Source organism: Astyanax mexicanus, chromosome 1, assembly GCF_023375975.1.
Source record: "Astyanax mexicanus isolate ESR-SI-001 chromosome 1, AstMex3_surface, whole genome shotgun sequence".
Taxonomy (NCBI): Eukaryota; Metazoa; Chordata; class Actinopteri; order Characiformes; family Acestrorhamphidae; genus Astyanax; species Astyanax mexicanus.
The window spans coordinates 98,157,895-98,229,983 of record NC_064408.1 but is presented as its reverse complement, the minus strand read 5'-3'; the positions used below and the strand labels follow the sequence as shown (position 1 = coordinate 98,229,983).

At 38.7% G+C, this 72,089-nt stretch overlaps 1 long non-coding RNA gene across 1 annotated transcript; it reads right to left on the bottom strand.

Moving 5' to 3' along the window:
* Positions 1-29,464: 29,464 nt before the first annotated feature.
* On the bottom strand, positions 29,465-61,952 carry LOC111195243 (uncharacterized). Its single transcript, XR_007441603.1, has 3 exons — positions 61,764-61,952; positions 46,674-46,781; positions 29,465-29,629 (listed from the first exon to the last, which is right to left on the bottom strand). It is a non-coding gene; the product is annotated as an uncharacterized LOC111195243 (long non-coding RNA).
* Between the last annotated feature and the right edge of the window lie 10,137 nt (positions 61,953-72,089).

The window sequence follows — 72,089 nt, the reverse complement described above, 5'->3', positions numbered from 1 at the left end:
GAACTGATAAGGCATAATATTAAAAGACACATTGACAACAGTGAATTTGATCAGCCTAACATACCTACATGTTTTACCACAATCAGGTTGGAATTTGTTCAAATATTGACTAAAACTCTTCCACAAAGTTGATCAGAATCATAGGGTTAAGTTTGCCTTTGGGTGCATCCTAGTCAATATTTCTTCATGTCAGTTAAGAAATCGCAAGTTACAGCTTCCTTAACGAATGAGAAATTAATAGAGAGCAAATGTGGACAGTGAGAAGAGAAAAAGTAAGAGTGGACATTTTTGAGAGCTATGGAGAGCACAGAACACAAAATAAAAATGCATCAGACTTTGTGTAAAGGTTCCAACAAGCTCTTATAAAAAAAAAAAAAACGTAATGTGAATAGACCTTAAGGCCTAAGAAGTATTGTGCGCAAGGAAACATTTTAATTAATGTGGCATTTTGATTGTATATACTGCATGAACTTGTCTGTTCCAAATAAATGAAGATCTAGTGTTTTAATAGGGCTGAGAGACATTATTTGTATGTATTTAGTCCTGTGTTTGTTAGCAACATTAGCTTTGCACACCACTAATTTGATACCAATTTGGTTGAGTGCATCTGTGGTCTGTGATTAATCAGGCTCTGACAAATCAGTTTTTAGGCTTAATACCTCCTGTAACTCAAGAACAGGCCTAACCAAACTGTTGAAGAAGGAATGATGCATGCTGCAAAGTTTTTGGTCAAAGAAGAAGAAAAAGAGAGATATGAGAAAAGTGATAAAGAAAAGGAGAGAAAGAGAAGGAGGAGATGAGTAAGGATATCAGGGTGAGTAAGGCATTAGTGTGTTGGACAGCCACTGCAGAGAGCGAGACCTCTGACACAGAGGGCAGCCAATGTGTCATTCATTAAACAACAGTCCAGAACAGGCCTGGACTAATTAAAATCCAGCAGCTCGCGAGACAGAGAGGGAAAGAGTGATGGAAAGAGAGAGAGAGAAAGGAGAAGACGATCCTCGGTCTGCGAGCTGGCTTCACGGCCGACCATCTGCTCTGCATATTAGCCCTGCTGTGTGCCGAGGTGATTCATTACTCCAATAGGCCATCCTAATATTTCTCCAGCAGCCGCCAGAACAAAGGCCCGGCCCTCTACGGCTTGACTCACAGGCACCGAACACTCTGTCTAGACACCACTTGTCAGAATTACCCTGTTCCAACACTCAGAGAGAGAGAAAAAGAGAGAAGAGAGAGAGGGAAGGAGAGAGAGACTTCAGATGATGGCTCAATTCCACTGCCAATTCGTTCCTTTCCTTGCTTTTCTTTTTTTTTCTTTTTTTTTTTAGTTCAGTCCTTCTTCCCCCGCCGTCATAATGCGGTCGTTCTTGAGCTCTGTCTTCAATGTTTTCACATGATCTTCAGTCTAACGGCCAGAGGCTGTCGGAACATTCTGGCCCTTTCACAAATGAAGCTAATGGGGATGGCTCTATGCATGGCTGCACTGGGGGAAGGTAGACTATTGCTGCAGCGCTTGGCAAGAGGGGCGAGAGAGTCTGAACGAGTGTGAGAGAGAGAGAGAGAGAGAGAGAGAGAGAGAGAGAATGAGAGAGAGAGAGAGAGAGGGTGAGAGATGCTGGCTGGGGCTGATCAAAATGGAGATTGAGTAATTTCAGCTATCGGCGTGTGCATACAGCACAGTCAGTTATCTCCTCTCCTGAAGACACATCTGCTCGGTCTCCACAGAAACCAGCTCCTGCCCTGACAGCACACACACACACGCGCACGCACGTACACACACATACACACACATATAGGGCACATACTGTTCAAGTGTATGATCCCAAAATGAACACTGCAACCTGTTTGTTAACTCGTCTTGGCCATTTAAATGTATTATTTTAATATTTTTATTTTTTAAAGTATATTAAATATTGTATTAAAGAAAACAGCTATTAAAATTTTACACCAACTAAACTCATTGAATGACACTAACATGCAAAAACATTCTTTATACGGTTTTTCTCACACTGTTCTTCTACAGCATCAATCAAAGAATGCTTTTCTAGTACCTTTATTATTTTTAATAATAATAATAATAATAATAATAATAATAATAGAATAAATAATGAATTTTTTAAGTTTGCAGCATTTTCTATCCACTTTAACCCTTGTGTGGTGTTCGGGTCTGTGGGACCCGTTTTCATTTTTCATCAAATGATACAAAAAAAATATTTTTTCTAACTCAAACTCATTGGCATTGGCTCATTTTTTGTGAAAAACATATATCAAAACACATTTTCGATAAAAACACACTGTACACCCCCCCCCCCCCACACACACACACACATTTATATTACATACAGTATGTTTGGCCAAGGGCTAATAAACATTGCTTCATTTGTAAATTTGAAACTAAACTAATTTTCTACTCATATCTTGAGTTTAATTCATTTTCTTTTACATTTTATTAAAAAAACTAATAAAAAAAAGAGTAGCACTTTTTAAAAGAAATGTAACATAAGAAAGGTAAAGGGCAAATACTAACCATGTAAGCTGTTTATATTGCTTGCAATTTAGGTGAAGCAAGCATGTGTAAAGCATTTTAATGTAAAATTGCTTAATTTTGCTGAATTAAAACAAAATAAACGAGTAACAAAAATATGAACACCACACAAGGGTTAAAAGGTCAATCTCTGTTGCTAAGAATCACTAGTAACTCCCCCCAACACAAGAGGTTTGATAAAATAGATGCCTGCGCTCACCAACGCTTGGGATCCCAAATTAATTCTGGAGCATTTTTTCTTCAAGTTATCTGACCTTGACGGTGGTGAAGGTTTCACACTAACTAAACTCATTGCATTATACTAACATTTAAAATACGTTTTTTTACACATTGTTCTTTTACTACAGCATCAATCAAAGAATAGTACCTTTATAGTAACATTATTATTTTTAATAATAATACCAATATAATAAAAAATAACCTATTTCTAATTTTACATCATTTTCTACCCACTTTAGAAGGTGAATCTATGTTCCTATAAAGTATTATTATATATTATATATTATATTATTAAGTATTATACTTCCCCCAACACAATCGGTTTGTTAAAGTGCATTAGATGCCTGTGTTCACCAATGCTTGGGATTCCAAATGAATTTTGGAGCATTTGTTTGTCTTGTAGTCAAAAAGTTATCTGACCTTGATTCAGACCAAATCAAACTAAATGTAGGTGTGAAAATGTCCTAAGAACTCTTCAGCATAAGAAGCTGCTTCTCTGGGCTCTTCTGCTGCTTTCTCTGGTAGCAGCTGGGCCAGCTGAGAAGTCCTGTCCTCACAGCTCCTCACTTACAACAGAGGTGGTTAGTTAGCATTGTGTAGCACAGTTTTTATGTTTAAAAAAAAGTCCTAAGAAAGTCAGTATGTCAATTGTTAATAAAGTGTTAACTTATTGGACGGCCTGGAAACGCCCACACCATCACACCGGCTTTGTATTCTTTGGTATGTACCTGTTTTTGCGTTTATCCTAGTCTTGTAATAAAAGTCTTTCTCCTTTTTTAAATCTGCATGTATCTGACTTCTGTCTAGTCCTGACAGTGGGCAAAGCAATGCAAATTATTGTGAACTGATGGGACATTCCTCTTCATAAAATATGTAATCATTGATCATTCCTTGATTTATAGTATTGATTGTGTACCAGTAAGGAATACATCATAGAAAGCATTAGCACACACAGTGGACAGCATAGTGGGTGGTAATTAGAGCTGCACGATATTGGACATTTTTTACGTTAAACAATGCAGGGCCTATGACGTCATCTCCCCCGCCCCCACCCGCACACTGTCTCAAGCTCTGACCAATCGGCCCTTTAATCAGGCATTTAAAAAGCCTTTTAAAAAGTAAGTAAGAGTGCGTTTACAAGCACGTGCCCAACCATGTGGATGGAGGCCATGCAGTCATGTTTACTCCTGCACCCCCCCCCCCCCACGCCCCCCGCACTACCCCTTCCCCTCATGCTTCTCAAGCAGCAGCAGGCTGTCACTCACACAGACACAGATACAACGCTGTGTATCTACTTCTTGTGTCAAAAATCAAAACATTGCAACATGATGTGTTTGATTTAATTGTGACAATGCACGTCCACATCAAAGTGACACTGCACATCCTGCGATATGACTATTGCGCATGTGCACATTGCGATGATGATGCTTGAACAATACATATCGTCCAGCCCTGGTGGTTATGGTTGTAACCAATGGTGGCGTCTGGCTGGAATTGTCAGTGTGTACACACAAGCATTCAAGTAGGTCCTACATGCATATTCAGCAGGAGGTGAGTGCAACATACTTTTGCTTTCATGAGACAAAAGGCAAAAGTCATGGGATACTACAAGATGCCAATCCCATGACCCATGACATTTGGCATAGCAGTGTATAGCAGATATCTCTACAACTGCTCTCAGATCAATGCCAACCCCAACGCAAAACCTGTAGGAATATTTAAGCTGCATGGGATGAATTATTGAAAGAATTCAAGATTTTTTTGTGTAATTCTAAATGCAAATACTTGTTTTAATAAGAATGGAAGCTTGAAAAAGGCTTATAACGTCGGAATTAGTTTGAACCAAGCTGCTTTACTCAGTACAGAGGAGAAAAATAAACGACAGAAAAGTGGAAAAACAACTAGCATCTCTCACTGAGACACTACAACACACCACAGCACTTCCAGCAGGGCCCGTTGTTTGTCTAACTGAGGACACTGTGTGTGTGTGTGTGTGTGTGTGTTCCATGACTGCCATGACTTTCTGTGTGTGTGTGTGTGCGTGTCTCAGGTGTAACGCAACAAGCACATAACCAGGCTGCCTCTCAGAACTGTTAAGGACCTTTCTTTCTTCTACCAGTGCGGAAAGTAAGGCATTAATTCAGCATTAATTATAGAACACGTCAAACTGCATTTCAGTCAGCGCTCCCCTGGACTCTCTGGGGCGTTCTTAATGACAGTAATTACCAGTCATAAAAAGACTCATCTAAAATTAACATTTCTCCTTGGCCTTGATAGGGAAAATGTAAATAGGAGAGAAGTACAGATGTTATGATTAGGCCCAAATTGCACATCATTCCTTTGTTTCCATGTATGTCAGCCAGAACAATGGGAGCTTGACAAAAGCACCGCGGGCCTAATTCCTCCGAGCAGTGGCACACGGCCCTCTTCAGGAGGCGGGAGACTGCTTAACATTTAGATTGTTTCTCTTAATGGGGGGTGGAGTAACTTAGGTGCATGTGTGTGAGTGTGAGTGTGTCCATGTGAGGACTGATATTAAGGTCAACAAAGTGGTTTTATAATGTAAAAAAAAAAGAAAAACGAAATGTAAAAAACGTGCAAACAAAAAAAACGTGCAAATAAAAGTATAGAATCGTTAGAATGCTCCAGAGAAAACACAGATTGGAGCCATCAGGTTTCTGAAACACTCCAAAAAGAGAAACTCCACAGAGACAGCAGGTGTATGTACTGAGATTTCATTGCCTGTTGTTTGTTAAAGTGATTTCTGAAGAGAACTCTCTGTCAAATATGCTGAAGTTGTCCACAGGCTTTTATTATGGCCTGCTGGATTCCATTATGGTGTTTGAATGTGAGTCAATGAGATTTTAGTATTTTTGTACAGCTGTCCTGAGAAGCACTGACATTACTGCTAGAGCTGAATGATGCACTACAGATGCTGTAGATAGAGAGTTTGTTGAAGGACTCTTTTAAGATTTCTGTAACTAAGCATGTTTTGTGTTTTGTGTGAAAGTCTTTAGCTTTCACAATGGTTCATGGATACTTGAAACACTGGCCATCCTCATCAAGAGCTTTGCAAATAGTAAGGCTAACACTCTCACAACTAGCAAATCATAATATATTGTTACATATAGTTACATAAACTTATGACAACCTCTTTGTTTTATACATCCATTATCCATCATCATTAGCCTCTCCTAACCAGAAAATCTCAGTGATGTTTTCAGCCCTGCCCACACATGCACTGATATCATGTTCAGTAGCCATTCAGAGGTGAGTATTATCGGCTAGTAGCCTGCTCCTAACCCCGGCTAGCACTGCTGGAGCAGCATTAGCTTTCGTCGTTCAGAGGGGAGTATACCGGACTGCAGCCAGTGTGTTTACTGTGTAAAAACAAGCTATGTGGGGCGAACTGCAATATTTTTTTTTTCTCACTTTTGTTTTTATCTATTATTTATTTGATATTTATTCACTGTTACTCTTGTGCAATAATACTGGTCCACCCTACCATAATCATATCTCTATGCACTAGATGTATATATATATTTTTTTCTTTTACTATATATAATTTTTTAAACTCTTTATATATTTTCCTACAATAGGTTTTCTGTATATATAGATTTATCATTATTTGTATTTACCTTTTCCTGACCTGTTTCTCTGTCCTTTACTCTGCACTGCTGTAACATGGTAAATTTCCCCATTGTGGGATTAATAAAGGATTATCTTATCTTATCTTATCTTACAATCTTGCTGGTTTGGAACCAGCAAACCAGTGACGCGAGCGTCCAAAGGGCGGGGCGCTCGGGGCAAAGTTGTTTACAAACCTCCCCTCCATTCACAGCTAAGAGCAGCAGAAACAGCTAAATGAATGAAAATGAATCAACAGTGCGAGGAGAGCAGCACAAGTTTCAAGAGGAGCACTGGTTCCGCTGTGTTGTTTTTAAATCGCCTCCTGGCTTCTGTTTATGCCCACATTCACATACGTAGTGAGTGACTCCTTGAAGCAGTGGAAACACAGGCCGCTTCTTAAAAGGTTCACAGGTTCGCAGGAACCAGCTCCAGGTCCGGCGCCAGCACCAGTACTTTGTTGGTGGAAAAGAGGTATCAGGGTTCCTCAGTTTAGCACTGTCAGGCAGTATTAGCCACTAACCACTACCGGTTAGCAGCTAATGCTAATGCTCCAGCCTTTGTGCTGGAGAAATTCGGGAATCTAAGCTTACTGTAAATAAACAGAAGTGCTTGACTCACCCAAATAAATAGTTTTCAGGAGTTAAATCTGTGTGGATTAACATCCTGTGCTCGTTTGACTTTAAAAGAATGTTTTTTTTTTATTACAGCTTTGTTTACTTAAAGCTTAGCTTTACTTAGCTAAGTAAGCTACCCATCCCCCCCACCGCCCACCACCCAGCGGCAAGATCTGCTGAATTAGTAGTTCCTTATAGTGTCTCATAAAATGCGACTTATAAGTGTGCCTTATGTATGAAAAATAGACCAGAAAACAGAAAATAGACTTTCATTAATAGTGCACCTTATAATACAGTGCGCCTTATAGTGCGAAAAAAATATGAGAGAAATTAAGATTGTATACCTAACAATACTGATATATACTAAATACCAGGATGTAGAAGCATGATCTTTATAGACCATCACGTTGCAAACAGTTAGAGTCAAGATGACTGTAGACAGGACTATAAAATTAAAGTCTCTCATCTCAGCTCTTTTTTATATACAACCATTAATGCCAAGTGCAGTACAGTGAGACACAGACTCACAACCTGCATGTCTCTCTAGTAAATAGCATTAGCTGTTGTGTTAAGAGTCTTATGCACGGGGGTCTGTTTGTATGTGCATGTTCATTATTCATGTGCATCCCCCTCTCTCTCTCTCTCTCTCTCTCTCTCTCTCTCTCTCTCAGTGGTCTTTCCCTCCATACAGAGATATTTAATAAAGGCAGGGACAGTAATCCAGCCTGACCGCCTGGGTCCCGCATCACACACTCACTTGCTCGGCTGTCTGAAAGCTTATTCTGCCACCTCAAGCTGCTGCAACAAAATAGTCCCCCCACTATAGCCCCCCCCCCTCCCCCCCTCCACTTTCCCAAATCCATTCCTGGTTAATAACGCAATAACTGGATTTCTATGTCCACAGCTACAGACAGAGAGATGAGGCATTGGGGGCTGGGGGGATGCACCAAAATGAGCAAGATTAAAAAGAGGCGATTATGAAGAAATACACACACACACACACACACACACATAAGGTTTGCTCCAATGTTTCAATTATAAGCGCTCGCAGTGTGTAACACTGAGTGCTTTAGAGAAGACTGTCTCAACAGTCTCAGAAAAACGCAGAGGGAAGGACACTGAGCCGTTTTGTTCATACATGCTGTTTATTAGAGCACTGCTCTACATCACCTATTTAAATATATATTGTGGTAGGCCCCTGGGGTTAGGGGCGTGACCACTGTGACCCGGAAGGAGGAAGCTCACAGAGAACACAGACACGGGGAGTAAATGAACTCAAATCATACCTTTATTAGCTCGAAAATGCCCTCCACCACACCCAGAATAAACTTAAAACATAACTCAGCCCAATGGGGCTCTAGAGTCCGTAGAAATTAACTTCAGCTTCGTTTTTAAAGGTCCGTGCAGCCTCAGCCCTCAGCTCCCCAGTCCCAGTCTTCCCAAATGATGGCGGAGGCTGAGTATATATGCCTGTCTCAACTGGCGGCTCAATCAGCCCTCATGCGGGCCAGCTGAGACAGGCATGGCTTTGCGCTCTGGCGTGGGGCGGACCCACAACTCCCCCGCCTCCTCACGCCACAATATATATATATATATATATATATATATATATATATATATATATATATATATATTAAGAATTAAGATACCACTTCAGTTTCTGAATCAGCTTCTCTGGTTTTACTATTTATAGGTATATGTTTGAGTTAAATGAACATTGTTGTTTTATTCTATAAACTACGATCAACATTTCTCCCAAATTCCACATAATAATACTGTCATTTAGAGCATTTATTTGCAGAAGTTTTCAGAACTTTATTCAGATCTCAAATAATGCAAAGAAAACAAGTTCATATTATTACATAAAGTTTTAAGAGTTCAGAAATCAATATTTGGTGGAATAACCCTGGTTTTAATCACAGTTTTCATGCATATTGGCATGTTCCCCTCCACCAGTCTTACACACTACTTTTGGATAACTTTATGCCTGCACTCCTGGTGCAAAAATTCAAGCAGTTCAGATTGGTTTGATGGCTTGTGATCATCCATCTTCCTCTTGATTATATTCCAGAGGTTTTCAATTTGGTAAAATCAAAGAAACTCATTGATTTTTTTTTTTTTCATTTTTTTGAGCAGTACACACACACACACATGCAAGCCATGTGACATGAACACCCTCCAGTGTGTTGTCGTGCCCCCCTGCAGAGACTCAGAAAGAAACACACGCTTCTGTGGCCGTATTCTAATGAGATTTACCCTCATTTGCGTCCCACAAACACAAAAATCAATCGATATACACAGTTTCTCTTCTTTGTAGTCAAAGTGTATGAAGTCTTTGAGATGCCATCACTCACACATGTTCACATCTGCATCACTTCAAACTACATTTCAAGCTCATACTACTGAATTTATGCCTTACATGTACATACGTTTTAGAGTTACCAAGTAATGTATTAGGAATCCATTACTAATAATGGGTTGGGGCTCCTTTTGCTCTGAAAACAGCCAAAAACAGTTTCATGACATGAATTGGGGCTCAGGAGATAGAGCACCAGGTTACTGATGATGGGGTTGTGGCGTCAATAACCAGATTTGGCAAGTTGCTACTGCTCCCCCCTTAAGAAAAATCTTAACCCTCACTGCTCCCAAGGCACCTCAGTAATGGATGCCCACTACTCTGGGCATGTGTGCTCACTTTATATCACTCTGTACGTTTTTTTTACTAGTGTAGTCCAAACATTAAAAGTGTTTGATTCTGTCAGAAAAGTACTATTACTGTACATTTTATAAGCAGTATAAGTAAAAAAAAAATCACAAAAGATAAAAGCTGTTTAAATGTGTTCTGTGGTTATTTTCCATACTGTTACCTGAATATGGGTATTCTGTTAAAAACGCCATTATACTTTAATTAAACGTTAATTAAAATGCCTGCTGGATGATTTATCAGATAAATATGTATATTTATGTCTGAAAGGCTGAATTAAATGTTCTAGGTTGACAAGCTGTAACTGATGGAAACATGGCCCACCCTACTGTGTGTGTTTGTGATTTTAAGCTATTTTATTGTCACAATTGTTTACTCACAAATTTCCAGTGTCGGGATAAAATCATCCCGTTACAGTGGATAGAGTTAGAGTCTTGTTAGAGTGGAGTTGTGGTCATGTCATCTCGATCATTCAGTGTTAGGTTTTTATGATTGAAGGTTTAGGTCAGTCTTTTTCTCGTCCTGCGTTAAAAAAACAACAACTGTGTTTAATATTATTGTAAGTCTTGAGACTTGGCTACACAAATATTGACATGAACAATTTCATCAACCAATAGTAATGCTACGAGAAGTTGTTTGCGGAACTGGACATGGACAAGACTCCGGCGATGGCTCGGAAACCACGGTTCTCCTGGAGTATAGAAAAGGAGCAGAAACTGGTGGAGCTGTGGAGTGAAAAGAGTGTCTCTTAGACGTGGCTTCCCATTTATACTCCAAATGAGTGGAAGAGGATGGGAAATATTCTCAGAAACAAAAATTGAGTTGCAGTCTTACAAATAGTGACCCTGCAACATCCACAGTCTTTACAAAATCTTAGCCTGTGAAGAAAAGTCTGTGACTTGTCTTAAGATGTCAGACTTTAGCCTATTAAAAGTCTTTTCAGACTCTTTTCAAAGTGGTATAGTGTATGGTTAGCATTAGGAGAACACACAGAAGTCTTTCAGGAATGCTTTATGCTATAATTTTCATTCTGCCACTCTGAATTCTATTGGATTTAGAACCAGTGACTGTGAAACCCACTGAAGAACACTTTATAATCTCATGTTCATGAAGCCACTTTAAGAGACTTCTGCTTTGAGGCATGGTGCATTATCATGCTGGAAGTAGCCATCAAAAGACTGGTAAATTGAGGCCATAAAGGGATGTACACGTTACCTAAGAACAACAACAAACACAACACTCAAACAGGTTTTTGCCTTGGAGTGAAGATACATTGATATCAAAATGCCCAAAGTGTGCCAGGTTTGTCAAACCAGTCCAAATTCAGTCTTCATCTGTCCAGTTGTGCTCTAACCCTTTTCCGGTTATAGTGACCTTGAAATTTCATTCTACATTGCTTTTCCATTTACAGAGCGATTGTTTGAGCTACTGTGATTTTTTGTCACTTTAAACCAGTCTGGCTATACTGTAGGGCTGGGGCGACGCGTCGACATAATCGACGTCATCGATTACGAAAATACATCGATTTGCATAACGTGCGTCGGCGCGTCGTAAATATGTTAATTAACACGGTAACATAGAAGCATAGAACTATTATTTAATTAAAATGATTTTTAAGAACAGCTAAACACAGTTCTGCAAGTCAAACGCGGAGGAGTTCACGTGCGAGAGAGAGAGAGAGAGAGAGACACACACACACACAGAGAGAGAGAGAGACACAGACATAATTCTGCAGCTCCCTCAGTGTTTTCCGCCGTATTTTGCGGCTAGCGCGAGCGCTTACAACTGACACCGCGGACCGCGAGGTGCAGCCGCGCTTGTGCCGAATCCGACTCTCTGCTGAATCTGACTCCCGCTTAGCGGACAGAATCGGCACAACACCCCCGCTGTAGAACTGCGGTAGTGAAAACGGCTACAAAAAAACGCCAGCGGGCATCTAAAGTTTGGGAGCATTTCACGCAAAAGGGCAACAATGTGGTCCTCTGCCATATGTGCAAAAGGAGCACTATAGCGCAAACATCCAGGAGCACTATGTCAACAGGGTCACACAGTAAGTTACCGTTTACATCAGGGTCTCCGCGGGTGTCCTTAAAAAGACTTAAGGCTGTCTACCAAAGGTTTTAAACCTGCCACAGGCAGAAATTATACATTTTTGGTTTATATTTGTGCATGGCATTTCACAGTTTCCAGAAACAGTAGCATTATTCATAAGTTCAGGTGTTTAGCTAAGCTAGCTGCCTTAAGTTATTTTAGCTAGCGCCGTCGGCGCTGCGGTGTTACACCGTTTTCTGTCACCGTCGGAATTTTGTGACCAGTGCTCACGGTTATGAGCGTTCATTGGCAAAACGGAAGCTTTCTATACCTACACCTTACCCTCAGCCCTAAACTGAACCGTTTTGGCCAGTCGGGGTAAACATTAGAAACGAACACGTTTCGAATCGGCCAGTGCACCGGTCTGCTGAGAACTACTTGCCAGTGGTCACAAAATCTAGCGGTCACAGAAAACAGTGCAACACACGGTTGTGGTGTATGGGAGCTTATCCATTTTTAGCGTTATAGATCTAAACGTGTTGTACATGTAAGTGATTATAAGTGTGGGGTTTGGTTTAGTAGGCTTGTGTTGCTGTTGTTGTTATTATATATAAATATAGTATTTTATCGTTTGCTTTAAAACGTAAAATAATAATTATTTAAATATGTTTCTCAATAAATAGATTAGTCGACTAATCGAAAAAAATAATCGTTAGAATAATCGTTTAAAAAATAATCGTTAGGGACAGCCCTACTATACTGGTTGACCTCTCTCATCAAGATGAAGTATCCATCTGCAAATCCACCACTCACTAGATGTTCTTTATTTCACCATTCTCCTTCTGAGTGAACTCTAGATACTGCTGTGCTGATAGATAGATAGATAGATAGATAGATAGATAGATAGATAGATAGATAGATAGATAGATAGATAGATAGATAGATAGATAGATAGATAGATAGAGAATGGAGGTAGTGCAGTTGAACACAGTAGACTTGTTGCAGTGCAAGCTTGTGCAAAAACTACTAGTGCAAAATAATGGGTACCACTTTAAAATAAGACTACCTTTATAAAGGGTTTATAAATGGTTTACAATTAGTTTATTAATAGTTACTAATTAGGTTGTAAATCATTAATAATCAGTTATAACACATATGTAGAAAGGGCAACAATGACCTGTTGTTTGCCAAATAGTGAACCCACAGCCTACTATATTGTTGCCCTTTCAACGTATGTGTTATACCTGATTATTAATTATTTTTAAAGCATTTACAACCTAATTAGTAACTATTAATAAACTAATGGTAAACCATTTATAAACCCTTTATAAAGGTAGTCTTATTTTAAAGTGGTACAACATAATGTAATGTAAAAGGGCATCTCTGAGAGAGAGTCTGCAAAGATGGGGGTGTGTCCAGGTAGTGACCAGAGTGGCCGGAGTGAAAAAGTGTCACAGAGTCTATTTGCAAAACAGCAAAAGTATCACAATATCAACCAACATCTGTGCATGAAAGCCTGAGCAGGGCTTGGAGAGCTGCACTCTTTTAAAAAAAGGAGGTAAAGTGAAGAGATGTCACTCCGTTAGCATAATTCTCAGCTGCGGTGTGGCCAGCCCCACAAAGCAGGAGGCTCTTGAGGATGACACACTCCATAACATGGCCTCTGCTATGAGCACAGTGGTGGCAGTAGCTCTGAGATGAATGCTGCTGGAAGGCTTTGTAAACTTAAGCACCTTCAGATGACTCCATACTCTCAAGCCTGCTCACTTTAACACACACACACACACCATCATTGCCTATCAGTGACTTTCTGTATGCTTAAGCTCCCAGTGCATTATGGAAACTGGGTATACAATAGGGTGCTGGATTTAGTGTAATCTGGAGACCCCTCTCTTGCAACAAGCAACATTCTCTCTCACACACACACACACACACACACACACACACACACACAGCGATTTGTGTCTATTCCCAAATCAGATTACAATAAGGGCTGATGCAAATGGTAGAAGGCTATATGGTAGACAAGCATGGAAATGCTGAAATAAAGCATGCCTCGTGTACCATGTGTCAAATTTCGGCACCCAGTGATCAAGGATTAGCCGATAGGGATGGCAGGGTTATATAGGAAAGAATAGGAGCTAACACACACACACACACACACACACACTGGAGGTGCTGGCTGCTGCAGTTTTATAATCCGAGTACAGTAGACAGACAGAGACATAGGGAAGATCAGAGGAAAGAGACAGCAGACAGTTAAGCAGTAGAGCAATACAATATACAGTTTGTTAAAGCGCTATATATCTTGGAAAAACTCATTTTCTTTGATTGCTTTTTAAACTTTAGTGTGCAAACATGTACGTTTATTTCATTCATCAGTCCAGATTTTTAACCAGGGATAGGTCTGGCGATGTGGCTGGCCCTAACACTGTACCTGTGTCTTCTATGCAAGCCCTTGAGTCGGCAGCAGTATGTGGACAAGCATCCTGTTATCCTGTTGGAACGGCATGCCGGAGTGCGCATTAAAGATCTCCTTTTGATAAAATCAACCTTTTCTTGTTCTATGTGAAATACTATAGGTCTCTTTGAGTTGTATATACATGCTGCATATGAAACTGTTCTTCAGCTTCCCTTGTCTGCAGTAGTTACTAAAATAACATCCTCAGAAATACGAGTTGATCACAGAGATATTAGGGTGTCTACGTCAACCAGTCAACTAGTCCGCCCACAGGCAGCGCTGAACCCGGGCTACAGCATTAGGAGCTATAGCTAAGGTGGAGCTAACAGCTCTGTATACAGCTTCTGTTTACAGAGCTAGTTAGCGATAGCTATCTTGTTTGAGTAACTGTATGTTTAAATCGGATCTCCGGATGATTCCATGTTTTTAATTGCGTTCTGTCACTTCTGCAAGCCCCCATTTAATCAACAATTAACAGTGTTTACATCTGTCAGAAAATTATGGTTACTGTACATTTCATTGTTTAACTGTTTTACTGTGTTTTGTGGTCATTTTCCATAATATTACCTAAATACGGGTATTCTGTTAGTGCTACTATCTATGTATTAAAGAATAAGCTACCAAAGATCAAATTAAAACTTCATTTTGTCTGAGACCTGCAGTTCTTCTACAGATTTTCTAATCACTTACAAGAAGAAAATATATGAGCCTCTAGGTCAAATGTAAATGCACTCATCATCCAGCAGACTGTGTAAACCACTGCAATTACAGAAATGCAAACATATATTGTTAAAAAGGCCATTAAACTTTCATTATTTGCGTTAATTAAAATGCCTGCTGGATGATTTATCAGATAAATATGTATATTTATGTCTGAAAGGCTGAATTAAATACTCGAGGCTGACAAGCAGGAACTGATGGAAACATGGGCCATCCTACTGTGTGTGTTTGTGTCTCATCATAACAGAGGCGCATATTAAACCGCTGTCCAGGGCGCGCACGTGATTCCTTATTAATAATACTAATGGATTCTTTAATTGCATCGGTAGCGGCAACAATTTGCAGAGCAGCCAAAATGAGCCTTCTAATGCTTTAATAACGGCACTCCTCTGATGAATGATGGCTCATGCGGAGACAGAGGACAGAGCTGCCTAGGACCCGTGCTGGGGGAAAGTAATTAAGTGGCCCCTACACAAAGTCCAGCTTGCCCTTCAGAAGGGGCCGCCGCGGCGTGCTCTCCACGGCAGAGGCAATCAGTCCGGCGAGCGGGCTGCCCTGCCTCTTTGATATGTGTGGCCTTTTTCAATCAGAGCAGATGAGTGTTTTCAATCAAGCCGGCACGGTAAACAGACTATAGTAAAAGCTGATTTGTGATTGCTGAAGTATGCACAGAGCACATAGGCGCTCCGTGCTGAGCCCCGTTCTGCCCGTCCCGCTATGACACGGGTGCTACAATCATACAATCATACAAATGCAGGTGGGAAAGATGAGAGTGTTGGCCTCTCATCGTGAACTTTTTCATGCATCAATACGGAAGAGGCCTGAAATTGTCTCGCGCTGATAACTATTGCTGTCCTCTTACAACCAATAAACATCTTGAAACAACTGCGAGGAAATCTGGCTTAAGTGTGGGCATAAGGGTAGCATTATTGGGTGGGAATAATAAAGCAATGCAATGCTCAATGAAGGTACAGCTCAAGTAGCAGCAGGTGTACTTATCAAGATTTATACAATCTAAATCTCCCAACTCCAAATCTGTAGATTCTCTGCCTTCAGACCTATATTCTGACATGACGCTTTGCCTAACATTATGTTGTATTTGCAAGTACATACAAAGCACAGTCTTTATTTATAAAAATGCAGTCTTTATTTTGACTTACTTAAAGGGCTGATCCCAAAAAAACCTAACCCTTGGTTAGTAGGGTTAGTAGGTAATGATGTATTGCGACACATTGCATTGCAATGGGAAAAATTTACGAAGTGCATCGTGGAAATAAGACAAATCCACCATCTGTTACTGTTATGAAATCTCAATGCCATTGCATTGTTTGAAAACCAGATTAAGAGTCATATTTCCTCTAGTGCAGGCTGGAGAACCAGTGGGCGTAAGCAAAAGGGAGATTGGTGTGGTGTGTGTGTCTTGACTGTGGCAGGGGTGAAGAAACAAAAAAATCTATTAAAGTAGAGTATTTACATTTACTTCTTTACTGTGCACACTACTGTTCTGCTTAGACATCTTAATCAATGATACTTTCACTCTATATCATTTAAAAAAATAAGTGATAATTTAGAAATTAAACAGCACAGTACTTATAATACTTAATGATAAATAGGACTTATACTAACATTCATACATGGAGCATTTAAATAAGCTGCATGTGGCATTGTTTATACAACTAAAATTGTATTTCAATTGTGATCCAAATACCAGGAAAAAAACAAAAAACAAATCGTGAATCCTTAATCGTGTATTGAGTCAAATCGTGAGGAGAGTGCATCGTAACACTTCTATTGGTTGGCAAATCAGGCCTGATCCATGTCACCAACTGTAATTAGAAACTCAGCAGAATTAAATTTTAATGCCTAATAAATTCTATGAATCTTCAAACCTTTGAAGCGCTTAATAAATATAAAAAAAAGTTAAATATTCTACTGTTCCTGGTAACATTTCTTTCCAAAAGCACTTCTGGGTCCAAGTATTTTTTTCAATTAATACAATGAGTGTATTTTTTGCTACGCAGCTGAAGAAGTGCTAAAGATGCAAGAAGTTGAATTAGTTGAACACTGAACTGGCAAACACTGAATTCTGTATATGATTCACACAATTCTATAGTAGTACAGCATCCATAAGCTCAGAATATACTGGTGAATAAGCTGAAGACTGTTCTGCAGAGGCCACAGTGCTGGGCAAAGAAAGCGTGAGATTCCACGTTCACTCACTTGAGACGTGACCTTCGCATTCAGACAAAGTGTGGGTCTTTAAATGAAGCTGAGGAAGTAAGACTGAATGCAATCGATTGTGTTTTTGAGTGTGTGTGGAGGTCAGGGATGAAGAGGATGAGGCTGAGGTGGAGATAAAAAGTGCTTGTCTTACTGGACCTCTTTAGCGGAATGACCAGCTCTCTCAGCTCAGCCTTTTGTCTCCTTTCAGCATCCTCACACGAGGTCTGAGGAATGAAACAATACTGCTAATAGGATGTGTCGTCATTTCATAGTCCGTGGAACCAACCGTAGCATGCATGAATAATGCTGCATGCTACAGTCACGCTAAGCATCCTACATACTATTCTGATATGAAGTTGTAGCGACACTGCAGGCAAATGGGCAGCACAGTGGCTTAGTGGCACTTTCCCCTTTCAGCACTGGGGTCTTGGGTTCAAGTCCCTACCTGGGTGGAGTTTCCATGTTCTCTCTCACTCTCAGGGAGACACCAGTTTCCTCCTACAGTCCAAAAACACAGAGATCAGGTAAATTGGATACACAAACATTACCTAGGAAAAAATAAAAATAATACTCTAAATTGATCTGGTGGTAAGTTTGTGTTTGTGTGCTCAGATATGGATTGGCATTCTGTCCTGAGTAATGTGTTGATGAGTGCTGAGTATAAATGGTTGTGTATAAAAAAAACAAAATTAATTGTAAAGCATCCTTGGATTTCTGGAAAAGCGCTATATAACTTCATTCATTCAAATAAAATCCGGCTGGCGGAAACAGAAAATCTTTAACAGGAAATGCTCCCAGGGGTGCTGAATATCAGTTTGCGGTGCATTCTTAAACTTTAAACTTGCAAATCTGTGAACTAAGTTAGAGGCAACAAGAATATGCATTCTATTCAACTATAGCTTACAAAACTACAATGCTTTCAATACACAGAATACACTTGCTAGTATCACTTTAAAGAGATGCTGTTAAAGATTATACATTTAGTTATTATTTTATGCAAAATTACTTTTTTCCTCTTTAATATATAATATTTTTTTTCAGAATAACAGAAAAGAAAAGGAGCCTGAAGATAAAGTTTGTGACAAACAGCATGTCCATTACATATGTTCATACAACATGTCATTGTGTCTTTGGTATTCAGGACACAAAAATATAGCTTAAACTGCTCAAAACACGCAAAAGGAGTGTACTAATTCCCTTAAATAATAATTTGTGTGTTTTGGATGTAATGTGAAGTAAACAAATAAGTCTGTGTCACTTGCCAACCCCTTTAAGAGGCAGGTGCAGGTGCTCTGACTTTTGCAGATTGAAATTTTAACAGCGCAGCACTTCTGTGCTTCTCAGCAGAGGATACAGACCTGCTTGTTCAAGTTGTGAACAATATACAGAAACATCAATATAATTTTAGTTAATCTGTCTATTGTTTAGTATTCTGTCTATTGTTGATGTAAAAGTCAGGTTTGCATGCTGTGGCGCATCTGTGTGTGTGTGTGTGTGTACGCGGGGTTGTACCGTGCTAAGCACCTGCATAGCTAAGATATGTATATACGATGGTTGACTGTTGGCAGGATTCAAGTCAGTCAGTGGTCAGTCAAAAATATTCTATATATTATATAACTCTTTCCAGACAACCACGCCCATCGTTGTAGATATATTCCAATGCAGATTTACAACGTAGATGGAAGGTGTAAAAAAAATAGACTGTTTGCAGGGTGTAATGTGTAATATAATGAGCCTTACGACACACCTTGCGCAGGGTGTAAGATAGGGACCTTAGTCTGAGTCAGGGTAGTATGAAGTGGATTTTGAGACAATATTTTCCTTTTAAGAACAGTTCGGACACAAAGATTATTAGGATTATAACTGAATCAGGTCAACCAGCATAAATTCATGTGTAAACACACCCAAGACACATCTAAAACATCTTATCTGTATCACATGTTATAGCTGTGCAAACACACTTTCTCTTCAAGACATATTTAACAACCAAAACTCCACTCAGGACAAACAAAACAACAGTAATAACTGCTCCACGTTGAGCAAATGGTCATTTTTCATCTTACACATTTAACTTTAAAGTGTTGTAAGTATATGGCTAAAAAAAATGGCATATGGCTAAATTCTTACCAGGATACAATCTAGACATTGGTCACATTACGTGGCAAGGTGTAGATAAAGTCAAAAACTAAAACAAAGCACAGAAAAAGCAGCTAATAAAATATATATTTTATTATAATGTTGTTATTTATTTACAGCTACTTTCGCTGGATCTCCACATTCCTCCACCCCTGTAAACCGTAAGTCACTCAGGAAGAGAGAGTTTCTTCCAAATGTTATATATTTAAAGAAATAAAATCATAAAATCAATTACACTGCAATACTTTCAGATTTATTTATACTCATCTGAAACAATGGAGAAGAAAAGGAGTAGAAATGAGGTCATGTGTCATATGCAATTCAAGAAATACATATTTAAGAGTTAGCCTAAATTCTTCAGATTTCAGGTTTAAACTGGAATATCGTATGTCAGTGAAAGGAAGGAGACCATTTCTCATTACTACACTCAACCCTGGGAAACGACTGCACTTTCTGGCACGTCCTGTGCAGCCATGATAGGAAGAAAAGCACTACACAAGGTAGTAATAAAGGAAATCTCACTGACATCTGAATCCAATCACAGCAGTTACTCATTTCTGTGTTGTCATGTTGAAATACAGTCGAGGGAGCCAGAATGGCTGTAGCAGACACCGTCTGACTTAGAAGGCATTTTTGAAGAGGAAGGTCATCCTGCGAGGAGTCTAGCCACTGTCAGATGACTGCTTAAACCTGATGATTCGAATCCTTCCAATTAGACTGATGCCACGAGTGGAAACACGTCTCCACTCGGTGGTCATCAGAAGATAATTAGCAATCATAGAGAACACAGATGAATCAGGTTTGTGTGGAGTGATTATTGCAGCGGCACAGCTCTCTGGATGCTTGATAGTTTGATGATCAATCAAATTTCCTGAAATTCAGTGATTAAATGTAATCAGTTAGCCAAGACATGTTTTGTTGTCTTTACTTTCTTATTTTTCTTCTTCAGTTTAACACTGGAGGCTAATGTTGCTTACAAGTAATGGCAGATTATAGCTCCCCCTCTAAAGTAAAGCCCCCATTGGTGTAGTGGTAGAAATGTAGAAAGTAGAAATGTTGTTTATTTATACTTTACTGAAGTAATTCTTTTTCAGACGCCTTTTAACTTCTACTTCTTATATTTTCACAAAGTTATCTGTAATAGCCTTGTTACTTCTATTTCATTTCAGCTTGTTTCATTTCAGCTTTTTATAAAAAAAAAAAAAAAAAAACTATCCAGGCTCCGAGTGGTCCAGGGGACTAAGGCTCTGCCACTATGATCAGGAGATCGCTGGTTCGAATCCTGTTTATGTAGTTTGCTATCAGCTGCTGGAGCCCTGAGAGAGCACAATTGGCCTTGCTCTCTCTGGGTGGGTAGATGGCACTCTCTCCCCAAATCACTCTAAATGGTGATGTCGCTCAGCAGAAGGCGTCTGTGAGCTGATGTATTATAACCGAGTAACTGTGCTTTCCTCCAAACACGCTGTGATGCTACTCGGCAATGCTGCATCAGCAGCAGTTGGAAAAGAGGTGGTATCTGACTTCACATGTATCAGAGGAGGCATGTGCTCTTCTTCACTCTCCTGGTGTGTTGGGGCATTACTAGTGATAGGGGGAGTCCTAATGAGAGGGTTGGGTATTTGGCCATGTAAACTAGCAAGAAAAATGGGATGAAAAAAAAAAAAATCCTATCCAGATAAACGGCTCCATCCATATAGAGTGAATTTGATTGTGGTTGGATGAGAAGTACAAACATAAATCTGTAGTTGAAGATGCTACAGTGCAAGCTATTGTTGTTGTATTTCTGAATTTACAGCTGCTAAAAAGACAATCCTACAAAACTGCATTACACCTGAACTTCATATGGAATCATTGACGATCAGTGGTTAATTTACTCAATATAGCAAAACTTGAATGTACCACTGCTCAACTTCACCATGCTAAGCCCTTAACTGTTCAACAATTAATTAAATGTTGTGTATTTTGGATTTTCTGAAAGGTATGCATTGAATACAGACACTTCTGCCTCTTTATCTTTATCTGATTGTACCCACAGATTTTTTTTTTTTTTTGCCATTCATGCCCCTTTTTTTCTTTTGCATTTATTCTCTCTACCTGTCTGTGGTTTATACACAATCCACAATCAGTGGCAAAGACTGAAGAGAATTCAAGCAAACTTGAGTCTCAACTAAGCTCTTTATATATATTTGCATCGTACTAAAATTTAATAATTTTCAATGGGTATATATGCAGCTGAAACAGGGACCCTACTATATCCCATTTTTTTAACATTAACATTTTAATATAGCATTACAATCAGTATTTTTGAAACCCTAGTATCTGAGTAATAAATGTGAATACTTTTGCCACATTTGCTAACTACAACCTTTAGTTTGCAGTGTGCTAATTTTAGCACGTTTTTATATTTTTCCTCCAGTAATCAGTTTTCAAAACTTTGTTTACCGATAAGAAGGTCAAAGTTAGTGGAACAAAATGTCTGCATTACACAGAGTAGCTGAATTGTAGTCGATCGTTTTAAATCGATTTTTTTCCCCTACTAAAAATCTAATTAAAGATGATAAAGAAATGGTTAAAAACGAGTTTTTATTTATTTAGTTTTCACTTAAATGTCCCCTTTGTGGTTAAAGTGCAACCAGAAACAAGCAAAAAAAAAAACAATTGTAAACTGTGAGAACATCTAGTAACTTTTAGAAAACTAAACACAGTTTAAGTACTGACACAATGCACCCTCAAACTTAAAAAATAAATAAATAAACCCACCCTAAAAAAAATAGAAAGAAATAAAATGGTGCCCTTTTTGATAAAACTTACAAAATAGAAAACAAGTACAATTTAATATGCTATTAAGTAAAGACATTTTCCCATTGGGCTTGAATTGCAAAACAAAGGTACACGGTTGGAAGATGTGTCAGGGACGGGGGTGCGCGCGGGAGAGAGAGAGAGAGGGGCAGGGGGTGCCCACGGGAGAGAGGGGCGGGGCTAAGAACTCTAAGAAAACTCTAAGAAAATCGATTTTCATAAAAACACATCATCCTTAACTGTAAATTCGAATTAAACGATAAAATCGATTAATCGCCCAGCTCTACACTCTATATAAAGTTATTTGCAGTTGTATTAGTAAGTTTGACATTAGCAGAAACTAATCAGCTGAGCTAATTCGCTGTTGTCTTTTAGTCTGTGCTGAGAATCCAAATATCATTTAAAGGGTGTTTTATTTAAAAAAAATTATTGTTATTAGTGCATGCTGAAAAAAAATGGGTCTACATATGGATCAGGTTTTGACCACTGAAGGAACGGATTGTCTTTGTAGGTCAGTTTAAAGAGTTTAAATCAGATTTTTTACATAGAAATTATGGTGGGAGTATGTGATCTGGGATCCAGCCTGTCTTGCTGTTGAATGGCATGTCTGTTTTGAGGCAAAATCATGCGGTTTCTTTATGAGAAATTATGTGAGATTTCACTCTGATAGACAAGACTGAGGGTCAGGACACCAGAACTGAATTCTGAAAGCATGTGGTGGTTTATGTGCAGCAAATCTTGTAGTGTTGTGTGTGCTGTGATGACTGCATCACAGATCATCTCCAGTAGAGTCAGTCATTGTGTGAGTAAGTCTCTCACATTTGCAACTTGGGTTACTGTTTCAATCTTATTGGTTACAATAAATCTAAGGGAAAAAAAAACAAATTTACTGTTAATACTGAAACTTAAAGGTGTGCCAAATTCAGCTTAGATATGGGCCACCAACCTTCTTCTGTTTTCTGGGCATCTTTGCTTTTCCTGAAGCTACTGCTCAAGTGTCCACACACCAACATTTTTTTCTCTACACACACACACACACACACACACAGAGTCTCAGAACCCTTTTCCTTTAGCTTTTTCTGCCTGGCCACCTCATTCGGAGCCCCGGAGGGGGGATAATGAGCTCCGTGTGTGCGCGCGTGTGCACACACAAGTGTGTGGCAGGACTTCTCAGTGTTGCAGGGACAGCAGGAGGCCACTATAGGACCAAAACAAGGCAAAGATGAGGGAGCTAGGACATATTTTGTCCTGCTTTAAAAGCAAGTACACACAAAGCACTCTCGCACAATCTCTTTCAGCCTCTACGTACAAATGAGCGAGACTGAAAAGCCAAGGTTCACTTCCTGAATGGGCAAGAGCATTGCTTTTATCTCAAACAGGATATTGCTATCGATTAGCTGTCTACACTAACACCTTGACGTAATTAGCCGCATCGTGCAGTAGCAACTGAATATTAAGGGCTTCAATAACAAGGACAACAGCATGCTTCGAAATATGACTTTTAACGACGTATTAAACTTTTACTCAACACATTATCTGAGCAACCGACCATAAAAATGTGTGGAAATGCGTCTGCAAAACAGAATCTTTTAGAGATATTACAAAAACTTACACTACTGTACATGTTTAACGGTTTGTAGACACCCCTTTTAATGAATGGATTCAGCAATTTTATTCTGCACCAATTGTTAACACGGGTGGCCAAATGCACTAAAAAGCACTAATGATAGAATACGACTCTCTGGAGCAGATAAACATAAACCTCTTGGCATCATATTTCATGCCAGGTGTACGCTTGAGGGCTATATATCTCCATCATTGAACTGTGGAGCAGAATTAGAACTGTAGAACTTCTCTGAAATTAATGGTGTTCTATCTAATACTTTTGGGATAATTTATTGGCTTCCTGAGCTCACTAATGCTCTTATCACTGAATGCAATCAAATCCTCACATCAACTACAATGTAGGTAAAAGCTTTCCCTGGTCAGAAGAAACAGTTACTCAAAAAAAAAGCATAATTTTTATTTTTTTTTTTAATAACCATGATTTTAGAAGAAATATTGCATGTGCATGTATCCCCCCAAAGCATTTGTCCATGTAATGTATTTGAATCATACATATTTTTAGGCCACAGCAATCTAGCTTCTACAAAATCTACCCACCCAGAACGAGCAAGGCCAATTGTGCTCTCTCAGGGCTCCGGCAGCTGATGGCAAGCTGCATGATTGGGATTCAAACTAGCGATCTCCTGATCCTAGTAGCAACGCTTAGTCCGCTGGACCACTCAGTGCCCTGTATGCGAATTTACTTTAATAAGTAGCTCATTATTTGGCTTGAATTGCATTTTCCAATGCACTGCATAAAACGGAAATCAGTAAAAGATAAGCCCTATCCGGACGGGATTAGTTTCTCAGGTGAGCATCTGCAAAACATATTTCACACTTCTACACTGAGATAAAACAGCAATTGAAAAAAAAGGAGGACCAGTGAGTTTTTAGGCTTTCTCGGTCACATGACATCGTGTTCAATAGCTCCTCCATTTCCACTCGCTGTTGTGTTTACATGGATCTCTGTGGAAACACGCACTCAAAGTGTAATTGAGGTGTGTGGCAGTGAACAAATAGCTATTTTATTAAACGCGAGGTGATGAATTTCAGACGGGACTAAAATTACCGGAGGACCATGGAGTAAAAAACTGTAGGTAATTTAGCCTGTAATTTTCTCAAAGGACGTCTGAGAAAAACAAATACCAAGCTACATGGTCATTCTGGCCATTCTGGACCTGGATTATCTCAGGACCCCCTGTTTACTGATTATGATAGAATTCAGATTGTATTTTACTTGCAACCATGCAATGTACAAACCCTTTTTCTTTACATTTGCCAGTCAGCTATACTTAAAACAATCACGCAAAAACAGCAGCATGACAGTAAACATTTCCTCCCAGCCTGTAGGGGGAGCCTCAAAGAAAACAAACCTAGAGTTGCATAGTATGCCTTTAAGCTAAGGGATAAACAGAGGTTTTATTTTTTTTTTACTTTATTTTGTATTTCTTAAAACCAAATCTAAACCTAATTTAAACCAAATATGTATTTAATTATATAATTTGAAACAAATTTCCTTATAAAATTGAAGAGCATAAAAATAGAAATGAATGTGGGACACTGTCACCAATACTATACATGTTAAAGTATCCTCATAATTAAAATATCACTCCTACAATTACTGGAAAAAAATGGCTTTCATTTCGACTCTGATTCACAAAAGACAGGCCGCCAAATGTCTATCCAGCAGAGGTAATTCTAAAATAATTTAGCCACACTCAAAACCCACTTATAAGATATATCAAGTAATAGCTTTGACCTGAGCAGATGAGGCCATTTCAAAGCCAATTTCCTTTGGATTCATCAAGCTTGACCATTTCTGCAGCCATAATAATCCATCGGCAGGTCAGTACCATCTTCACAGGCTGAGGAGGAGAGTGAAGAGCTAATGTCCCATTTAAAAACAGACTGCTAAGAACAAAAAGCACTGCCATTACTGTAGCAGCCGGGACTCACGCTCACTGCTATTCCCACCACAGCAGTAAAACGGATGTCTACATTTACAGAAGGAGACATATTACACTGTATATCATCTTTTGTTTATCATCAATTATTAATATTGTTGCTAATATTGGTCCTGGCATCATTACAGTCCTACTTCTAGATCTGTGTTTCTTTTGGAGCATGTAAAGCACGTTAAGGCACGTAATTTGATGAATCAGTTAATATGTCGACACAAAATGAAACTAAATTAATTTATTACTGATTACTAATGCAGTCAGTAAGCCAAGGTGCATCCCAAATGATGTAAGCATCTTCAGTTTACAAGACTAATGTTTCTGTTAGCTGACAGTCACTATCATCAGTCTCATCTTGGTAAATACATGCCATAATCCAATGCATTATTACACGCAAATAGATCCATTTTGTAGTACTAGTACACTTTCAAAACAAAAATGTTAAAATATTATACAAGTTGTTTCCACACCACACTCTGCATTCACAAAGCCACCAGCATTGTGGACGACCCAACCCATCCCTCACACGAACTCTTCACTCTGATGCCCGTCGGCAGAAGATACCCGAGCATACAAGCCTCCACTACCAGACTCTGCAACAGCTTTATCCACCAGGCAGTCAGACTCCTTAACACAGAGCCTCCACTACCAGACTCTGCAACAGCTTCATCCACCAGGCAGTCAGACTCCTCAACACACAGAGAAAAAGCTGAACAGCCCACCACCACCACACACACAGACTGTACTGAACCAACCCATGACACACACACACACACACACTCGGCACACAGAAACTGAAATGTCTCTATCCATACCAGCAATATTTGCTACTTCATTTAAAAAAAATTATAAACTCTGTACCTCAGTAACTGCTGGGATCATGTATGTTCAATATGTTACAGTATGTTACATATCTCTGCACCTTATCCTCACCATGCACATTTCATTTTACAGTATCGGTACTGCACTGTCCTGACGGTTAAACTGTCTCGTCTGTTGTATTTACTGTATTTATTGTAGTTCTAGTTATAGTTCTCTGTTGCACATTGCACTTTGTCTATTGTATTGTTGTTCTATGTTGCACCATGGTTCTGGAGGAACATCATTTCAATGCACTGTTTATGTGTTCTCAAATGTAATTACAAAAAGCCTCTTAACTTGACTTGACTAATATGTAGGACCTATTGCTCCACTATGCATAGAAATATATTTTTCTTTACAAAACTGGCATGTATTAGGGATGTAGTCAATAACAACACTTGTACAACAAACAGTAATACTGAACGAGTTTTATTTCATTATTACACATTTTATTTCATATTTTATACATATATACTATCAAACCCCAGTGATGTTAATGAAAAACACTGTAGCAAGTGACGAGGAGTGACCTGTGAACGTTTTCAATGTCCAAAATGTCTATCTCTACTACTCTAGGTGGTGGCAGTAAATTACTGAGCTATGGTTAGCAACCGTACTGAAGCTCAGTGATTACCTGTTCTGCACAAAAATAGCCAGCTTGCCTTATAAAATATAAAGTATAATTCTTAATGTTAATTCTGCACCTTGAATGTATACAAAATGTCTGGAAAAACTACAAGAATGTATCTTGTGCTATTTGTCTTGCACCTTAGTACTCAGTTGAGGTACTGTGAGAGAACTTATTACTCCTCAACTAGGATTTCTGCTTTCTGTGAACTTACTTGCTTCTGTCTGGCAATGCTGAAAAATCTCGTCAATACAACATAAACATGTCCAGTAACAGGCAAAGCCCATCATTAAAACCGGCACCGGCCAGAAATCATGAAACCGTAATGTCGATCGGCCAAAAGCAAACAAACAAAGCCTCATTGCTAGCCATGTGCCCGCTCTCAGCAGCGTGTGTAATCATTCTGCTTCTCATCTGCTGGAGGAGAGCGGCCTGGCCCAGCGTTTAGCAGAAGCCTGGAGTTTTGATTTGAGCAGCCCTCACGCAGCGCGCCGGGGGAGTCTGAGGGATCTCCCCACGCTTCTGCTCCAGCGCACATAAACAAACAAACCTCAAATCCTCCACAGCCAGGCAAAGCGCACAGATACCCTCACACATGTGCTGCAGAGTACGGACTGAATAAGTGATGAAGGCAAAGCCTCTTTCTTCCTTTTTGATTGGCTTGACCTTTGGTGACCCGGGTGGACTTCTGTGGGGGATCAGAGCAGTGTGACACATCACTGGCAGCGATTTCGATGAATATTTGAGATGGATGAAGAAAAACAGGCTGTAAGGTGTTGAGAAAACAGTGGCTTGAAGGTCACAGAGAATCAAGACTAATTATTGTTTATGTGCTGACTCCATATATTAATGAACAATTTAATTAACTAACTAACCCATTCTGCCTTTTATTTTTTGTGCAATTTAAACGATTTTTGATCTAAATGATTAAGGATTTTTTTAAACAGATCATGTGAACATACACATATTAGAATTATCTCAATCTTATAATACATCATAGAGATGGGATTTTAATACACATCAGTTTGCTTTTTTATTCTTGTTCAAATGTAAGAGTACAAGTCTTTCTAAAAAATATTAATATCCATCAACAGGTAATGATAACTTTTGCAAAAAAAAAAAAACACTGCTAGTGGGACATATTCTATCACTGCTCCTTTAAACATAACAATAATATACATTTAATAACATATGTATTATATATGTTTCCAGTGGACAATGGGAAAAAATAATTATTTATTTTTCTGTTGATTTTGTAAGTTTGCCTTGTTTCAAATTTCAATTAACATTTTTATTTTACACCATATCAACAGAACAAAACATTAACTAAAGGATATTAATTGATTTGTATTTGATTAAGTGAAATGTGAAATTAAGCTAAATGTGTCTTGGTACTTGGTGGAGAAACCCTTGGTGGTAAGCACAGAGGTTAGATGTTTCTTGCAGTTGGTCTGTAGGTTATGCACATCTCAGAGGGGAATTTTGGCCAACTTTTCTTTACAGAAAATCTCCAAATCCTGAAGGTTTCGAGGATGTTGCTTGGCAACTCGAAGTTTGGGCTCCCTCCACAGATTTTCTTTTTTCTGGGATTAAGGTCCAGAGACTGACTAGGCCACTCCAAGACCTTAATGTGCTTCACTTTTAAGCCACTAAATGTTGCCTTAGCTGTATGTTTTGGGTCATTGTCTTGCTGGAAGACCCATGGAAGACTCATTATCAGTGTTCTGGTTGAGGCCAGGAGGATCTCATTCAAGATTGTATGGTACATGATTGCGTTCATAACCCCCTCAAAGTCTTCCTGTACCCTTAGCAGAGAAACAGTCCTAAAGCAGAATGTTCTCACCTCCAAACAATTCAAGTTGATGCCAAAGAGCTGAAATTTGGTCTGTGATCTGTACAGATCACATTCTCCGAGACTTTCTCTGAATCATTCAGATGTTCATTAATAAACTTCAGACAGGTTGCACATGTGACTTCTGGAGCAGAGAGACTCAATAAATATAGGGTACTGTGTGCTACTAATGGTTTTCTTGGTAACAGTGCTACCAGCTTCCTTGAGATCATTAACAAGCTCCAAATATTATAGGCTCTTTATGTTTATAATATTAGGGGGTAAACTTCAGCAGAAGGGTCAAATAATACATTCTCACTAATGTGTAATAGGAATAATCAATTTATTTTACTAAGCTTCTCTTTAGGTTTATTTTTTTAAATGGCAAATAAAATAAAGAAGCTGTCTACTAAGCTCCACTATCAGCATGTAACTTTTTTCAAAACGTTAAAACTGGGTTAGTTTGTTTACTAATCATCAAGGTCACAACACTCACCAGCCCCTTGCCATTAGAGTGTTTGATTCTTAGGCCGTCCACCTCCTTCTCCACGTCGACCATGTGGAGCTCGAGTTTGCTCAGTTGACGCTCCTTTTCTTCATAGCGCCCATGTTCCTGCTCCAGCTCCTCTGTCAGCTTACACACCAAGGCGTCCCGCTGCCTCATCTGAAGATATATGGACACACAAACATGAGAGCCACAGGACCACAGGAGGTCAGCTCAGCAAGCAGCAACAAATAAAGCTCTTTCATATCCTCACAGTTCTCTTCAGGGGCACCACAGCTCAACATAAGACCACGGGGGGAAAAAGAGCAGCATGTATGTGATGTATCTGTATCATCTAGAAGGATATGGTGCTGAAGGGCAGCTGGCCTCACCCTCAAAATAAAAGCTAAGCCATGGAGACCCCATAGATTACATCAATTGGCTAACATCTGTGAAATGGGACCACTTTAATTTCTGCGTTTCTGTGTTTTATTTTTCCTCAAATGAAAGAAAGTACACTGTGTACCACGAGTTAACATTAGTCTTATGACTTGAGTTCAAATCCTACATTAGAACAACCACAGTACAAAAAGTTTGAAGGTCATATGTTACTAGTTTCTCATATAAAACAGCTTTTTGGATTTATTTTCCAAAAAAAAAAAATGTAGAGTTGGGCAATGAGTTAAAAAAACTTTCGCAGATGGTTCTATACAGTAGCAAAAGGGCAAAAAAAAAGAAAAAACCCTACACAGAACCAATTTTAGATATGTTTAATGCGGTATTTTTTTCATAAGTAACTGTTTGTTTGATTACTCATAAATACGCTTTAATATTATTTATATTGTCACTTATTTTAACAGTTATTTAAAACAGAAAAAGGTGTGCTTGTGGATTCTTTGCACAGGAGACGGGAGAATGGGTGGGAAAATAAATGCCTTTCTTTCTTATGAATACTCGGTTAGCTTTATTCTTGCCTTAGGTTTTTTTTAATTACTTAATTTTATTTATTTATAAATTTATTTTTTTTTGTTGTTGTATTTTCTTTTCTTTTTGATACCCTCAGTTACCAGCCCTGCCTCTACAAAGGTGCGACAAAGTCTGAGGCTTTGGGCTGTGTTTTTATACCATGCTGAACAGGTGTGGCTGGTTGGAACTGATCACCGCTAGGGATTATGGGAATTGTGAATTGGGTTTTGGGACCCAAATCCACTGATTTTTTCCACTCTGTTGCTCAGTTCCCCTGCTGGTGGCCAGTGGTGCAGCACTGTCCATCGCAATAAAGAGTGTGTGGATGGAGAGCACCAAATTTGTACAAAATGTAAGTATGCAGTTTTCCAGGTCACTTTCCCTGACTTTCATGCATGACAACATATACACATGTAATACAACCAATTAAAGCAGCACTAGGTAGGATTTCCTTGATTTTTGATCTTTTTAAAGAAGTAAAATTACAGCTTGAAACTCACTGCAGCACTCTATTGAGGTGTAATAGGAGGAATAGTGGTGCTCTCGTGTCTGTGCCGGAGCTCCTCTGAGCTCAAACCAGACTCTGTAAGTTTTCTGAGGCGGCCGCGACCAACGCTCGCGAGAACTGCGACCTGCTTTCTGACCTTTAGCTCTAACAAGGACTACTGGTTCATTCTTTACAAACTAACATACAGACACTCTGGCAGAAGCTGGAAAGAGACCGAATATGTCTGTGAAAGCCAGAAAACGAGAAAGAGAAACTAATCCGCCTGAAACATTTATTACACTCTACAACTGTAGGGGGAGCCCGCGAGCACAAAATCTCAATCCTACCTAGTGGAGCTTTAAAGAGGCTCCGAGTGGCCCAGCAGGCTAAGCACTGCCACTATAAGATAGCCAGTTCAAATCCTGTTCATGTAGCTTGCCATCAGCTATCGGATCCCTGAGAGAGCACAATTGGTCTGGCTCTCTCTGGGTGGGTAGGTGGCCATCTCTCCCCACATCACTCCAAAGGGTGATGTCAAACAGCACAAGGCATCTGTGAGCTGATGTATCGGAACCGAGTCGCTGCACTTTCCTCCGAGTGAGATGTGATGATGCTCGGCAATGCTGCATCAGCAGCAGTTCAAAAAGAGGCAGAGTCTGACTTCACATGTATGTGAGGAGGCGTGTGCTAATCTTCAACTAATGAGTCATAATGAGTGGGTTGGGTAATTGGCTGTGAAAACTGGGGAGAAGATTTATCTTAAATCAGGTGATTTTATAGGTGAAACCTGCCCAGGGGTCCTTGGTAAGTGAGCATGTGTATATTAGCCTATTGTCGCTAACAATATTCAAAAGTGCACTTCTTGTTACATGTCTGATTTACACTGCTATAAATTGTTCAGCCCTTTTCGTTGCATAGTGCGGTATTACGGTATGTAAGAAACACAGACCATAGGATGAATTTTTATTGGGATACGGAATGAGCTGCCCAGCACTAACATCAATGTTTTTGATGTGTTTTGATTTACTTTTAGGTGCATGAGTGCAGTGCAGGAACACCCACCCCCTGGACAGGGTGCTACTCCCTATAGTACAACCACTCAAACCTAGAGGGTAATTTTGCAAGGCCAATATATAATAAATATATAATAAATATATATAAATATATATAAAAAAAAAAATATATATATATAAAAAAATAAAAACAGATCAAGGAATGAAACCACACACTCACAACCTGCCCACTAACCCACTACCTACAGCACCACTGTGCTGCCCTTCTTTAAACGAGTTTAATAACATAAAAAATAGTGAAACATTAAAAGAATGTTTTTTTTTATATATATAGTGCGTAACAAAGGTGCACCCGATTGTGCGTTATTTGAGATGTTATGGTGCTGTAATGAAGCACGGCTATTATCTAAGAACTCTTAAATAATAAGGAAGAAGTAACTGATAAAAAAAATGAATTGCTTTTATTATCAGTGAAGTTAACTGCACCTACTAATAATTAAGCAGCACACACTGACAGTGAGGGAGATAAGCAGCCTTCATAGTGACTTTTTTTTTCTGCTATTACTTTCTTTATTTCAACCCTATATCCAAAGCTGGCGTTTAAAAAAAAAAATACATTACATATTTACAGGCTACATCTCCTGAATTTCACTAAAGGTGACATGCTAACGGCACATTATAATTGGTAGCTGAGCAGTGTGTGAGGCGGTGTGAGAGCTGGTGAGTGAGCGAGCAGCTAAGTGTCCTCCCCAGCAGCCAGAATAGGGCCTGTGGTGCTAATGAAAGCAATTAGATAAAGCTGTAGTAGGGGGAGAGGTAGTGTAATATTAACACCTAATAAAAGAGTGATATAAAATTTTATTACAGTGAAGTCAAGCTAAATTAAAACATCAGTCCCAAGGGGTGAGGAAGGAGGGGGGTGACGACCCTCCCCTCGTTCGGGGAGATTTGTGAAATGAATATAAATGAAGATGGAAACACACAAATCGGGAGGGAAAACGACGTGTAAAAAAGCCGGAACGTGGGGGGAGAACACAGAGTAAGCATTGCTCCTCCCTGCTAGAGATTACGAACTAACCCCCTCTTCCTTCTTTCTTTTTCTTTTTTTTTGTCTAAAACTCATTTCCTATGGTGAGAAAAACGCAAGCACCGTGCACAGCAGACCAGTCTTACCTTTAATATAAGTGGCTAATTAAAAGAGCCCAGAGAAAGAAATGAGAGAAAACATGGCCTGTTCGCACTGCTGTCGGCGGATTATTAAGGAGCACATGTGTCTAATGTGCATTAAAAACATGTGGAGACAGTGTTACACTGGGATGCAGTTAGACCTGCTTTAAAACCACAGGCATCTTAATGATTATCTCAACTACAACATTACTGAATGCATTTCAATGCAAAATAATGCAAATTGTGGGGGCCTGAGGGGTACGCATGAGAAATGAGAAAACATCCTAATAAAGGATAATAAGCTTGCTGCCAAAATGACCCTTATGTGCTTTGACTGATCTTTTCATGCTTCGCCCACAAACACACATTCTTTTAGAGCAAGATTTTTAATTAAAAAAATCACATTCAATCTAACTGCAGTGCAAAACTGACAATTTACACTGTACTTGTGTGTCAAAATACCATGAAACACAGGACTTGTATCATGTCCTGTACCATAACTTGTGCCATATTCCCATTGAAGCTGAAGAACACTGCATTGAAATGCATTTGGGGACTCCTGTATTGAATGTGAAGGAAATTTCTCCCACTGCACAGGATGACTCAGGTTTGTGGATGATGTAGTGGGTGGATGCCAGTGTTTCAGGGTGTCTCCGTGTCTATGTTACCTCCTGGCTCTCTCCCTTTAGTTAAGCTGTTATATTCAGATCTGCCGGAGTCTTTAGTGACACTCTGATAATGTGTCTGTTCTCCTTCCTCCAAGTTACTGATTGTCCACCTGTCTGGCTTGAAACCGATGGACGTTCGACACTCACACTCTCCTGCCACCTGTTGTGGATTAGTTGTTCACTCTTCACTACCGATTCCATCAAAGTTTACATGAACTCTAACTAGGCTTTTTTTGTACTGCCTCCACTGCTGGTGTGGCTATTCACATTAATATATTAGACATATGTGGGTGTATGACTTTGTAATGACTTTTAAACCTTCATTTATAAGTTGTCTGACTTATAAGAGAATGGTCTCCCCTTATATATTAGCTGTAATAGTACATGTGAGTCTTGGTTCCTCCCAAGGTTTCTTCCTCCTCCTCCAGCTCTGAGGGAGTGTTTTCTTGCCTCCGCGCTCACTGGGGGTTCTGTGTTTTATATTCAATGCTTAGTCAGATTTTCTGACCTGCTACCACATGCTGCTTTGTCACAACATCAGTGGTAAAAAGTGCTATATAAATACATTTGATTTGATTGTGTGCATATTTGTTTTTAAACATAAAGGGTTAAAAAAAGTACAAAAGTACAGTAGTGGAGAGGGTCATGACTACAATCAGAAAATTACAGATTTGTGACTGTTAAGACCTGAATGCTTTACATAATGTATGTTTCCAACGCTATTAAAATATGATGCATAAACTAGACACAAAGAAAAGCTGCAATTTGCAAGGTAGGATCATGCCATAAGGTGAAGAGAGGGGAGAGAACTTACTGATGAGTGGAGTCATAAAAAAAAGATAGGAGTTAAAAAGGGGGATAGGTTAGGGTTGGATAGGGTGGGGGGGTGCAAAGACTTTTTGTAGGGTACGTAAGCTATGTTGATTGTATTTATAGGGTGTGGGGCAAGGGGCTCGTTCCTCCTCCCAAACTTCAGTTATTTTATAACACCATGTTAAATACACACATCCTTGAATTAGTTGGATATCTGCACTGGTTACTAATAAAATGTTATCTTAAAAAAAATAAATGAACAGCAGAACCAACTAACTTGTGTATAATTATGCTAATTAGTGCATGTCTACAGGTGTGACTTTATTTAATTATTTAAATATATATATATATATATATATATATATATATATATATATATTAGTAATCAGTGCTGAAAAGGGTTCACTTACTTTTTCTAGCCTGCACTGTAGATGACTGCTCAAAATGTTCAATAAAAAAGATTTTTATATATTTATATTTATATTATTTTTTATATTTGTGATTAAGATAATGATCAAACCACACTGTATTATTTGCAGAAATACAAAAGACCAGGCTGTTTCAAAGGGTTCACTTACTATTTCTTAGACACATGTTTTTTTTGGGACCGATCTATTTGGTTGTACTTATATATATACTATATAGAAGATACTGTAAGTGTGTCAGTAATCCATTTTCTTTTGGGCAATGTCTCTCTCTGTATTAAAAGTTAGTTCGATTGAATGATGCATTTGTATTCAATTAGACATCTAATAGATTACAGATGCCATAACACGAAGAACAACATACTAGAAGAAGGAATTTGTCTATTGGTTGATGCTAAATTAACTATTTTACTCGATTTATACAACAAACAATAACAGAATTAGACATGCATATCATCTTTATTGCTTTTCCACCAACAGAAAAGCGCTACTTGAGGCATCTTAACAGTTATGGATCTCTTTTGTGAAATGTAACCTATAGAGGGGAACAGAAGAAAAAGCATTTTAACCTGCTAATATTTTGGAAAATTCAGCGGTGTGTTAACCATCCAATCACACAGTGTGACTACCCACAAAACTCTGTGCATGAGCGAAAAATGATTCTTGAACAGTGTGACCTCCCCCACACACACTCAGAGACAAATTAAATATCACTGGACATTAATAACACATTTTAAAGGTGTACACTTTGAGACTATGAGAGAGGAAACAACTGTGTAGTGCGATTTCTCATTAGGCTTAAAGGTTTTTTCATCAATGTTTTGTAAAGTTGGCTCAATCTCGTTACAGCTGCTACGAAAGAACGTACTGGAAAGGTCAACTGCACAAACTGCCAAAGCAATTTATTTGTACTGCACTACATAGTCCTGTGCTACTTTACAATGCCTGTACCCTGTTTATATATGTATATACGATAGAGTGTGTATGTGTGTGGCTGTGAGTGAATAGCTGGTATAGCTGGTAATGGCCTTGTCAGTGGTCGTTGCACTTGGCTTGTGGACAGTGGCTTTACGATGGCCCTTAGCCAGTCGGTAACAGAAGACTGAAGGACACAGCTCAGTCCAGAGGCCAGAAACAGTGTAACAATGTATACATACTGTATATTTCACCCATAGGCCCATCTCCCTCTCTCTCCTTTTCTTTCTTTCTTTCACTCTACCACTCTTACCCTCTCCCACACTCCCAGTCTAAGCCTAGCACCAGCTGTGCGTTTCCAAAGGATTTTCCAAATGCTGCCATTCCGGTGAGTGGGACCAATCAGGGTAAATGAAGATCAATAATGAGCCAATGGGCACGGTTTATTTGGCAGATGAGGTGGATCATTAAAAACACAGCATGCTAATTTGATGGCTGATGCGCTGGCGTGCGCTTCCCGGCGTAATGATGCCATCACAGAGACGGAGAGCGAGAGATATAGAAGATGAATTCACACATTCTGCCCCCACTTCCTTGTTTTTAGACGACTAAGAAAGGCGGAACATGGGGAGAGAAATATATATATATATAATCTGTGAACGTTCCACACTAATCATTTAATGTACATCCAATTCGGCCATTCGGTGTAATGAGGCGAACGTACATCACTGCTAATGTTGACGACTCTATATGAGATTGAACATAATGAGTCGGTCTATACTATCACTTCAATCAGAAATGAGCAGCCAGCGACAAAGGAATGACCAGAGAGGCTAAACGGCAGCGCATAGTGATGCCTAGCGCTCCACCTGCTCCCTGCTCCTTACAGTGTACTCAAGGTCTCGCTGTGAATGTGCTCCTTACAGTGCATTGAAGGTCTTCCCATGAATGTGTGTGTGTGTGTGTGTGTGTGTGAGAGTGTGTGTGTTTGCCTTCATAGAGCTGTAGAGTGGCAGGCAGACACAGGGAGAGAGAGCTCCACAGAGCCCAGGCCCGTATTGATCCTGTAGAGGATCAGTATCCTTTCCCCACTGTGGCCACTGAATGGGACGAAAGTTCAATACTAAAAAATCGGCTGCTCATCCAGATCTCACAGAAGCAATTTGTATTATGGATTTATCCTCGCCGCCTACAAAGCCTGTCGCTGTTTTTACTATTTAAAAGCTTTGATCGGCTAGCCGGAGACGCTCTATCTTTTTTAAGGCCCCGGTAGCGCGATTCATTTGCAATGTAGGTGGCAATTTTGCCTAAAATAAGCCTAGTTATGGATAGTGCTCGGAAGAAATGAAGAGCAAATGGACGGAATACGTTTGATTGAGCCCATTTGCTGTAGTCAAGTCTGGTGCCGTGCCTTAGTGAAATAATAAAGTGCTCCATCTAAGTTAAGGTTTGACAATACGTACGCCTTTTAGATTTCGAGCAGGTGAACGTCACAAGCCCCGGCTGGACGGAGGGACAGTTCTGCTTCCAGGTAGGAACAGAAAGAAGGCGATGCAGTAAATATATATCTATGTGATTTATCCAAACTAGAGTAAGTGTCAGTGTGAGGTGAAGGTGTGAGGGAGTTGATTAGCCTGCTCACACTCTCCCTCTCTTTAGGTTTCTCTCTCTCTCTGTCTCTCTCATTCTCTCTCTCTTTCTCTCTTCCAAGGTGACGAGGGGTTGAGGTTGATCAGAGCGCTGGGTGGTCGATATGACACCGGCTCGGCCTGCTGTAATTAGCCAGCGTTGGCGGGGTCCATCAGAGAGCAAACGGCACATGAAAATGATCCCAATCTCTCCCATCAGTCGCGCTTAAGCTCCCCCCTAGCTTTACCTCTCTGAGCGGTGCGGTATATTTAACCACCTTACAGAGCAAAGAGAAAGAGAGAGAGAGAGAGACAAGTCTGAATTATTCAAGTTCCTAACCCGTGAAAAGAGAGAGAGAGAGAGAGAAGAAGAAGAAGAAGTTGAGAGGAATTTAAATGATTTCAAAGGAAGAACTTGCCGAGGCCTGGATTAATTAAGTCTCGAGGCTTTGTGAGGGCCCTACCTGACAACACTTATCCAATCTGATTCCCACATGTTAGACATTATGAAATATTACAAGTTGGAATTAGGACTCCAAAGTACCTTTCCACAGTTAGGCCTCCCATATTAGAACAAGATAATCCCCGCGCTGCCACATGACGTTCTCCGCTAATCAGACGCCTGGAACACTCCAAATCCGCCGCTCCTCTCCAAGCTGGGGAGACGACGGCTGGCAACAGCGGCTGGAGGCGCATGCATTAATAAACAAACACAGCTGCAGCCACAAGTCCACGCCTCACTGTTCCACGCATGTTGGGCCTCGGACACCGCTGACCTTTACAGCTGTGAGTGAAAAGCGTGAGGACAGACCCTCCTGGCCTTTTTACGGGTGTTCGGAGTGTGACGCGCCGTGCTAGAGGCCAGAGGGCTGTAAGAGTGTGAGTGTGTGTGTGTGAGAGAGAGAGAGAGAGAGAGAGAGAGAGAGACAGCAGCGCCTCAGCTGCTTCACTGCATCGTCTACAGCTTTCCATAGAGACTCTTAAAAAATGCTGGCCTTTACTGAATCTAAAAATGCACAAATATCACGTGCAAAAATAAGCATAACGATATACTGAACACATATATTGCTTAGCAGAAAGAGTATGTATCTTATTAAATGTTCTAAATTATAATATAACAGCTCCAGCTACTTAAAATAAAATTTGAGGTGCAACTGACAAATTGCATATGAAACAGATTATAAAAAGGTGAAACTGCATTATCTTGCCTGGAAGCCATTTACAAGGAGTCTTCTGAATACATCCTACATCCTCCAAAGCAAAAAGGGACTTAGGTAATGCATGCACCTATGCTTACATTCAGACTGTTCAGGGTTTCTATATATCAATTTGGTGTCAATCGAGTCAAAGGGTTGTGTTTTTTTGGGGGGGTATTTTTTTTACACCAATAATTTATAGAAAATTATACTGAATTCTGACCAACTGTCAATTCTCAGAGTTGCCATTTCATGTGCCAAATTCTACCTCCCCTCCAGTATTTGACTTGCATGTCACACAGCACAAGGAGTGTAACAGATTATCCTTAGATTCCTTTTATTGTATTTTCCTCCTCTCTGTTTATAAGTTTATAAAAAAGTGTTCGATTTAAAGTAGCTACAGGAATCACCAGAGTATTCTACTGTTTCTATACTGTTACATGGTGCACATATGCGTAAAGGGGGGTTATATTTCAGCACCACACTAGTTCTTTTTCTTCCTCTGTTGTTTAATTGTCTAAACCATGAAAAAATTTAATTTATAATCCATTGTCACACTGCAAACAAACCAAACCATTTCACAGCTCATATTTTGGTTTGGACCAAACTAAAATGTCTGCAGGTCACAGTCCTGTAATTCAGAGGTTCCAGTGATATTCAAAGGAAGATTGTACATGTAGCAACATGTGTTGGGCTTGCTCTTCTTTTTCACCATTGAGCAAAACATCTCAGACCTGAAGTTCTAATATGAGCATGATCCCGACTACAGAATGCAGCACAACTCCAAGAGAGAGTGAAGCATTGTCAATATTTTTCATAAAACATTAACAATAAACTTATAGATGCTGTAGAAGTTTCCATTCCGAGAATCACAGCTCCACAGTTAATACAGAGCTCACACCAATATATGATTTGCGCTGGAAAATAGGTGACTGACATTTCTTTTCCAGAACAACACTCTTGGCTTTAATGTCAGTCATTGAGGTTCTGATCAATCAAAAATTATATCCAGTGCGGTGGCTGATTGTTAAACTCAATAATTCACATTCAGTGTGGAATTCAAGTGAAAAGTCCTACAGCAGCTCCAATCACTGGCATTCACACACCATCCAGCGCACTAGCACTGTAACTCAAGCACACTAAATCAAGCATAATGACCCTCCACACACCAGCCCGTCAAGAAACGGGCTCTAATCCCAAACCAGAAGGCACGGTGACCGAGTCTGGTGCGGCTGCCTCTCGCGATTAAAGTCCCGCTTGGTTTCCCCTCTTTTTCTGAAAGAGTTTGCCGGTTTTTAGGGGGCTTTTTTTATCTATCAGAGGTCATTGAAGTCTCCAGGCGCGGGAGACAATGGGCCCCGCAGCAGCAGGAAGCCCCATTCCCAGGCCTGGAACTACGGCAGTAAAGAGGCAATCGATGAAGTGTCTATTTCTGCTCCGCCACAATGGGAACCGGCTGCCGTGGCGAAAGGATCAATACGACAAATTATTACAATTTCCACAACCTCCACTGGACATTCCGTGGGGTGCAAACACGCGCGCCTCTGCCTCTCGCCTGCATTAGTGCAGTCAAATGGAGCAAGGGGTGGAGTGGGGGGGGTGGAAGGTGGGTGAGAGGAAAAAGAGAGTTAAATACACACGTCACAAATGCCTATTCAGACACAATCAGTCAGCTTATATGATGGGGCTCGAAAGGTTGAGGCCGCTTAAATGATGGCGTATGAATAATTGCAGCTTATTGTGAATGAGGAGCAGAAATGGCTCTAATAGAAGGTTTGGGCTCTGCGTCCGGTCAGAACGCACAAAAGGCACCGAGGGGGTTGATAATATCAAGCTGTATGCCAGGACATTTTCTCTTAGAAGAATCCAGAGTTCAGGCACAAAGCTGCACACTAAAGCACGGCAATATGGCAAAAATATGACAAGAACACTTGTATCACAAAATCTATTCTTTTCTAATATCTGTGAAAAGTTATTACGGACAAAAAGAGCCTGTCAAACAGTAGTGCCACATTTGAAAAGACATAGAGTTTTGAAATACAGAAGTTTTTTTTTTTTGAAAGAGGAGAAGAAAGCATTTTAATTATTTGTTAAAATAATTAAAATATTATTGTGTATGAGTTCTCTATTGTAAGTCTTTATTCATAGTACATGCCAGAGCTGCACAATTAGTCCTATTTTATCTATCAATGAAATATGAGTTTTCACAGTGATTACATTACACTAAGGGCTGCAAAGAAAAAGCAAAATAAATATTATTGTAAATACGTATGAGAAATTATAAAAGATGATCAAAAAGGGAAAAAGGGAGCAATTCTAAGATGTTTAAAGCAAGGTTACTCCTTTTTCCACCATTTGCAATTTTAAAATAACACAAAAGAGGGCTCAATACAAATAATTAAGCACACTGCATGATCAGAACTTAGTAATAGTTATTTTTTGCAAATATCACAGCTTATAAACAAGTTTTGATTTGCATTTCTATATATACAAAAAATATATTCTCATTCTGAACTATATTCCCATTCAAACTGAAACAAACCAAAAAAATAAATAAAACTTTCACTTTTTAGAAGATCCTATGGCTTTGGACTGTTGAGGTAAAGTATGAGGCATGTGGCATATATATATTTTTTAATCAACCCAATACAGGACAGAAATGTTTGTCCTGTTCATTGACTTTTACCATGTTTCATGGAATCTAAAAACAATGTCTTTCTACATATTTACATATATTCACCTACACAGCCAAAGTTTAACTCACTGAGATTGACAAACATACAGACACATACAATTCAATGTCTCAATGTTTCCATTACAGCCCAGCACCTGATTTTTGTGAGTTAAATTAAAAGACTGCATTTAAAGTCATTTTAAAGTTGTACAATGAAGTAAAATCTTAGTGATTTGGTGTCATTTCCAATTACAAATCCACCAATTACAGACGAGAGGCAGATGACGAACACACAAATCCGCCAATAACAGATTAACAGGTGAGAGATGCATAACAAACTCACACATCCCACAGTTGGACACAACTAGAGGCAGAATATATCTCATCAGCACTGTATTATTGCAAATATATTATAAGAGACACATTTAGAAACAACAAATCTAATGGATTGGCAATTACTGACCTCAGATCATTCAAGTTACATTATAGCTCACGATAAATCAGAACACAAAGTGTCCCAAAGTGTTTTTTTAAGACTCTAGGGCAGCCAATCCAAACAATGCTCATTTACACACATCAGTCTAAAATTCACAAAAATTACACTTCTTTATACTAAGACATAAAGAGAGGTTAGAAAATGATCACATTATAACTGATCTTGACTATTTTTAATAGTAATACAGGAACTTGTTTTAATGCCTTAAGTGAGTGGGATAAAGAAAAATGAATAAAATAAAGAAATAAATATAAAAAAACCCTTAAAAGTCAAAATATCCAAAACTTTTGCAATGCAAAAAAGGTGTGAAAAATACATTGTGACACAATTAATCACAATACAAGTAACACATCGCTGTATTTCTTACCCCGCCGTACACACAGGCCAACGAGTCTGTTTTGTATTTCAGCGCAGACTTTCATTAATGCTAACAGATTGGGCTACATAAGACTGCTTTTTGCAGCCTGCACCGTGCCAAAAAAGCAAGGCCTTGTAATTGCAGTGTGGGGGAAATGGAAAGGCAGTTTGCATGAGATGACAGAGGGGGGAGAGGGAGAGAGAGTGAGGGAGAGAGAAAGAGAGAGAGAGAGGAAGGTGGGGGGAAAACAGGGGGTTCCCAGGCACAGCTGAAAGACATTTTGCATCATGCTTAGCCTAATAATCGACATTTGTACGCAGGGGAAAGAACGTGGGATCCAGTCGAGCCACCTGTGGGTGCGCATGTTAACAACTTCCAAAAAAAGAAAGGGGGGGAAGAAAAAAAATAAGCAATGAAATCCCAAATAAGACTGATTAAGTCAGCCGGCAAGCAAAGATCAAACTAAATACTCCAAAGGGCAAAACACTAGTTACGTGAGCACATGCTGGTTTGGAACTGACGCACACTGTACACAGATTACACACAGATGCTGTTTAAACACGCTGTCTCGGCACACACCAGGCAACCAGCGGCGAGGCATGAGTCGCACTTCTGCTGCCAGAATACAGCGTGCAAGATAGGCCCAGGCAGAGCGAGAGCGTAAACACAGCTTACTGTAACGGAGGAGCTGATCCCCTATAGCTGAGCATTGCTGAGACTATGACAATAGGCGGGAGTATTAAGAGTGTGTGGAGTTAAGAGGGACAGCCAGAGAAAGAGAGAGAGAAAGAGAGAGAGAGAGAATCAATAAAGAGTGAGATAGTACAGTAAATAAGGGAAGACACTATATCTTACTGTAATTGGTTGTACATGCTACTCTGTGTTACTGCCCCTATGTGTGCTTATGCTGTGCTTATTGCAGCCATCTGAGTTTATCTCACAATGCAAAATGAATGGTGTTATACAGTACAGTACGGCAGCTGGGTCAGCTGATGGTCTACTGTGTGTTACAGAATTCTACTGTACCTGGGTGAGCTGGTGGTCACTGTTATTGTATGCTCCTGTATCTTAGCCTTCTGTAACTGGGTCATAGTAAAGCCATAGTAACTATATCAGCTATTTATGACATCCAGAGTGTTTTAGTATCTTACTGTTACTGAATGCACCAGTGGTTAATGGTTTTACTGTTGTTAGCTGGGTTAAGGCCAATTTATACTTCTCCGTCAAACCTAGCCGCAGCTGTGATAGGTCCACCGGGCCTCGGGTTCTCGCCCACACATTCCCACCTCCGTGGTTTAAACTGCAGAGCGACGCAGAGCCGCTGATACACGCACGCAGAAGTATAAACGTCCTCCACCATGTAGCGCACTTTCGCTGAATTCGCATAGCCTACCGTGTAGATACGACACAGATGTGTAAATTGGCCTTTAGTTGGTGGTCAAGGGTCAAGTTTTTGTATCTTCCTCTAGTTAAGGTAAGAGGTAAGAGAATACTACACCTTTTTGCCCGCAAAACTTGACTAATGATTTTTCATTAATTTCATCATATTTATGAGACATCAGACCACACAGAAATCATATTTCCAGCTTAATCAGCTCAATAAGCTTATTTTTTATTAATTTCTTCTGTCATGCATGCAAGTGAAAGTTGGCATTCAATGAAAACATGTTTGATTAACAGTTAAAACCAGTCTTTTTTTACTCTAACCTGATATTTTACCATGACAGGATGGACAGCTAACACGTTGCATCAGCTAAGTATGGAGACAATATAAAAAATATTAAGTGAAATTAATATTATTAATTGCTGCAATGTCAAAGGTTGCATTTTTTTAAGAGGAGTTTATTCCAAGGTGGTTGGTGTGGCACAGTGGATAACACCACCATCCTTCTGCAAGACTACTAACACTATATTATACCACCTCTGTAACAGGAACAACCTAGTACAGCCTCTAGATAAGAGTGTCAGATAAATGTCACAAATGTAAATTGAAATTTTAATGTAAGATAAAAGAGTGGACAGGAAATTACAGGGAAAAAAAAAATCTAAATAAATAATTTTCCCGGCACGTGGTCCTACTGTCACTCTGCCCCTGTTTTCAGTGCACTCACCTATGCTCATTTTAGCTCCGCCCCTCGTTACCTGTCCCCAGGTGTTTCCTGTTTTCTGTCCCCTTATGTGTATTTATAGCCCTTTGTTTTCATTGTTAGCTTGTTGCTTCTTGTATGTTTTCACATGGGTCTTGTATGTTTTTACATGCTGTTCCTTGTCTCAGTTTATTTCTTGTTTTTGGTAGTTAGTCCTGTTTGTATATTTTTCCTGAGGTTGTGTTAATTTTTTGGTTTATTTTTGTTTCATTAAATATATATAACACTTGCAGTTGTGTCTCCCTTGCTGCACCTGACAATAATAATTAAATATAATTGAAATGCCAAAGATTTAGACAACAGAAAAAAAACAATGGCAAATGACATGGCAAAACCTCACCCCACATCAAAGAAAACTGTATAAAATATGCAAAAAGTATGTAAAGCCTTCCAACAGTTCCTCTATATATTTATATTAATGTGTTCATGCAGAGTAAATCTTGCTAAATAAATTGTTACACAGTGTTTTGTATACAATTTAAACAAGTGCTGCAGACACAAAAGATATATTTTACTAATATTGACCCAACTGATACTACAGCTACTTGCAACATCAATGGAGTTCAGTGGTGTTGCATTATTTTAGCTGGATAATTTGGTTGTTTTTTGTTTTATAATATCTCGCTATAAAAAGATGTAGGGAAGTGATCAATGGTGTTACAGTATTATACTGCAAAATGGGCAAAATGGTGGATAATAATGTGACTGCTCTGTACAGTAGCTGGGTAAGCTGGTGGTGCTGTCATGTTTTTCTGTAGCAACCTGGCAACACAGTGGTCAATATATTATATAATAAGTAAATTAACTAATAGCTACATCAATGTTGTTACAGTATTTTACAACTACAGGATCAGTTCACAAAGGCACATAATAATAATAACTTACAATAATGATAAATGGATTAATAAGAAAAATGGTAAATATATAGTTATTTGTTGGATAGTGGACAGAGGTGTTACTGAAATTGGAGAAGTCGGTAGTCAATGGTGAAGCTGCATCTTAATGTATATAAGTAAGTTGGTGGTTGTAAGGGTGGTTCTGTATCTTAAGGTGAAAGGGGTCATTGATTTTAGAGCTAAGAAAATCGGGTCAAAAAAAAATCCAGCCTGGTTACTGGAGCCCAGAAAACTGTCATCATGAGCCTGAGCCTGATTTAAACTCGACATTTTAACGACAATTTTAAGTTGCTAGACTGTCCAAAATAATCAGAATGATGATAATGAACGCGGAAGAAGCATTACATCTATTATTTAAGAAAGCTTATTAAGAATGGAACTCCAAATGAAGTGTAATGTAAGTGGTGGAGCTGAAGTGTGCACACTTTTTTATGTTAACAGTGTGATTTGTTACTTCGCTATATTGTGATTATCATGCTATAGCTTTATATAAAATAAAAAATGGGTCGAGAACCTAATCTATAACTAACAGTAATAATTGAACTGAATTTTATTGTAATTGGTTAAAATGATCATCAATTTTCTCATCGTATATTACTATTTCATGCATGGTCAATGGTATTATTAAATATTACAAAAATGGCTTTTTTTATTCCATAAACTTTAAATAATTCCCAGCCAACCATTTAATGTGCTTTTATCATTTTTTTCACCACTATCTAACTCGATAGACCTATGTTAAAATATGAATGAATAGTTAATGTTTCATTAATATTATTATTATTATTATTATTATTATTATTATTATTATTATTATTGCTAGTGCATTTAAAAATATATATATATGTATAAATAAATATATAAATGTTACTTTATTTCAGTAATTCAGTTTAAAATGTGAAACTTAGATATTATAAAGATGTATTACACACAGAATTACCTATTTTAGGCATTTACTTCTTTCTGTTGATAATTATGGCTTACAGCCAATTAAAATCCAAAAATCAGTGTCTCAGAACATTAGAATATTATATATGACCAATTGGTACTTTTGGCAGTGTGGGCAGTGTGCCAAATCCTGCTGGAAAATGAAATCTGCATCTCCATAAAAGTTTGCTGTAAGATTTTCTGGGAAAACACTGCACTGATTTTATACTTGATAAAACCATCACTGACTGTGGAAACTTCACACTAGACCTCAAGCAGCTCGGACTGTGTGTCTCTCCACTCTTCCTCTAGACTCTGTATATACTAGATAATGTATTTTCTATAATACCAGTAAATAATACTTAAAGCGTTTTATATTAAATATAACAGTGTGATCCTCATTCTACAGTGTTTAAAGTTATTGTACAGGAAGTGAATCATATCATACTGTAGCTCAGTTAGTAAGTGCTCTGTCTTTCTTGCTGCTCACTCAGTTGCTCTTCTGTGGTCCTCTGACTGGATACTGGTAACAATACTGCCCCCTCCTCCTGTCCTGCTGCAGAGTCAAAGAGAGAGAGAGGGGGGGGCACACAGAATAAAATAGGAGAAAAAAAAGAGAGAGAGAGAGAAATGGGAGGTAGATATCCTGCTCAATGTATTGTATTATTGAGACTTCATTTTACAAATATAGCCTAAATATGCTTACATATATGCATACATTTATAAGTTCCTATAAGATTTATGTATACAACTGAGCCTATCCAACAAATAAACATACATTAACCATGTCCTCTTTTTAGTGTATTTATTGTGAGTAATTTGTATGTGCTTTTGTGAATGAAGAAATACACATATGAATACTGCACATTTTACTTCTTTTAACGTAAAAAAAGAACAAAGGGACACATGGTTGATATATGGTTATTCGATTGAAGGACTCAATTAAATCTATACAATACATATTTAAATTATATTAATTATATTAATTATATTAAAAAGTATATAAATATATGTTTATGTACATATAAAATATTTAACATAAAACAACTGTAAAGCATATGTTTATATAAATAAGCACATAAATAAACACATCACAATTACACACACTAAAGAGAAGAAGACTGTATGTACTGTATGAATCCTTTGACACATGAACCCACACACACACTAACACAGCTACACACAAACAATGTACACACATTACATTCACAAAACACTCCTCCTGTGTATCACAAATACAAGTGAAGATCAAATAAATATATATTTTTAATGATCTTCTATTGTAAAATCCAGCTCAGTATCATCAGTGATGAATATATGCACATATTCTTTTCCTTGTGTTTGTGTCACTGTGAAAATCAAGTGTTTTTTTTTTTTTTTTTTTTGCTTTTTTGTGCATTGCAGCTGGACTGCAAAAAAATAAAATCTATTTTTTTTTATATTCTATGTATTTGTCCATGCGTGTGCACTTCAGAGGATCAATCTTTTGTTGTGTTTACTAAAAAGGGAAGGAATTATTCCAGTCTCCAACAATAGATGGCAGTCTTTACTTTGAGCCCAAACACAAACATTGCAGAATAGAGCCGGGCTTGTGCTCTCTCTCTCTCTCTCTCTCTCTCTCTCTCTCTCTCTTTTTCTCTTTGGTAAACCTGATATGGGGGGAAAAAACATAAAAAATAAAAACGCCTTGTTCTGGTCTTACTACACAGTTAATATATTGAGTGTGCATGCAAAACACCTACTTATAGCCACAGCGTTCGTTGGGCTGCCACCGCGGCTTCAGTTCAGCTCTGGAGTGAGGTTAGGAACATTTCTATATATTTTTTTATTTTTTGTCAAACAGATGTCACAAAACACGAAGCCCTCAGAGAGAATGCTGCCATTGAAGGTGCAGATGAGTGTGTTATTTTAGTGAACACTGCTCCTGTAGTTGCAGAGTGGCTGAAAGTAATGGATACACAGGGCGAGGAGAAAGCTTGACGGGCTTTCATGCTGGACTGGCCTGTTTTAAATGGCGTGTGATATGTGTCTGGTGGGAGGCTTGAAGGGGGCTAAAAGAGTGAATGCTAAAATCCACGGCCAAACATGATTAATTTATGGCGTTGCAGGGCCCAAACTGTTTAAATTGGAGCCGCAGGAAATTGAAGAGCCAACTGAAATCACTAAATATTTAACAATGTACACACACACACATATACACACACTTACACACAAAGCTCAGCGAATACAGCCCGCCTGAGCTAGATTACAGAACCTCAAGGTAAAATGTTTTATAAATCTAAATAATCAATAAGGGAAGGTGGAGAGGAAAGTGCTTAAAAATTCACTTCTGGACAAAAATAAAATAAATAAACTTAAAAAAAAAAAAGTTACAAAAAAAGGGAAGCCGAAATAAATAAATAAAAATAAAGAAGACAACATCTAAGGATCAGATTCAATATTGCCCCGTTAACATTGGCCATCCTAGGAGAGTACGGTGGAGAGCAATTAATTGTTGATAGGGCCCGTGCTACTGCTCCACGCATCCGAGCGAGCACGCAGGTAGAGGTTAGAGTGCTGGAAGTAATAGAATAATGTCTTTTCACTGCAGTCCAAGGCTGAAATCTAAAAGCCAGGGGCTTCCACACTGAGGGGGAGGGAGGAGGGAGCATGTTTAATTCTGACAGGCTTTAGTGGAGAATAAAGCCAGCGTATGAGTATGTCGAGTACGCCGCCGTCCGTTCCCATGTTTTAATACTCAACATCTGTGGGCTTTTTTTTTTTTCAAGCTTTTTTCAGGCTTTCTATAGGAGGAAGCGCCTCCCAATATAGGTGTCGTCTTCAGGTCTTCCAAGGCTGTTCTGGACGTCCTTGCGGGGCTTTAAATTCAAACGCGCTGTGCGTCCAGCCCTATGCAAGCAAATGGGGGTTAAAAAACTGCATCAAATGAAGTTTACCTTTGCCTTGGGTTCGAGCCGGAGTTGATTCTAAGCCAGAGGCGCTCACAGCTGCTGCCTTATTTACAATCCCTTTGGCAGACTTACAACTGCCCCGGGCTATAACACAGTGTACCTAATGTTCAAACTGGCAGGTAATCTTATGTCAAACACACGCCTTTGATATAAAGTGATCAATAGATTCTTGTAAAGAAGTAATTTCTCTGATGTTTCAACCCAAGATTTTCTTTTATTGCGATACATATACAATTCATATTTTTTGTTCATCGCTTTTTCCAACAAAAAAAAAGGAAAAAAAAAAAGATAGAAGAAGTGCGTGTGGGGGGGCGGGTTAGGGTGGGGTTGAAGAGGACCATTGTAGGATAGGGGAGCAATAAAGAGAGCACAGAAATTGTGTGTTTAGATGTTTCCGGAGTACAACAATTTTTCGATCAATACTCCATGTAACACAATTATCTGCAGTAATCTAGTTGTATTGGAAAAGAGTTTGCTCCGGCCCACTCCCCGGGTTTCAGGCTCGAGAAAGCGCACTGATAATTCCATCATCTTTAAAATTTATACCTCTCAGTCAAGCGGATAGAATATCACTACTCGCGCACAAAAGCCATCATTTGGAAGCAACAGAAAATGGAAATTTATGGTCTACTGTAATTGACGGCGTCGTGATGAGAAACCATTTTTAGTCAAAGTCTACATTTATCTCGATATTTTTAAAATCTAGATTTTTTTTTTTTTTCCAGTTTTAAAAATATTTGCGTCCACACAGAGACACAAACGCATATGTGAACATGCTAGACCTGAACAGGGCAACAGAACCTCATAAATCAACACATCACAAAGAAGAAAGAAAATAAAAAAACACATTAGTCTTTAAGAAGTGTACTACGCAAGTCACAAAATTACAAATTCTAACTGTAAATAGTGTAAATAGTATTTATAGTAGAACAATATTTATATTTATTTTTATGTTAAAATCTGAAATCTATTGGTATCTACATGAAGAGGTTGTAGTTTTATAACTTACGTATTTCACTAAATAGGGAGTAAAAAAGTATTTGAGTCAGCGAGAAACATGTGTGAGTTGTCATGACAATATTATAATGTTTAATAAAGTTTTTTTTTTTTTATTGTGCACATGACAACACTGGAAAAATCTCTTCTTAATATCTCCAACTTAAAGGACGTTTTTAAAAAGCTCTGTAATTATTGACCGGAAATAGAATTTTCACATACACAAAAGGCAAAAAAACTTTTTTGAAATAATTTAATTATCGGCAGATTGTTGCTGAGAAATGTTACCATAATTAAAAACAATATTTGATGACTTATTTAAGGTCCTTGACTTACTACACTAAAATGTAAAATATTCCTTTATTTTACTAGTAACCTGCAGCAAATCAATGTTAATTTACTACTTGCTAATCCTGGAATTTAGTTCCAATGTCTTTATTTTTCGAGTTTTTATGTATTATCTGTGAAAAATACAAATCATTTAACCTGAAACACATTATGTTGACTTTAGGAAGTTGAGGAAATGCTTTTCTCCTGTTGCTAAGTAAACGTATAATTTTATCTACAAATCTACAAATTTTAGAAAAATGCTTGTTCAAAAATAAATAAAAAAATACTTATTTAAAACTTCATAATTAACATACACTATAATATACAGCTCTGGAAAAAAATAAGAGAACGCTTCAGTTTCTGAATCAGTTTCTCTGATTTTGCTATTTATAGGTATATGTTTGAGTAAAATGAACATTGTTATTTTATTTTATGAACTACAGACAACATTTCTTCCAAATTCCAGATAGAAATATTGTTATTTAGAGCATTTATTTGCAAAAAATGAGAAATGGCTGAAATAACAAAAAAGATGCAGAGCTTTCAGACCTCAAATAATGCAAAGAAAACAAGTTCATATTCGTAAAGTTTCAGAAATCAATATTTGGTATTCAGAAATTCAGAAATCAATATTCGGTTCTCCTACACCAGTCTTACACACTGCTTTTGGATAACTTTATGCCACTTTTCGTCCAAAAATTCAAGCAGTTCAGCTTCAGTTCAGTTCCCCTTGATTATATTCCAGAGGTTTTTAATCTGGTAAAATTAAAGAAACTCATCATTTTTAAGTGGTCTATTTTTTTTTTTTAGAGCTGTATATATACTAAATATTTTTGTTTTAAGATATTGGCCCAAATTCTAGAATTGCTGTATTCCTATTTAAAAGAACAGGTCCCGTGCTCTAAGGAGATTTAAAGTTGAGTCAGTGTCCACAGTGCAGGGACTGGGCTCTGCCTGTGTGTCCTGCTCCATCCTACAGCATTCATCACCCCCTCTGCTCTGAACAGCTAGCTTTAGCCTTCATCGCTCACACACAGCAAAGCTACAATTTTTCACCTTTCCCCGCATTAGCGGCATTTGCATTTAAACGTTTTTACTGTAGGACGGATGCAGCTAAGGATTCTTCAATTAGAAAGAGATGTATCATTTCCAGAAGGCTCTCGCCATGGCAACCCCCGCACCGCTGATGCGCACAACAGCCTCGTAAATCATGTCACTGCCAGCCAATCAGCGGCCGGCTTTTCTGCAGGGATAGGCACGGGCTACTGCATTAAGTTATATTCCAGCACATAATGCATTATTCCTCGTCTTATTCCAGCGGAGAGCCGGGCTTAATGGTACAAAATAAACACCTCCAGGAGCTGCAGCACAGGCCGCTGAGGCCAAGCTACATATGTAGACTAACAATGAGGAGCTGGAGAAAAACGGGAGGTCAGAAATACTGTAAATCATAACGGTCCAGTCAGTTCGATGCTGAATTTGCAGGAAAACTTGCAATGCTAGATGTATTATCCAAAAAACAAGTCTAAACAACAACAACAACAACAAAAAAAGAATCACAAAAAGCTAAAATAGCAAGGTGTGCCTTATTTATAAAACCATCTCCAGAAGCTAATAGCAATGTCCTTCATTGATTAGCTGTAGAACAATAGTGTCATGGAAGGGGAAGTAGGGGGGGACAACACAAAACATGGCGAGGGGCTCCATTCGCTTAAGCACTCCATTCATCCATGCCAAGGGCTCGTGGCATTCTTCTAAAGTGGCTGAAGGGCAAGCCCGTCTCTTAACCCCCCGTTGTTGAAGTCTGTGAGGGTTCCTTGACAGTCCGCTTTAGTTTTTTTTTTTTTTTTTTTTGGCTTGATTCAGTCCGGCTGCCTTCATATGGTTCAATCACCCACTTGAACCCTTATGGTTCCTGGCACATCTTCCCTTTTTCTCCCTCGTTTTTCCCCCTCGTTTCAGAGAAGGGGAAAAAGATTTTTCAAATGCAATCCATCACTTATGGCTGGTCAACACCAATTCCAATCAAACCGCACCAATATCTTTGCATTTTACATTTTAAATGCCCCTGGAAATCAATATGCTGCGCGCTGTCGAGCAGCCTTTAAAGTTCCGGGCGGCGGCGGGGACTGGGGGGCTGCCGGTGGGGGGGTGTATCTGTGGGAATCTCATCAACTGAAACTGTTGCCTTGACACCCAGGAATGAAGACGCGGGTGAGCAGATAAAACACTGGACTGATGTTGGGCACGGGCGAGATGGCGCAGTCCATAGCAACCTGAGGAGGCCCGTGCTGATGCAGACGTGTGGAAAAGCTAAAAGGCACAGTGCCAAAATCGAATATGGTTGCAAGAGTTAGTAGATGAAGCTAACACTGTGCTCTATGCGGGTGCCTAACAACAAGAGCTGAAGTGTAAAAGGGGTGGAGCAAAAAGTTAATAGGCCTGCAGGAATTTGTAGACAAGCTCGACACTGTTTTATATGTAAAAAAAAATAAAAATTGGTATTACCTGCAGTAATGGCCTAACTGATCTCTCAGCTGGCTGATAATTAGGGCTGCAACTAATGATTATTTTAGTAGTCGACTAATCTGCCGATTATTTTTCCGATTAATCGATTAGTCAACGATTATTTCTGCCATGCTCTTCCTCTCTGCTTGCTGCGGGTTTGGCCTCACGGCTTCTGTTTCTAGCTTTCCCTACTGGTTCAAAACGATAGAAACAGCTGAACATTGGATTTAATGTCTTTCAAATGTCCAGAACATTGTCCTTTGACTGTGGAGGGTGCTGATATTTAGTGAGGAAATGTGAAATCTGTTGTGATTGGACACTTTTGGAGACGCAGGCAGAGTTAGGTGTTACCCTTTTATAACATTGTGTTTTGTCCCCAGCAATTTGTATAAGGCTTATAATTGACGATTAGTCGACAACAAACATTTGGAGTCAACAAATGTTTATAATCGACATCGACTTAATATCGACTAATCGTTGCAGCCCTACTGATAATACAGGCTGATATTAATGTCCAATGTGTTTATTCATAACAGCAAAAAATATCACAGAAAAGTACTAATTCATGGCACCAACAGGATTAGAAATGATTTTCATTAGATGTGTCACATCACTAATTTGCTGCTAAATTAACATTAAATTCATTTTTAGCAGTAATAGATATGCTAGCTAATATCTGCCAGGCTCTTCTACAGTCAGAGGATATAATTTATGCTTTAAAGTTGTTCTTCCACTAAAATCCACTTTTTCTTGTTCTTTGTGAAATACAGTAGGTCTCTCTGAGTTGTATATACATGCTGCACATAAAACTCTTTCTCAACCTCCATTGTCTGCAGCAGCTAATAAAAGAAAATATTCAGAAAAAAACGAGTCGATCAGAAAAAGCACCTTGTCGACATCAACCCGTGAATTAGTATTCATGGCCGCGCCTACCTTGGCTCAGGACCCCAATTCGATTTTTTATGAATTTCTGAATATATGATTGATTAGACAATGCGTAAGATTACATATGATAGAAGAATCATTTATGCAAATCATTATGGTTTCCTTAAGTGAGTTTAAAACGCTGGTGAAGAGTTATGTAATGGAAACATGCAATTGCTATTTCTATATGTATTCTCTGTCTGTTTTGTACTTTCTTTTTTTTTCTAATTTTATTTCTAATTTTTCCCTTTTTCTCCCCAATTTACACGGCCAATTACCCAACCCACTCATTAGGACTCCCCCTATCACTAGTGATGCCCCAACACACCAGGAGGGTGAAGACTAGCACATGCTTCCTCCGATACATGTGAAGTCAGCCACCGCTTCTTTTCGAGCTGCTGCTGATGCAGCATTGCCGAGCAGCCAGCGCGCTTGGAGGAAAGCACAGCGGCTCGGCTCTGGTACATCAGCTCACAGACGCCCTGTGCTGCAGACATCACCCTAGGAGTGATGTGGGGAGAGAGCGCCATCTACCCACCCGGAGGGAGCAGGGCCAATTGTGCTCCCTCTGAACGCCGGCTGATGGTTAAATAAATAAATAAAGAAAAAATATAAAGAAATAAGTTGCTATTACATGTACAGTTCAGCAGAACATAAAGGTGTTTAACAACCTTAAGAATGTGTAATGGTTTGACTCATCATATTTGCTAAATATTTTATAGATTTTTAAATCATAATTTACTAAAAGCTTTAAAATCTGACAACAACCTCTTAGTAAATCCCTGCAGTAGTCTGAACTGAATTAAACATTATTTAAACATTAAAGTTGTTACATGAAGTGAAGATTGTATAAAAGTTTAATTAGTTTAATTAGACTATTTGGATTACGTATAATAGATTTATTATATATTATTTTCAAAAGAATAATACATTTTGGCTCTACAATGGAATAGTAACTTTAAAAAATCTCGGAAACGGTGAGAGGTGGAGTTAGAATTAAAGAGTCTAACATACTGTAGAAGCTCTAATGGTTTAATTAGCTGATTAACTGGATAACTAGATACAGCGTTTGATAGATTGATCGATAACAGTTGGAAAAGTTCATCTACTAATTTGTAAAGTCTCAGCAGCGGTATGAGGTGAATTTAGTAAGAAGTTAGCAAGGGGGGGGGGTCTGAATAAGTGCAACCAGACTAATGGTTTGATCAGTCAATTAACTGGATAACAGTCAACAGATGAATCGATAATAGAAGCAATCCAAATGTAAGAGTTATGAAAATCAATGGTGCGAGCTGATGGGAGCGTCGGGGTGTTTAGCAGGAAGGGAAGCTGGAGGGTAATGAGGAGGTTAGGGTGCCAGGTGAGGCAGAGGAGCCGCCAGACAGCCGAGGCCCGCATGCTTCAGAATCAGATCATAACCAGCACGCTGCGGACAAAGGGGGGATAGATAGCTCCTGATAATTAAAGCGCTCGGGCTGGAGGGCCGTTTGCCGGGGAGGTGGGGAGCGTGTGTGTATGTGAACGTGTGCGCGAGTGTGTGTGTGTGTGTGAGCTTGTATGTCGGAGGGTGATCTCTCCCTGTCGCCACTAAGGATGCCCACGTTAATTCTTAATGAGACATTCCAGGGTGCGTAACAACACGGCCTGCGCCAAACAACAAAGGCCTCCCAGACTGCAAATGAGGAGTTCTCAACAGACAGCCCAGCCAGCCAGCGCCGCACCGCATCATTACCCCTCACACACGCGCACACACACATACACACATATACACAAACACACACACAGCCATCACACAGCCATCATTAAGGTGGGATGCAGTTCCTGTGCGCGTGTATTGAACATGTACAGCCAAGCGGGGGCATGTCAGCTTTAGCTAAGCCACACACACAAAAGCAACAGCTCTGATACAGGCCAGAAACAGAGTGGTAGGGCAAAAGATATGTGGAGGGGGGGCGGGGGGTTGTTGGGGGGGGGGCGCTATACTTCCTAAAGTTGACATATTCTTAAATAACCAGCACTGTCACAGCACCTATGCTAACCATAGACACATTCTCACTAAAGCCTAAAGACTATGAATCCAGAAACTAGAAAGTTTTACTCAGTTCTATCCGGCTCTATGTAGAAGCCTCCCTCCGTAAGCCTCAGACAGCCTAGCTCCAGTTAAGCAGCGTGAGCATCGTAACAATGCAGCTAGGTCACGTGTTCACCACCTCTCCACAGGGCTCAATAAAGTTCCACACTCTTACAGATGCATCCTTATAGTATATAGAAGAGAATTTCAGTGACAAGAAGCAGGACAGGGATGATGAACCCTTATACTGTAGTAAACAGCTCTGGAAAGATCACTTAAAAATGATGAGTTTCTTTGATTTTACCACATTGAAAACCTCTAAAATATAATCAAGAGGAAGATGAATGATCACAAGCCATCAAACCAAGCTGAACTGCTTGAATTTTTGCACCAGGAGTGGCATAAAGTTATCCAAAAGCAGTGTGTAAGACTAGTGAAGAAGAGCATGCCAAGATGCAGGGTTATTCCACCAAATATTGATTTCTGAACTCCTAAAACTTTATGAATATGAACTTCTTTGCATTGTTTAAAACTGATTCAGAAACTGAAGTGGCCTCTTATTCTGAAACTGTATATACACCATGTATTAGGGGTGTCATGGTTCTCTAAATCCTCGATTCTCGATTTTCTTTTTTCTTTTTTTTTTTACAGCAGAGAGGCCTATGCCAGTTTTAGATTAGTCTATGGTCATTCATTGGTTTGATTAATCAAATTTACAATATCTTATTTCAAAAGGTGGGCTTGATATAAGTGATGCAAAGTGATAAAAGTGATCTGTAATACACCACATTATGCATAATGGTCAAATTTAAATAATTTAATTAAGATATATTTGTAATGCCATCTAGTGGCTTTTTTGGTAGCAGCAGTGTGCACTATTAAAATAAATAATAAAAAAATACGGGAACAGTCATGTAAAAAATAATAGAACAATTAGAGCCAACAAACTGAACTCTATCCTACTATAACAGTTAAACATGAAAAATAAGACTTTAGGACTTTTTCGGTTCCTGAGAATGACATTTTTTTTTTCTTTAACAAAGATATGTTATTAACTTTATCTGAGAGAAAGATGCTCCTTAAGGTACTAAAACTATTAACATATTTGAGGCTAGACAAAACAACTGTTATTTTTATATTTTCAAGTTTTTCTTTAAGAAGATGAGAATGTCCACATTCTCTGGAGAAAGGGCTGCTCTTTGAGCTACAGAGTGCTGCGCCATTTGCGTAGCGTGCTGCGCTATTTGCAGGAGGGATCATCGATCCTCTTTTTGACTTCGATGCTCGAGACCATGACATAATTTCGATCGATTTCGATTAAATATCGAAATCATGACACCCCTACCATGTATACACGCTTTGACATATAAGACCCGGTGGGTGTCATGTGTTCATACAGTGTGTTCTATATACATATACACATACACAGACGTACACTCATTGACTCAAAAAAAATAATAATAAATAAATAAATAAGGCACCAAGAAGAAGTGATAACAATATATAGGTAAAAGAGAAAGGAAGTGTTGCAATCTGGCAGCGACATTCCTAGGATTCCTAGAACCCCTTGCTGTGTGTGGGTGAGTATTATCCTGCTAAAACATGCCAGTTGGAAGCCCTGTCACAAGGCCTGTCACGATATATATATATATATATATATACATAATTTTATATAAACGATTTGTTGTCCCAGAGATTATTAAGATAAATGATAATACTGGCATTAAATGCCACTAATATAATGATAACAAATCAAAACTAAGAAATTATCGTTTTAAAGACAATGAACTTTCCCCCTTCCTTTTTGTGCACCTTACTTTAAAGCATTTGACACATTTCCACCAACAGTAATAGGTCCTGGAACCCGAAAAGTTCCCAACTGGAACCAAAGTAGGTTCTATAACGCTGTTGAAGACATATTCTGTGACATATCCTTAGTTTCACTAAAACCAGTGCAAACGCGGACAGGTTTGCTGAAAAGCACCAAGGAAATCAGATCAACAAGCAGTTGAGTTCTGTTGGTCAAAAAGCACTAACAGTGTGTATGGAGTTTTTTTGTAAGTGCATTTGTATGTTAACAAATAGAAAATGGATGATATCACAGTTATAAAAAATTATTGAGGGCAGCTGGGGAGCATTTTTACCATCTTTTGTGGCAAGACTCAGTGACTAGGGTAAGAACTGGAGTGTTTTCTGCCTGTTCCCATCCAAGTCAACCTAAACAAATCTATAATGTTGAGGTCTGCATTCTGGGATGCACAGGGAACATTTATGAAAACATTCCCTTGAGTAAATTTGTTTAAATGTTCTATTTTTTGCCTGTTTCCTTTTCTCAGTAAGATCACAGTACTGAGTCTGCTTCTCACAGAGGAAGGATGGACAGAAACATCTGTGAAGCTTTCAGTTTTCTGTTTTTCTAAGACAAAGGGAACAAAAAGAAAGTGCTGTTTATTGGGTGCTGGTGGCAGTTTTGATGATCTCCAACAAATGACATCTAGCTTCAACTTCAGTTTTAGAAACCTGTACGCATTGACTGTAAATTAAATGAAATAAAATGCTGGTTTTAAACGAAACATTTTACATGATCTAAAAGTCGGCCAACGTGTGCAAAATAACAACATTACACAGCTAGAAACATCACTTCACATAGCTCAGGCAAGATTTGTTACAGAATCAGTTTGATTTATATTTATCCCCTATATCTACAAGCATTTTGTACTAATACAGAATGATACCAATACCCATCCATGCTGATGTGCTATCAGACTCTTGCATAAAAAAAATAAAGGAATGCAAATGCTTATATAAGGCTTGGGTAAAAAAAAAATATATAGGAAACTATAGCATGAAATATTTATCCAGAAGCTCATTTATGCAGGTCTGATCTGAAGGCAGTAAGATCTGCACACTATTACCGACAGGGAGCAAGCCAGCCTGTGTCTGAGAGAGCTTATGTGTGAGTGTGTGTGTGTGTGTGTTTATGTGTTTTGCATGTGGTGTGCCATGGCCGGCAGCTCTCTTGTGGCTTGACTTCACACCAGGAGGCCGTGGCGGCAGACGCAACAGCGTTACTTTATTAGCGGGCTGCTAATGAGGCATGGCTATCAGCCACATAAAGAGCCTGGGGTAGTGATCACACACCCCAGTGTCTTAATGCCAGGATAACTCACTCACTCACTTACCCACCACCCATAATCTGGCCCGAAAAATACCCTCCCACACACACACACACAATCTCTCTTTCTTTCTCTCTTATACAACTACTGTGCTGGGATTTACATATGGTTAAGATGCTATGATTTTTAAACAATGCATTTAATTTATTAAATCTCTGCTAATAAAATCTTTTACATTTTATTTGTAGTATATGACAGACTACCATAGACAATATTAATGTATCTGTAAATTCTGTGGATGCACATTTATCATTTTTTTGCACTATAGGGTTCACTTAAAATCCTTTAACTGTCCCAAAAATCATCAGTGCGCCTTTTAATCTGGTGCACCGTATGTATAAATTCTGCCAGTCAGGTTGTAAGGAGCAGTAAAGCCACTCTGCTGAAGTACAGCGTTATACAGGAGTTTCAGTTTAGTTCTCCAGCAGTATTAGCATTAGCTCTTAACTGCGCTAAGCGCTAGCTCTTCAGCTGTTCAGAGGTGACTATTATCAGCATGTAGCCTGCTGCTAACCCCGACTAGCACTGCTGGAGAAGCATTAGCATTAGCCCCTAACCACAGCGCTAGTTCTTTTGCTGTTCAGAGGCGAGTATTATCTGCATGTAGCCTGCCGCGAACTCCGACTAGCACTGTTGGAGCAGCTTTAGTATTAGCCGCTAACCACAGCACTAGCATCTTTTGCTGTTCAGAGGTGAGTATTACTGGCATGTAGCCTGCTGCGAACCCCGACTAGCACTGCTGAAGCAGCATTAGCATTAGCCGCTAACCACAGCGCTAGCTCTTTTGCTGTTCAGAAGTGAGTATTATCGGCCAGTACCCTGTTGCTAACCTCGGCTAGCACTGCTGGAGCAGCATTAGCATTAGCCGCTAACCACAGCGCTAGCTCTTTTGCTGTTCAGAGGCGAGTATGTCAGACTGAAGCCTGTTGCTAACCCCGACTAGCACTGCTGGAGCATTAGAACTAGCCGCTAACCACAGGGCTAGCTCTTTTGCTGTTCAGAGGCGAGTATATCGGACTGTAGCCTGCGCGTTTACTGTGTTAAAACAAGCTAATCTGGAAATCTAAGATTACTGTAAATAAACGGAAACGCTTTACTCACCCAAATAAACAGTTTACAGGAGAGAAATCTGTGTAGAATAATATCCAGCGCTGGTTTGATTTGTCTGACTTGTCTGAATTATATTTTTGTTTACTTAGCTTTACAGGTTTCGCCACCCAGTGGCCAGACCTTCTCAATTTAGAAGGAAAACATGGAGAAACCTCTATTCCTACCACTAGTTACTAGTTACTAGTGTCGCATAAAATGCGCCTTATAATCCGGTGCGCCCTAAAGTGCAAAAAATACCAGTGTGATGCCATAGCTGCCAGTGTGTACGTGCTCCAGCGCCTGGCCACTGGCCTCCATTAGAAGTGTGTTATATTATACGCGTGTTCTATTTAAAGTGTGTTTGTAAAAAGAAGAAAAGCCATCGACTCCAAACACACTTACAATAGGAGTCAGTGGGCAGGTCCTGAAACTCAATCCCATTGAGTTCTATTCTATGATAAGTGTGTTTTGAGCCGCCTGTGCTATGTCAGTTCTATGATAAGTGTGTTTTGAGGCCGCCTGTGCTTTAAACAGTAAGTGCCAGGAAAAGTGCTAAAATGACTGTCTATGATGATCGACCATATGCTATACTGTGGAAGCAGCAAACACAGATTAGGGTAAAATGTTACAAGCAGTGAGTTAAATATAATTTATCTTTTATATAAGATTCAATGTGATGTCAAAAGTCCTATCGTATAGTGTCCCATAACTTTTGCCAGGTTCCATGGAAGCCAAAGAACATGGTACTGTCCAAAGAGATATGCATGTCTTTCTGCAAGAGTCGTTTTCTGGTATCTCTTCTCACAGACAATTCTAGCCAGATGATTAGTCACAGTCATTATTACCACCCACTGCTCTGTCCACTGTGGAAGGTAATGCCTTCTACTATGTATTCCTGAGTACACATATGGTGCTGTTTCCCGGAAATGAAATGTCCTATCCATCTGGTACCCACTACAAGATAACACCTTAGAACGTATACAGGTTTGAGCACACCAGACAATCAATTTAAATACTGTTATCTTATGTCAGCGATCATGGACTGCAGCCACATACATACAGTAATACTGCATTATAACAAGGGAATATGCATTACAATAGAGATACAGAAGTATTGCAAATTACGCAACCTTTATAATTGTGGTGAGTGGGAGTATGGGGAGTCTACTCAATGAAATGACCACATTTTACTACATAAGCACAAATACACACAGCAGATAGTTTATGTGAAGAGCTGTGAGTGCAAGGCATTATGGACATTTTGTGTACTTGTAATGCCAGTCCTCCTACTGTAAAGCTAATGGCTGCAAATCATCCCCAGTCCTACACAAGAGCATCTACATTAAAGGCTCAATGCAAGGTCCTGATAAGCATTAAGAGGGAACCATTATGGGATGGACATGTGAATGTATCCCTGATTGTAGCAGATATGATACTTTCTCTAGTGTGGGTCCAACGATGGGTGGGCGCAATGACACAGTAGCCATTCTTACCTGCATCTGTGTACAGGGCGAGCAGTTTCTTAAACTGGTGATCAAGCAGCGTGATATGGTTCCATGTGGCTTTGTTCTCTCCTCCTCTTCCAGCATATTCTGCACATCCTCAAGCAACTCCTTCATTTCTTTGCGAGTGCTGTGCAGCTCAGTCTTCAACTGAACCACCTCCTTCCCCCTCTGCTGCAGGGCCTGAAAAACAAATTGACACAAATATGTGTGGACCACGAGCCTAGATGATTGGTCACAAACCTCAAATATACAATATATGGCAAATAGTATTGGGACTACTAGGGGTGGACGATATGGCCCTAAAATAAAATCACGATACTTCACGGTATTTTCGCAAAAGCAATACTCTTGGCGATATGACAAAACATTGAATTAAAAAATATATATTTTTCAACAATATTTTACAGCAACAAAACTAACATTTAATTTCATTATTGCATACGATATGAAATGGCACACATGTAACTGAAATATTTAAAAAATACAATATCAATACAATACAATATACAATATCAGATTTTTAACAGAAGTCAATGATGAAGTGCCAGAATGTCATGATACTAATAACGCACTCCAAATATCTTCATATATCCAGGGTTAAAGTAAAAAAAATATATATTAAACAAATATAATCTGTCTCTAGTAGATATATCATGGGAAATGTTCACATTCTTTTGCTAAAATCAGCAAAACATAGTACCCTGATGTGATAAGTAGGGGTGGGTAATATGGCACGATATTTCAGGGTAAAATATCGTTCACAATATTCAAAAATTTTGGCGATAATATTGTGTACGCTACGATATGGCACACCCCTAATTGGGACACCTGCCGAAAATTAAAAAAAACTGATTCTACAGCCATTGTTAAAGCAACTACTTAATAAAATAAAAAATAATTAATTAATAAATAAACTTTCTAATGTCCAGAAAAAAAACAAAACATTCCATTAGATTGTGGACTATTGCTGTGAGGATTTGATTACACTCAGCAACAGGAGCATTAGTGGTGCATTGGGAAGAGCTTTCCCAACATTTCCCAAACATAATGGATATATCATCATAAGTCATCATTCCAGAGAACACAGTTCCACTGCTCCAGAGCTTAATCCTGGGCAGGTTTATTCTTCTCTAGCCCATGCCTTGTATGAGGTCCAAAAACAGCATCCTGTAGGCAGTGTCCTGTGGGCAGCATCCTGTGGGCACTGATAAGGGACTAGAGGAGCACTAACACCAACAGACTTTACATCTACAAGGTGGAATAGCAAGGTAAGTGTGTCTAATAAAGTGGAATACAGTGGGTGCACATTTAAAAACTCTGTCTGAGCACTGAAAATAAAACCTCAGTGCTAACCCAAATAAACACAAATAAAACCTGCTCTATTTTGGTCTTGTGTGGTCCTGACCTTTTAAAAACAGAGGGAATGGAGGATAACCACTTACCACTTTAGTTTCTGAATCAGTTTCTCTGATTTTACTATTTACATGTATATGTTTGAGTAAAACATATATATATATATATATGGTCATTTAAAGCATGTATTTGCAGAAAATAAGAAATGGCTAAAATAACAAAAAAAGATGCAGAGCTTTCAGACCTCAAATAATGCAAAGAAAACAAGTTCATATTCATAAAGCTTTAAGAGTTCAGAAATCAATATTTGGTGGAATAACTCTGTAATTTTAATCACAGTTTTCATGCATCTTGGCATGTTCTCCTCCACCAGTCTTACACACTGCTTTTGGATAACTTTATGCCACTCCTGGTGCAAAAATATTCAAGCAGTTCAGCTTGGTTCGATGGCTTGTGATCATCCATCTTTCTCTTGTTTATATTCCAGAGGTTTTTAATTTTTTTAACATTAAAGAAACTCATAATTTTTAAGTGCTCTCTTACTTTTTTTCCAGAGGTGTATGTTTCTAGAAATTCATTCAGCAAGGTTACATTTAATGACTAAAATACTTTATAACCTTGTCCTTCATGCTGCAGTGATTGGCCATAGTGTCTACTGTATAACCGCTGCTATGTAATGAGCACTACTGTATATGCAGTGTTACTATGTTAAGCAACAGCATACTAAACAGGCCGTACAGCCTGTGTCCACCGCTATCAATCTAGAATTTGCATTTGTGTCCATTATTATTTAATTACCCTAATTAAGCTCATGTATGTAACCATCCGGGCGCCATTACGGAACACGCTGACACCTGAACACACTTAGCATGTATAATGCATGTTAATTTAAGCGTCTTAATGTGACCCCGTTATTCAAAACGCTGGGTCCGTGCCAGCGGCCACTGACGTGACCTGACAACAAAAAAATAACAAACCACTAGGGGCATGTTCTCATGCTGGAACACATGTCTGGTGCTCAGGGCTACGCTGCTGTGAATGAGAGGCTATTATTTCACGTCAGGTGCCCATGAATGGCTGGCGTGCCACACTGGCACGGCTCCACACCTCCATTCTATGTCAGTCTGCCAATCACCCGTGCCGCTCATTTGAATATTTTGTGTCCTTTCATTCTGTAATTGGAGTCAATTGCATTGACTCGGCACGTTTTCGCTGGAAATTAATCCCGGCCCTAATTTGTTTCTGTCAGGCAATCAAAGCCTGAGTGAATAATGGCAAACGTTATCACGGATCCTGCCGTCTTTTAATGCCTGGTCTATACAGTATATTTAACTAAAGCCTTTAATTATTTGTGCAGTGCAGCATAAGTCAAGCAAGACAAGAAGTACTGCTTTAAACAGTGGTCACGAGTGCTAGCTAACACTGCTAGCACACTCTAAACACTCAAGTGCAGCACTGACTCTGAGAGCCTGATATGAACGTTCAGTAAAGGACGACTGACTGATGACTGTGAGGACGACTGACTGATAGCAAAAGCAAGTGCTGAACTTAAATAGACTTAAATCCACATTCATCTCCTTTATTATGAGGAGTGAAAACTAAATATGCAGATTCTCCTCTTACTAATAAATTCATCATGTTTGACATTCATCAGAAAGTATGTTTTTAATTAAATACAGACAAATTATTTTTCTTTGGTATAAAGCTACTCTAGTTGCTCAGTTCTCTCAGTGTTTGAGTGTTAATATTATTTTTGTGAACAATATATCATCCCCCAATTATTGAGATAAACAATATTACACTTGCCAACAAAAAATAAAAGTCAGCACCTAGATTTAACTAAGTAAGTAAGTAAATGATGTGGAGTTAAAGCTGCAGTTGGTCTGCAGGTTTAGGTTCAGCATCAGTATGTGCTGAAAGAATGAGGTCAGCTGACTACCTGAATATACTAAATATAGAGCAGGTTAATTCTGTTATATACTTTTTTCTGCCCTATCACCTCAGGGTACTACTTTTTTGCTGTTTTTAACAAAAGAAAAAAATACACACTGTTCTCATTTTCCATTATAAATCTACTAGAGACTACTAGAAAGATCATATCTGTCCAGTATCATTCATTTTAATTTAATCCTGGATATCTAAGATATTTGGAGTACATTATTAGTATCATGACATTCTGTATTATTGACTTCTGTTGCAAATCAGATAGAATTCTTGTATTTTTCAATATCTCAGTTAGGGGATAGGGCCATATCATATCCATTTTGTATAAAATAATATAATTTAAGTTTTTTATTTAGTTGCAGTAGTGTACTCTTGAAATGATTTTTTTTTTTTGTCAAATAATAATGTTGATCATATCGCCAAGAGTATTGTTATCGCAGAAACACCACAAAATATTGTGATATTATTTTAGGGCCATATCGCCCACCCCTAGTAAACACATACAAATCTCTTTAGATTATTATTCCAGCGGCGCTGACAGTCCCAAATATCTTTTAACTAGCTAAGACCAAGCCTCCTTAACTTCCTGTTAGTGATCATGCTTCACTACAGCTTGTAGATTCTATGTGTCCACATAAAAAAAGAACAGCTTGACAGCACACTGTACAGTGGTAAAGTCCAAGAAGTCTCTCATTGAGACATTTCTGTACTGCAGATTTAAAGATCACTGGTTCCAAACAATGTACGTAATTATTTAAGTAATAGCAAGGTATAGCAATTTTGGCAAGATCATTAAGAAGAGTGAGACCTTCAGTTCATGTCTGACATTAGGCATGGTGCCAACTGGTTTAAATCAATCGGCTTCAGAGAGTCACATTCTATTAGCAATGCTTCTCTCTTTCTACATTGTGTCCGTTACTCATACCTGACTGAAAGCATTCATTAGAAGGGGTGTCCACAAACATTTGGACACACAGTGTACATTTGATTATGGATTTGATAATACAATACCAGAAAGAAAAAAAAAACAACCAATAATTTATAATTAGACAAAAAGCCGTTTAATAAGTATGCATAATAGGGAAGTCAGTAATGTGTAACAACATTACGAGTCTTTATATATTTATGAAGTGAAGCAGTCAGAGAGAAAAACAGGCTCTCCAGTGGAAAGGCAAACAAAAGGAGGCACACATCTGTGGGCTGAGACCCACTCAGGCATTGAGTCGCTCCGAATGCCTATCCCTCAACAGCAGCAGGAGAATCAAACTCATTACTGAATGTAATAAAGAATAAAATACTGTCATTCTTCAAATCGGTAACTCTTTTATAACACACAGCTAAAATTTTATTTGATTAAAATTACATTCCGCCGGTCTGACCTTGTAGGCAGCAGTTAAGTTCATACAAATTAAATTTATCTGCAATAAAAATGATTCATTTATTGGCGTTTCTTCAAAAGAACGCAAAACAAAAGTGACACGGGTGGTGCTTCATTCATTTCCTTTTCTTTTTTTCAGCCTCCTTTTTCGTAACCTCGGGATGCCTTGTGCTAAACTGCACTGGCTAACTGATATTAACGAATCTTGATACAGACACTAAATTGCATAGCCATGAAATGTGTGAGTATTGCTCGGGGAAATTTTGGGGTATGTTCTGAATAACCTATGAACGATTACCGTACACAATTTTTTTGTTTTCTTTATTCCATCAAAAGACATGAAAAATGCTTGGCAAAACAATTGAATTAAAAATGAACGTTTACGAAAAAATTCTCATCATTTAAACCAAATCAAAAAAAAAAAAAAAAAAAGCAGCAATCTGGACAATACCTGGAGAAGACTTGGACAGAACACAGAGACCAGCACAGAGCACAGAGCTCATGGGAATGCTTTCAGGTGTTTGAGAGACTGACCTGCTTTTGCTGCATGAAGCTCCTCCGTTAGCTGCTCGACTGCCTCCTCCCAGAGCTCCGTTTGGTTCACTTTCATCTTGTAGCGACACTGTAGACTGAACATATAATCTCTCAGACTGCTGACCTCTGCACGGGTCTCTTCTACCTGACCACCATTCATGAACACAGTCAAGACAAAGATACTGTGTATCGTCACTGTCATACCAGATGGTGGGATGCACCAAAAAAACAAAAAAACAAAAGGGAACTTTTCCTGTTTTTTTTTTTTTTTTTTTTTTTTTTTGACACTGTAAGAATTAAATAGATTGCATTAAGCTTTTTACCATCCCATCAGACATACCAACAAAGCACAATTGGTTGTATTTGATGCCACTGGCAAGCTGCTAGTCCAGAATTTAGTAACACTTTATAATAACTTTCATTAATATATTTTAACTACTGACCAGTAGATGTGAACAAAGCAGTAGTTCATCAGAATTTGAATATTAAGAAATGCTCACACATGACACTTATTTATCAGCATGGATATTCATAATACAAATGTTAGCAAATCATTAGCTCATCAGAATTTAAACATTAATAAATCGCTAGTAAATACAAATGTTAAACTAGGCAAATGTTTATCAATTGCAGTTCATGTTGCCAACGCGTTCATTAGTATTGACAAATGTGATAGCAACTTTTTAGTTTCTTCAAAATGTGAAAAATAACAGTTATCAATCATTAGTTAATGGTATATTAATAAAAGTTATATAAAGTGTTACCCAGAATTTTATAAAACGCCATAAAATGGCAATTACAGAATTCTGTAGAGGGTTTTTAATGTGGAAAAGAAAAGTTTGCAGACACAGCAGCTGACCTCAAATAGGCTGGAGGAGTTTAGCAGCGATGCTACCAGTCAGGCACAGATGGAACAAAAGAGAGGCGTTTTATGGGTAACATTATCAGCCGGTAATGCACTGTAACCGAAGTACTCCATGTATTACTCCGTCACATACAGGTAACCTAGCAACGATGCAGCGCTTACAAACCAAACAGTGCAGCTAGAAACAGATCAGTAATGGAACTATTTTAACTCGCAGAGTTTTTATAACTAAACAGATCGCATTTTCTCGTCCTCTTTAACTCTTTTAAATCTTTCAATAAACAGTGCTAATGGAACTGTGGTATAATCGCAATAATACACGCGAGGTTCGTGCTATAACATATAATATTGGCACTCCCTCTTGTGTATTATTCCATAGTTAGATTTGTTCACTAATTCAACCAAACATCAAATATTCAATGCATCCATAACCAAAACCATCTACATTTAAGGTAATTTGGGTAATTTATAATTTCCATTATAAATTAATAAATATATTAATAAATACATACACAAACAACATTAAACAGAGTCAAGACCCTCTGATATATCACTAACAATATAACAAACCTTTAAGAAGTGTGCACGGCCGCCTACATATCAGCACGCAAGAGTGCATCCTTTCAAAGCACTCACTCCTATGCGCCGTATAGAGCAGCCTGAAGAATGATGTACAGTGATGTAATATAGGACAGCACGAGTGGTCCACTATAGATCTATTACTAACACAAAGACTGACCTGCTTCACAGAGAGCTGGGCCTCGTCCTCCATTCTCAGACTCTGAGTCTGCGGTTGTTGTATCTTCTCCACAGCCGCAGTGTTTCCGCTGTTTGAAGATGTCAGTTGTTGACTGGTGGCTCTGGACTGAAGTTCTGCTCTCTCTCAGTTCTGTCTGAACTTCCTCCAGCTGCTGCTTCACTAGTTTCACTAGTTTCATCTCCTCATACTCCTTTATCTAAACAGATCAACACAGAGGAAAATGAATAAAGCTGATGTACAGCAAAGGTCTGCTTATGATATTTATTTAGTTTTATTGAAAAAATTGTCATTAATTTGTTGATTAATAAGTAATGTGTGTCTCAAAATGGATGTTATTTGAATGTCTTTTTATTTGGTTAAATATAGTTACTATACAATGTTACTATTACAGGTAGCCAGGCTAAAGTACAGACTCTGCTCTACACACTCTCCCATCCAAGCAAACAATGGCCTAGAAACCAGAGGGGTATATCAGACATCCCACCCAATATCAGACATCGATGGATTTGTCCCCCCCAAAACAATACCGCAGAAAAAGCAGAAATTGTTTTAAAATAAACTTTTATTTTGAAAGCACGCTGACATTTCTAAGTAAAGTTAGCCAAAGCAATTATCTCCACTTTTATCAAGAAGACGTGGGTACGCGCTCCTGAGAGGCGGTGCTTTTCCTGGCGGGGGTGCAGATTTCAGCACAACAACGGCTATAACGCGAGGTCAGTGATGAGATCAATGAATCGCAGCAATAACAATATACTGCAATAAAAACAACTTTTGGGTAATGTCTTGTTCTGCTAACAGACTGGGAGGGTTTGGGTAACCTTCATATTAACTGCTGCCAAAAGATTCTTTTAAAAAAAAGGACACAACACTACTGAGATTTTTTTTAATGTGGAGAAATTTTAAATAATATTAATAATAATAAAATGTGATGTTATATTCTTTTAAATATTATGTGATAACTGATAACAGTTTTTTTTGTCATATGTGTATTTGTCATGTGTATATATTTCAGACACTGCACGCAATTGTTTTTCTAACAACAGTAAATGTAATGTGGAGCAACATGTTTAGGTTGTAAAGGGAACTTTATTTGTATTTAACTAATAATAAACAGAAGTACAAAACAAATGTATTTCGTGATTAACTGTGATTCCGCAAATGTTTGTTCTAGGTCACTATAGGGTGGGCTTTGATTGATATTAGCAAATGTGTCCCCCCAATGTCAAACCTGCTCCTACAACTTTGCAAATAAACCATTAGAAATCCACTGTAGATGGCATGTAAATAAAAGGAATAAAGTATGTAAAGTATCATATTTACTGTGCTTTGGATCTTTTCTAGTGACTGCAGCAAAAAATATTAAACATCATTCATATTACCAGGTTTTTGTCTTATCAACTACACACTGTTGGGCAATAATGAAAAGCATTCTTATTTGTAGTGAGCTTTTCCATTATACTAAAATAGTTTAAATATTAGAAAATATGTCTGTTTTTTTTTTTTTAAGTTTTACCATACAAGTGAAAAACGGTGTAAGTTGGACTGCAGAGCCAATGGTTCAACTTTTCAACTTTACTGTTGTGCAAAAGAGGCCCAAGAGATGAACTTGAGATCCAGTTAGCTGTTTCTTTTGTTAGTTGATTTTTCTTTAGGTTGATTTGAATAGCCCTAAAATTAACATCATATTGGTTGTTTTTATCTAATCTCAGCAAAGTATATTGTTTGTATCTGGCCATCAACTACTGTGCATATATGAATCTGGGTAACAGCACTGATTCTGCACTGTGTCTGGCAGTATCTCAGCTCACAAATCTTTAGACTCTAGCCTATTAACACTAGCTGGATATATATTTTCTGAGTGGACAACAAACAAATTTGGTAAGGCGCTCTGGAAGAGAGCATTTGCTGAACGCCTTACATATAAACATAAATAACTATGCAGACAATAAGCTGATTAAAGAATAGCTTAATTCATCATCTGCACCTATCAAAAATGTCATTTCTATTCATAGTGTCCAACAAATGATTTCAACAGTGTAAAGTAGTTATGGAGACTAATATGCTAGAGTCTTAATAAAATCGTTTCATGTATGTATCTGCAACCAAATTGAGTTTACTACAAATTAAAGCTTTGACTGTGGAGCTTTCAGCAGTGGGAGTTTTCAGACATGTACCACATCATGCTGCTCATCTGAAAGCAAATGAATGCTGAAAAGCCAGAGTACACAAATTAACACAATTAAAGCATATTTGAGTCAAACACAATCATCGTGATCAAACATTCAACGGCCTTATTTTGTTTCTAATTTCATTTCGACAATTTTACATTCCAGCCAGCTCCAGTGAAAGCCCTGTTTTCATGACCCTCACGAGCTGATGTCATTAAAGCATTATCAGTGAAATGTTTTCATGGCTTTAAAGAGTTTTTTTTTTCTCTTTCCCTTTCCCTCTGATAAATGACTTAGAAAGTGCATAATGACTTTGATATGCTCCTCTTGTGACTGTAATAAAGAACCTGTGATTAAAATGGCATTCGCCATTGGCTTATTAACAGAGAGGGGCAACTGGCTGACCTTGGGGCTGCTATGTCAAATTTTCTGGCCTGTTTTATCTTCTTGCTGTTTGTGCCCATCACATGGTGCTGCTTTGCACGGCATAATGAGGGTCTCGCTGCGTGCCAGCGTCCCACCCTGACCAGCAGAGATCTGCAGGCAAGAACAGCCTGCCGTCTCTGAAAACGAATGAAGCGCTTCCCCCTAGCCGGAATCATCTATTAAAACCAAGGCCTTTTACCCAAAGTGCCCTAAATACACTTTCAAGGTTGCGTCCTGAGCAAACAGCAGCACTCTTGTTCTCAAAACAAAGTAGGTTAAAAGGCTCCAGCTGTGAGCAGCCAGGGCAAAACTATTAAGCATGGCGTTAAAGTAAACATGAAAAGTGTCAGAAAGTCGCCCAGCAGTCCTAACACCTGCAGCGTGAACAGGTGAACAGCCAGAGCTAAATAAATGATTGTGAGACTTCTCAACAAATGAGTATAATGTAAATGAACTCTAATAAGAAATGCAATGTAACCAATACATGCTCTTTAAACTTTAAAAATAATTAACATTTAACATTTAAAAGCTACCTACCTTAAATAATTACTTTAAATTAAAATACCTTGCAAAATTTTCAAACTGCTAATGTCAGTGTTTGCTTTAAGGATAGGGAAAAACAACGATTTAGACGTGGAAGACCTGGCAACATCTTGATTTACTCTCTGTGTCAATCACACACACACACACACACACACACACACACACACACACACACACACGCACAGCTGAAGGAACCTTTCTTTTTTCTAAGATAGGTTAGAATATGCAGCTACACTTTTTTTTAGTTTATTTCCTCCATTAAATCTCCCAGTTAAACTCAGCACATTACAATATTCTCATTTAAAAAGCACCAAAACTGCCTGAGATAATATATATCATATAT